This window comes from Manacus vitellinus, unplaced genomic scaffold, assembly GCF_001715985.3.
Source record: "Manacus vitellinus isolate BGI_N305 unplaced genomic scaffold, ASM171598v3 scaffold_45_pilon, whole genome shotgun sequence".
Lineage (NCBI taxonomy): Eukaryota > Metazoa > Chordata > Aves > Passeriformes > Pipridae > Manacus > Manacus vitellinus.
Genome location: NW_021940571.1, coordinates 3172230 through 3244318, shown reverse-complemented (window position 1 = coordinate 3244318; position 72089 = coordinate 3172230). Strand labels below are relative to the sequence as shown.

At 38.5% G+C, this 72089-nt stretch overlaps 1 long non-coding RNA gene across 1 annotated transcript; it reads right to left on the bottom strand.

Moving 5' to 3' along the window:
- Window positions 1-30030: 30030 nt before the first annotated feature.
- On the bottom strand, window positions 30031-48265 carry LOC108640829. The gene is made up of 3 exons (XR_001921521.1): window positions 48167-48265; window positions 46780-46990; window positions 30031-30170 (listed from the first exon to the last, which is right to left on the bottom strand). It is a non-coding gene; the product is annotated as an uncharacterized LOC108640829 (long non-coding RNA).
- Between the last annotated feature and the right edge of the window lie 23824 nt (window positions 48266-72089).

Here is a 72089-nt window from a genome sequence, read left to right as displayed (position 1 = left end):
TTCATGGATCTGAAAAGCAAAAGACAGAATATCCTCTAGAGAGCTGACAGATGATTGTGAGAATAACCTGTCACTCCTAATCTTGGTTTTAAAGTGTTTCTTGAATGCTTCAGGTCCTTTTTTTTTTTTCCTGGGAATGCTCTTCAAGTTTTCATCTCTGAGAGATGATAGAAAGTTATTAATATGACTTTATGCTTGTCTGAGCTCCCCAAGGACAAGCTTTCAGTATTAGATACCCAAGATAGGCATCTCTAATCCATTTTGCATCAAACCAGGGCTGCATTTGCACATTTGCAAAGGGTTATAACCAGGAGCTTGATGCAGATGCCTGATTTCTAGTGCTGTAGCAAATGGTTCTGGAAAAGATCCCAGTTCTCCAAAAGTCCCATAAACATGAGCTTCACCTTGGACATCAGGTTCCTCTGAAAGCCACGGAACCAGGGGATTGCTCAGGGGCTTCCTGGAGTCAGAGCTGATTTAGAAACTTAGAAGCAGGTCCTTTGATTAGGTGAATCTCTGCCTTGAGAACTGTCAATAAGCTGATATTTCAGCTTGAGTTATAATTTTTATCACCAATACCTCAGGACTTCTAAAGTAAAGGTGAGTAGCAAACACCCTTCAAGAAAGAATGCTGGCAGACAGAACTTCTTTGAGCAGATGTGCCCCTAGAAACAAGATTCACCTACAATTTCAATTAATATTTCTGCTTGATCCCAGTTGCTCAACTTGCAATATATTTTCTTCTTTAAGTTTTTTTTTTTCAATTCAGTCATCTCACTCCAAGCATTTCTTACACAGCTGACTCAGATGTCCTGTCTCCCTGACATGCAGCAACACTTTTGTCCCGACAAAGCAAGAAATAGAATAATTAAAAATAATGTGGAATTTTAATAAATCTTTGCATCAGATCCTCAGTTTTTGACTTGGAGAAGCTGACACTCTGTCTTCACTCGGGTCTTGAAGGTATTAATTCCCTTTGAGTCATTCTCTAAGCCTTTTGTTAGAGTTCCTCTTCTATACCTGCTTTTTTTAGAGGAGCCATTTCCCTACAGAATAAGAAATTTCCAAATGAGAAGTGATATGAATCTTTGAGGAGCCAAGTGACTACCACATGAAAAGAAGATAATGGGATATATTTTATCTGGATTGAGAAGCATCTGCCAAGCACATCTCAGAGGAGCTGTCTGTTAAGAAGAGTTTAGAATAGATTGTTTACCCCATTAAATATCAGCAGAAACTCTGCTTTTGCATTGATTTCCTCTATCTATATTCTCAGCTGGGAAAGCACAAAAGGATTTCAGAGAGAAACAAGAAAATATTACAGAGTCATGTAGGAACTGGAGGAAAAATCAGACCTGTGTTTTATTGCATCAAATTTTTTGCTGTCCTGTGTTTATACTCTCCTGGTAATTCTCCCTACACAGTGTCTGTAATTAAAGAGAAGGATTAAGGTCTGGATACAAAATCTGTTACTACTGGGAATTTTTTTCTCAATAAGGTTGAAATCCAGTCTATGGATATAGTTTTATCCAAGAAGGGAAATAAAGACCAGGCCGCATTTCAGTTTGGGGGGAATGTTTATTTCTTTGTTTTGGGTTTGTTGAGGGTTTTTTTTTTTGGTTAATAATATAGATAGTCAGTTTCTCAAAAATATGAACATTTATTAAGGGGACAGATCAATCAAATTAGTCATGTGCTTAACCATCCTGATAAACTGAGATCTTAGTTGGTAGTAGGGAGAAGAAATTAAAGCTGGGACATTCCAAAGAGCAATATCCTGGAGTTAACATAACATCTGCATAGAAAATACTGGTGAGAGCCTGGCAAAAGAAACTGTGTTTCTTCCATTTTAATTTCTTCATTAGATTTTTTAATGTATTTCAATTCAAAGGGTTTAACTGCTTTTTTTTTCTTCAAGAACCTTTCTAAAAGTTCACAGAACCACTACAGAATTAAAGCATTTTGGTGGGTGCTATAGAATACATTATCTCAAAGATAATATTTTAGCATGAAGAGCTTTTAAAACTTAATCAACTCGCCAGCACGCATTCCTAATTGATCTCTTCCTCTAGGACTGCTCCATTTTCTTGACCTTTTAATAACTGATGGCTTTAGAGAAAAGACTGTTCACAGAGCTCCTTAAAAGTCAGAAGAAGATCTGAGGTATATTTGCAAGGTCTAAAGAAGACATACCTAAGGCAAGTGGTGGCCTTGTGAAGTTCTGATTTCCTTGTTCTTCCCACATGTTGCAGTGACTCTACCACGGCCAGAAGCTGGAGATTGGGATCAGCTGAATTCTTCTGTGTTTGAAGATCATTTGGGAGAGGCACCTACTGCTGCCTCTGTATGTGAGTCTGGCTTATTTACTTTAAATATTTAAAGATAAAATCAAGTCTGTGTCTATTCCGAGTTCTCTGGCTGCTAAACAGCTCCAGGAACAAATAGGTAGTAAAGTCTTTTTCCTCCCCAATAACATCACATATCACTGATGATTCACAGCAGCATCAACAGCAGTTCTTTACTGAGGGTAAGGAGGCCCTGGCACACGTTGCCAGAGAAGCTGTGGCTGACCCATCCCTGGGAGTGTCCAAGGCCAGGTTGGACAGGGCTTGGAGCAACCTGGGCTAGTGGAAGGTGTCCCTGCCCATGGCAGGGGGTGGAACTTTAAGGTCTCTTCCAAGCCAATGTTGAAATACATTCACAACACTGTAGTCATTTATTTTGACAACACAGCCTTCACAAAGCAACAGGGCATGTGAGTTCTTTGCTCCAAGGGCAGTTGGGATGGAGTGTTTGATTCCCCCTCTGGAGATGGAGCTGAATAAGACACCTGAGGGGTGACAGTTTTACCAGCTCAGGTGAAGAAGCAGCTCTGGAGTGCTGAGAACTTCATGGGAAGTTTTAATGTTCTTGCTTTGATTGCACCAAAGGGATGAGCCCTGTGGAAACTGCTGAATATACCAAGTCAATAAACATAGTTCATTATTAAATTGATTGGTACAAACACCTTACAGATGTAAATTATGTACACTTGAAATCCAAAAAGAAATGTTTCAATTCTGTCCCCAGTGTGCAGTTCCTTGGTGTCCACAGTCATCTGGGATGGGTTTGGTTTTAAGGGATATGATTCAAATTCAGACCCATGATGCAGAGTAAAACTCTGATCTCTTAGGGATGCACTAAAGCTTTGGGGGATTTGTGCTAGTGAGGCAAAAAGGAGGCCCCCATCCAAAAAACTTGCCTACTCAGGTCCCAGGTGGTAAGTGGTTTGTCCATGAAATTCCCACAGAAATTCTTCTCATACTTGACTCTTCCAGGCCCATTTGTTCTCCAAAGTCTCTGACAGTTGATATCTTAAAAAAAGAGGGAGATTCATCAGCTTGAATCATTTTACTTGAAAAAAAGCCCTGTTAACTTGTTGAGGAGTCTTCAAAAATGAAGTTTAATAACTCCAGAAGTTTTAAAAGCCAAATTTTTCCAAACCCCTGTGTATAAAAGGCCTTAGGCATTAAAGAAATGGCAATGGTTCCACCAAAGCAGGGTTGTGTTCTCTCTGCACATCAAATAGCATCACTAATTATTTCAGTTGAAAAAGACTTCCTTTTGATGAGATTTTTCAGAACAAAAGTTTTCTTAAGTATAATAATTTGTATACATAATACATCTTAGGAGGAATGTCAGATCACAAAGTGATGGAGGCAAACTGGAGCTTCATCAACTCATTATGCAGGAACAGAGTGGGAGATGCCGAGATATGAAAAGGAATGGGAAATTACCCCAGAACAGCAGCCAGGATTTCACCCTTTACAACACACAGTCACTTCCTGGGACATCTGTGCATTGTTTGGTGCCCACTTTGATGCTCTTCCCTCTTTAAAGACATGAAATCTTGTCTTTCTTCCATTGAAGTCCAGGGCAAAGCTTCTGCTGGTTCAGTAGGAGAACAGAGCTCATGATTCCCTCTTCCCCACGGAAAACACCCTGGGATTGTTTGCCATATTGGCAGTTCAAAAGCATTGTTCAGAACACAGACTGCTCAGAATTTGTGAAGTGAAAAGTTTTTTGAGAGTTGAATCATGAATTATATAACTGAGGAAACTGTCTACGGGAAGCTAATTTTGAATCACTAAAGCATTTTAATACTTTTTTTTTTTTTTTGAGGTGGCCAAATGTTCATGGGTTTGTATGAATTTATTTTTAGCTCTGCTTTCCCTTCTGACCTGCCTGACCACTGGTCTGGTAAAGATTTGCAGCATTTTTTCCGTCACAAAAAAAAGAAAATACTATATCCTCTCTAATTTACATGTTGGTAACAATGCTTATAGATTTTTCAGCTTTGTCATTAAGTTCTTGTGTGAAATTTTGTGGAAAACTATGCTTTCAAATCCAAGCTTCCTTCATTTGACTATTTAAATTGAAACACCTGTGTGTATAATCACTTTTCTCTAAAATTTCTGTGTATTTGGCTATTTAAATTCAAATACCTGTGTGTGTAATCCTTCCCCTCTAAAATTTCTGCACACCACAATCAGAGTTGGGTTGTGAGGAGAACAGTAATTTGATTAGTTTTTACTGATTTAGGTGCAAGTCCTGTTATACATCAGACCACTGAAAAGGAAAAAACATGGAATTTTGCCTGGAGTTACCAACTGCATTGAAGTTGTAGCTATTACTCTTATCCCCTTCGGGTCTTTTATTCAGAAGTTTCACATTTGTTTAATATTTATACTTGTTCAATCTGTAACATCATAAACCATAACACACTTTAATGTGTAGACTTGAGCTGTGTCTCTCTCCCTTCAAACACCCCGTCTAAAAACTTTTATGATTCAGGACCATGAAAAAATAAATGTTAGGATTACAGAGTAAATTATTTGTGAATATCAAAATAAATAAATAATTGCCTGTAATAAAAAAAAAAATCTATTTTAGTAGAAGAAGGGTTGATTAAATTCATTTAACACAAAAGGCCAGATGCTCGAAGGATTTAACGCTGTTCACACAGAAGCTACTTGAATATTGCAAGTAATAATTGGATAAAGAAACTTTATATGTTCTGCACTTCTGAAAGGTCATTAAGAGATAAGTAATACAGGGGCAATGGGCAGAAACAGTTGGCAGATCACAGCCTGGCTCCTGGGGGGAATCAGCTCACGAGGCTCCAGAAACAACTCCCTGCTTCGTTTGCATCACCGTGGGGCATAAATTCACCAAAGGAGCAGGATGAATTCCTGCCTCTGGGTTGTCACCAAAGGAAAGCTGGGATATTCCAGCTGGCTGCAGAGGAACAGCTCTGAGGTGACAACACAGGAAGGAAAAAGATTTTAGGGTTGGATGTTGGGAGATTTTTGTCACACTGAAGCGCCTGGGGAGAACAGCGGAGTGAGGTGAGGAGGCTCCAGTCCTCATTCCAGCTGATCCGAGCACTGAGGAGTCAGGATCATCACCCCCAAAAGAGACTCCAGCAGGACCAGCATCCTGTAAAACTGATTGCAACAAAAAGACATTTTCAAGCATTTTACCCATCTTCTTTCTTTAAGATTATTTTTTTTCCCCCCAGGTTTTGGCATAGGGTGACACACATGGCAGGGACTGGGAACAGTGGTGCTGGTCATGATGAAGAATCTCAGCAGAATTAGGGTTTTTTTAATTTCCCCTCCCTTTCTATACCACACAATGCAATTTTTACCTACTGCTCTTTGCCTCACTCTTTGTTCACTTCCACAAAACAAAGACTTCCAACGTCCTGGGTTTGGGGGGATGACTGTGCAAATCACCCTAAATCCCTGCTGAGCTGTTTGGGGCTGGGGGATGCTGCACAGAATGCTCCTCCCTTTCAATCTCCTCTTTTATGACAGCTAGGAAGGAGGGAAAAAAAAGAACAAACATAAGTGAATGTGATGGTAAAGAGTGGAAGGCAAAGAACTGCAACGCTCCAGAGGAGCCTGGGAAGGGCTGGGCTGGCCCTGTTAATCCCTTTGAATTAACATTCAGGAGATAAAGGATAAGTATGAATAAGGAAAGAAGGGTTGTAAGGCTGGAACAGAAGTGAAAGGCTGACATGTTGTTGGGACAGAACATTGTGGGGAATGTTTGGTCATAAAATCACAGAATGGGTTGGGTTGGAAGGGACCTTAAAAATCATCTCATTCCACCCCTGCCATGGGCAGGGACACCTTCCACTGGTCTGGGTTGCTCCAACCTGGCCTTGGACACTTCCAGGGATGGAGCAGCCACCTCTAGATTGCATTGGAATGTCAGAGCCCACAGTCCATCTGGGTTTTGTGAGCTCTGGCACAGAAAGAGCAGCTGAAAACATCTGATGCCTTGGTAGGTGGATCCTTCTGCAGAAAGTTAAAACAGAAAATAGTTTCTATCTCCCTCCTTAAAAATCGAACATATTTCAGTTTTTCATGTCCTGTAAGAGGTCCAAATTCTTTTATGAAACATTCATGTTTAGCCTGACACATCTTAGTTTAATAGGAGTAGAAAATTGTGCTTTCAGCTGGGTTTGGTTTGAAAGCAAAGAGATTTTTTGTTTTCTTTTTTTAATTCAGCTCTGTTGCTTCATTTCAGTTTTTTATTTTCCCTGCTAAGAGTTATCTAATCAAAGAAATTAAAGACCCACCTTTCTTTTGATTATGATAAAGGAGTAGAATATCTGAGCAGTCAGATTATGGGGAAAAAATCATTTTGCTGATGTAAATGTATATGATTTAGTACAGGCATTATTTTTTTTTTAATTTGGCTTCCTTTATGGCAACTATGTAGTCAGAAAATGATGCAAAGTTTATTTATAAACTGTAATCTACAAAAATAGAAATTTCACATCTTCTAAAAGAGACTCACAAAATGGGGAAAGGTATGAATAAGAAATGCCAATCTGATCCCCAGGAGCTGATAACTTTTGTATGGATCAATTATGGACAGAAAATGTACAAAATATGTATATATAGGCATAATAGTGGATGAACAGGAAAGATGTGGAAATCTAAGGCTTTCTTTGCCTCTGATGGACTCTGCAGTCTGCAGTGGAGTGTTTTTCAGGTGCATATTATAATCTAATACCCCTCAGCAACCATAGATTGCCTGAACTTCTGCAAAACTTGATTCTAAATTACTTGCTGTTGCATTTTACTCACATAAGTTTTTTCTAAGAACCACTTGGGTTCATAAATGGCCTGAATTCCCCCCCTCCCCTCCCAGCTATCTTCATATATTTTGTCTCTATATTATATGTAATATTTTATGTTGGCTCTAATAAGTCAATGTATTTTAAGTGAAGAAAAATTAGAAGCTCATTAAATTTAGCATATTAGCAACATGAAGGGCTTAACCAGATGAAGGAACAATGAATATAAATTCAAACTAATAGACACACTTTTTCTTCTTTATTAAATAAAACATCTTATTTTCTAATGGAGCATCTGGCTTTTTCCAAAGAAAACTATCAGATGAAGCAAATGATGGAGGGGAGTGAGTGTGATCCTTGTCACTCAGCCACACACAGCAGGTGCTCAGCCTCTGTTCTGATATTCCAGTTTTAACACCTACCAGCACATTTTCTCAGGTGGTTTGTTGGGTATATTTGAGGTATTTCCCTCATTTTTTCACCTTCTCCTCGTGGTTGGAAATATGTTTCTGGTAGGAACAGCTTGTAAGGAAAAAAAAAAAGAGCATCCTAAGAGATCTTTAAAAAGCCAATGGGTCCTTTGTGACAGATGTCAAACATATCAGTGGTGGCTAAAGAGCAAATCTGTTGTCTGATAGCAGGAATGAGCCAAGGCTTAGCAGATTACCTGCAATAGCTTTATTTCCTATATCCTATGGCAGTTTTATTTTCACAGTGAAGGCCTGGATGTAACTCTTGAAGGTGAGGAAAAAAAATTCAATTCCCCCATTTGCTGCTGGAAGCTCATCACCAGGCAGCAGCAGCAGCAGGAGGAGTTGTTAATGTGAATCATGTGTGCCTGTGACACTGGGTTAAATTTATTGTAATGCAGTTAGAAATATTTTACTGAACAGAATTTTAAAAATGTAATTGCATGGCAGAAAGCAAATTTAATCATGAGCAGCAGCAGCTCAAGAACCCTTTGCAGTTTTAAACAGAGAAACCAGAGAGGAGAGACTGTCAATTTGATCTTTATTACGATAAGGATTTAGAATAGAACCAGCACTCCCGAGTGTTTCCTTGAATTAGCAGCTTTTCCAAAGCATTCAGTACCTGGCTGAAATAAAAGTAGATTCTGTAAAGAACTTTAAAATAAAGTGTTGAAATGTCTTTTCAACAACAGAAAGGAGATATTTTAATGCACTGTTCCCTTTGTACCCCCAGCAAATACAGTGCCTGTGCTTGTGAGACAGAGAAGTAGATTTGTCTCTTCCCTGATTTACAGATAAATCCAGCTTTGCTCTTTCTTGCCCAACATAACCCTGTTTGCATTTCAGCAGGATGTTGACTGGACTTCTCTAGTACATGATGAAAATTATAACAGTCTTTCTGTGGGTGTCACCTCTCCGATTTTGAGTTGTTGTTCTGGCAAGAAAAACAAGTTTCCAAGGCTGTTCAAAAACAGGACCTCGTTCCTTTCTTATTTTTGATTGTAGTTTTGTATAAATTCAGAATCTTATCAGACTCTCTCATAGCAGAACACTTGGTCAGATCCTTTCCTTACCCTTCTATTATTTTTCAGTACCACTTCTGAGAAAACCAGCTTAAATGTAACAGAATTACAACAATGCCTACACAGAACAGATTGTGTATAAAGGCTGTATACATTCAAGATAAGAATTTTATAATTAATTTCATTATAAAAAATTCCCTTCTTGATTTTTCTTTAGCTTCTTTTTTGCAGCAAATGCTTCAAAGCAGTGAGAAGCAAGAAGCAAGATGAACATTTTATCTCTGTCTCTGAGAGATTTCATGTGAACTTTTAAGAGACAACATTTTTTACTGGTTAAGTACAACTGGAAAACATCTCTTTCATCATTTTTATCACCTTTTATCACCTTTATCAATTTTCTCATTAGGCACCAAACATAAGGATGAACTTGATTTCAAATTCTGACAGAAAAATGGTCACTGACTGACATGAATGGCTTGATGCACTCACTCTAAAATAGACAATTCCAGATTATATGGCATTTTCTTTCACATAGGAAGAAATTAATCACTGTATAGAGCAACAAAAAAAGTCTGAGCTTCACCCTTTAGCTCTGAGTAACAAATTGTTTTAAGTAGATTACTAATAATTATGAGTCATGACATGAACCTAAGAGTTTAATATCACTATTTAATCACATGTGGATTGGATCCACTAAGCAGCATCATGACTCAGTTTATCCCTGTTTCATTATTTATCCTGTGGGGATAATAATAACCGGAAAAAGCAATGAAACACAATAGAGAACTTCAGCTTATTTATGCCTTTTTTTTGTAGCTTCCAGCCAACATTTAAATTGCACTTTTTAATGCAAAAAACTTCCTCTACTTTCTTCAAAGACAGAACTTGTCCATGATGCAAAATATAACCAGTCAACATTAACCTAAATGGGTGAAATGGCATAAGTGTAGCTTAGTTAAATATTTAAATTTAGTATGTTTGGGAAAGAGTCTGAAAAGTGTGAAGGCAAGAATCAGTTTTGTCTAAATGAAAAATGACAAAAAGCATTAAACTGCAAATATGTCAAAGAAATGAAGTAAGATTTCAACCAGGTGAATGAGAGACTATAGGTAAGAGAGTGCTTAGTAAGTAACTCATTGAGGGAAAACTTTCTTAATTCAAATTTCTAAGTATTTAATTGCTTTGTGAAGTAGAATGGAAAATTAATTAAAAAACTGAAAACAGTCATGACATTTAACTCTACTCAAAGTGAAAATGGGGGGAATGAATCAGACAATGTGAGGGGGGAAAAGAGGAGGAAAAGGTTCAGCACTAAGCAGGGAAAAATGAGGTACAAAATTAATGTTTTTCAGCCTCGTGAGTATTTCCAGAGTGCTCATCAGAGGTCTGGCTTTTGTAGCTTCTTGGTCTTTATCTAATGGCTTAATCACAGAAAAAATAATCTTTCTTTTTTCTCTTTTCTGCTTCATTTTCTGATTGTCTTCAACAAGGTAAGGTTGTGAAAAAAATTAACATGGACCTGAAAATTTGAACTTTCAGGGGAAGAACTTTAGAATTTTAAGAGGGAGCATAGTACATTTCTCCTTAAAATTAAAATTCTCCCTTCACCTTAAGCCCATAAGCCCTTTTGTCTGAAGTTTTAACAAAGTCTTTAACGGGGATTTGGTTTCTTCTGCTGTCTTAAAATACTTCATGTATTTAATATAGACTGTCTAAATACAGAGTCTGTTGGATGAAAAAGTGACAAAGATACTGAAGAATGTTTCTATGACAGTTATTTCACATATAATCAGAATTTTATGTAATATATATGTTAAAAGTATATGTTATAAAATACATGCTTTTTATAAATTATTTAGCTTATATTGTGTCCAGTCTTGTATTACATTTAATATAGTGTGAAATTGTAACAGATACATTTATATATATATATATAAAGCATAGTATATAATATTAAACATATTATGAAAATGGACTATCAACATGAACAGGTCACCTGTCCAGGAATATATTCCTTATATTCCATATTTTGGGGAGGAATGGGAGTACTTTTATTCAATATAGACCACATTGAAGCCAAAGGAGAGTGAGACATGAACATCACTGTATCTATGGAAATATTTATTTCCTTTTATCTCCTGATACTTAACATGGAAATTTGGATTACAGATACAGTTTACAGTACATTTATTTCTCCTTAGGACTGGTCTTTGAACTCTGTTTCTGGGAATGGATTGTCCCAGCCTGAGTTTAAACCACTTTAATTAATTCTAGGAAGAAGAGAAAAGCTGTTTGGGAAAGGCAGTTGTAAACACCTTAAAAAATCCAGAGGAGGAATATCAAGATTCCTTTGGATTCTCAGTTTCAATCAGGTAGTTTTTTGTGAGTCTGATGGGAACCACTGGTGGTCCAACGCTGCTCCCTTGTTCACTCTCACTCCCATCCTGACAAATCAAGCCATTAGAGCCAGCAGGACTATTCCACATGAGCAAATAAATCCTGACTGTGAGTAAGACTATTCCACATGAGCAAATAAATACTGACTGTGAGCAAGTAGGACAGAAAAGGCCCTTAGTGGCTGCACTAAGAAACCGATTTAAAGAGTAGTTAGCGAGAGGCCAGGGGAAGTGGGCCAGAAAAATCCCATATTTCCAGCCAGAAATGTGCCAGACCTTGAGCTCAAAGGTCTGAAAATACTCTCATCACACACACTTAAAAAAAACATTCTGCATTTTTCACGAAACTTTAATTTATTTATAACTGAGCTCAACACCGGATTCCCTTTCCCCAAGTTTGTTTTACCAAACAGTCCTATGCAGGTATAGAAGGAGACATTATAGGGGTAAATATTGAAATATGTTGATTTTAATTACTTATTAAGGTTATTTCATGTGTTTGTGTTTAATGTTGTTGTTTCAGAAGGAATAGCCAAGAGAAAATGGATTAACTCTGCCACGTGTGACCAATGAACTAGTGAGAAAATAATTTGGGAAAACCACACATTGGATCAGATCCTGGGTTTTGTTCAAAGTTTCAAATAAACAAACAGGAGATGAAAAGGTGTTTCACATGGAGGCCTTGATTTCACATTTTGAGGCTTCACTTTTTGAGGCCTTGAAGTTCAAGTACTGAGGGCACGTGTGGCTTTTAGGGGGGTTTGATTTTTTAAGTCAGACTGACTTTTGATCACAAGTCATGTTTGTGAATAGTCAGAGAGCAAAATGCCTTCCATCAGACAAGTGGCATCAGCCTAGTTTTCCTCTGGGAATAAGGAGAGAAGCCATTTAAGCCTTAGTGGAAATGGCTGGGCATTACACTGATTTCTGGGTTTTTGGAGAGCTGCTTCTCTGCTGCATTAACCCCCAGCCTCACCTCCTGAAAAAAGAACAGGACCCACTGGAGGAACAGTGCTGCTTCTTACCTATTTTGTGAGCTCTCTAGTGCTCCTCAGAGCTTTGTGGATTAAAAACCAGAAGACATATGGATTCTGTTTATAATTGAGGGTATTTACTGCATTGTACCATGATATAAGATATATTTACATTGGTTAGAAACCCTCCTTTATATCCTACCTAAAACAACAGCACTACACCTCATAGAAACAATTACCTGGCAGAAAATAGTACCAGAAAGTGAGTTTTCTTCAAAATACCCTGCATGTTGTTCCTTTAGGTTGCCCAGTTATTTAGCAGCCACTGCAATCCTCAAGAAGCTTTGGCTCAGAAGGGTTTCTATTACTGATCCTAAAAACCACAAGAATAGAGTTTTTGTGGGTTTTTTTGTTTTGTTGTTTTTGTTTTTGTTTTTTTTTAATGAGCCTTGTTTCTTTGGAGGTGCAGTTGGGTTTCCTAAAGAGATATCAACTTCTGTTTGGTTTAATATTGAGAGAGAGAGTTCTATAGGAAGGAATTTAATATCAAGTTTGTTCAAAGTTTGAGAGGAAAAAGATGGTAACGTAGTACATCCTTTTGGACAAAGGGAAACCTTCTGGGAAAGCCTGAGAAATGAAAAAGCATTGATCCCTTCTCTCTGTGATTAATAGGCCAGTGAGGAGGTGCTGTTTTGAGCTGAGTTTCTGGCCATTTGGGCAATCTTTTCATTGAAGATGAACATTTAGCCACAGGCTGAAGTTTTTCCTGCACCTTCCTGTAGATAAGCAGTTTATTTTGAAGTCAGCGATCAACTGCACTTTAATGACAGAGATGGTTAATTCTGTTCTCATTTCTGCGATTTCATTTGCAATTTTGCATTTGCATTTTTCCATTTGCATTTGCAAGGAAATGCAGTTGCATTTCTTTCAGTGGCAGTGGCAGGAAAAATCCAGGACTGGGATCTCTGACTGTAACACTGGCAAACAATCCGTGATGAATAATTCACCGGGTGAGTTCCCAGACTGTTTCTCTACATGGAGTCATCACGAGCAGATTATCATTCCCCTGAATGTATTCATGATTAGGCTGAACTTTGGTGAGTTGTTTTCCTTTGTGGATTAACTGTCAGCAATTAACTGCATGCCTGGTTCTTGATATTTAGCGTTTGAGGGGTGGTAATTTGTGGTGAAAGGCTTTCACTGAAGGCTTCTTTTACTGCTGGTCTCCAAAGGAATGGGTTGGAAGACAGTGTGGAGAGGAGAAAAGTTTCTGAAAGGAATACAGGAAGATGTTTGTTATTTTCAGAAGAAAACATTTCCCTCTTTACGAGCAGAACCAGACATCTGCTATGGAAAATAAAGAGGATTGCAATGTATTAAAACCAAGGGAATTCTGCTTGGAACTGCAGGCATGTGAGGAGTTGGGACACCTGTGATGGACAGATCATCTCTAGCAACAAAAGGAACTGTTACCTTACTTGTTCTTAGACAAAACATTTTAAACATGACATAAACTAACAGAAATTACTGAAATCTCTGTAAAACCAAGGGAGGCTGAAATTCCATACCCCTACTTGTATTATTAAAACCATCCCTGTCTCTGAGTTTATTGAGCTGGAACTCAATCCTCACACCACCATTTCCATGAATTAATATTTCAGAATAGCAAAAGTGCTGCTGTGACAATATTTACTTTATACCAGTGTGTTTATGTTTAAATCCTCCATCTCCCTTTGCACCATCAAGTTTTCCTCAGTCCTAACAGAAATAGTTATTAGAGTCATTACATTAGATTTTATTATCCAGTACTCACATTTTAACTCACATTGTATAACAAAAATAATTTGGTCTTATCTTTCACTTAGGATTTAGTTGAATTCTCTTCAACCTGTGTCCAGCTGAATTCTCTCCCAATAATACAGCTTAGGTTTATCAGATACTATGAAATAAATATTGCCTTTTAAAAGCCTTACTACTGCTGCTGTATACATCCTTTCTATTCACTGGCTGAAGATTGCATATATTTATTTTCCTTCTTGTCTCTACTTTCCTGATTCTACTCGGTTATTACTTTCCTGGTGTGTGAAAAACTCAGTAAAATTGCTGAAATTTTTCAGGAACAGAAACACTGGGGGAAATAAATAAAAAAAAAGAGTCCCAGTTTCTGAAGTGAAGGCTCCACTGCAGAACAGTCGTGATCTCTGTCGTGATCTGCTCCATCACTTTCCTGCGTGGGTGGGATTTTATTTCTCCCTTTGTGTTCCTGACTCACAGAGCCTTTGATAAAAGTGCTGGAGAAAGCAGAGGAGTGAGGGCACAGAGCAGCCCTTAAAACTGGGCTTGTCCTGGGGTGAAATCCAAGTTATTCCCTAAGAAATAAGTCCTGAGCTGAGCAGGAGGGTCAGGACTTTCCATCCACAAAACCCCACCAGCAGAGACTCGCTTGGAAAGTCTTCCTGTGATCCATGTGGGCAGCAGCAGCAGTGCTGGGGAACCCAGAGGGAGAAAGCTGTGTTTAATTCCTCTCTTGGCTATACTAACACTTTTTAGCTCTTAGCTCACTTAAACAATTTATATTATTGTTTCTAATAGCCCAAAATCAGCATGGTGATGCCACGGACCAGTAGGACTCGTTTGCCTGAAGAAAATCCCAACTCCATAAATATACATAAAACAACATATCCCTAAAAGGACATAATGTTATCATACAAGAATAATACATAAGCATGTATAATACCTAATTCTATATGAAAATCATACTTTTTTCCTAAATCTACTGCTTTTCAATTATATACTTACAATATTATTGTATTATCTGTATGTACGGATAGGAACAAAACACAGAGGATTTTTATTAGAACTAAAAATTCAGAAGAAAAAGTCTGTGAGAGTAAAGCTCTCAAGAATAAAAGGCAGGCTGGAATATTTATGAATTCTTTACAGGCACTAAATAACAGAGTTATTCTGCAGAGACTAAGGGCTAAATGGAGAAAGGTGAAATGAGATGGAAGACACTTTAATTGAATGTACGTCTGTCAAAATTCTTCCTCAAATGTTGGATGAAAAATGACTGGCTAAACCTCTTAATTAATCAATTCTGGGACAAAAAAATAGTGTGTCAGGCACAATTTCAGTTTTTGTAATACTTGATGGGTTTGAGTTAATTGTAAATTTATTGCCCAAATAAACCTGAAAGGGAGATGAACTGGAAATAATATGTGTATAGGAAATAAGAGGTTGCAATTAAAAATGTACCTTTCTCTTTCTTGGGTGTGTACAACACCCACTGAAGCAACAACAATCCCAGGAGGAAAATATAATCCATAAAACACCTTCGGATTGTATTCACATTGTGCAGTGGATCAAATGTTTTCTGGAAGTGAATTCATTGCTTTTGATGAAGTTACATCACAGAGACAAGTTCAGTTCAGTGTATTTAATTTCCAGAACAAGTATTGAGCTGGGAAGGGTGTTTAAGCTCATAATTGGCACACCAATGTATGGCAGAGAAGTAAATATGCTATTAATTAGGAGCTAAATATTGACACATAGCGAGATTAAATTATATCAAAACATTCAATGTAACTTGCTTAATGCACTATTAGGTATCCAAATATTGTGTGCATGGAATTGTAATTATATGCTTGGATTCTGTACTGATTGTGTGGCAAGAAAAAATCAGATTTCTCCAAACACTTGGGGCTGACCTGTCTTTACCCTGGCAGAAGTCAATGACAGAATTATCCAGGATTTTGCTTTGTGTGGTTGATAAAACTCATCACAGGGAAATGTTGTGTTGCTGCTCCCATGGACACGGACTTTCCATGGGGATCTGAGTCACTGCACAAAGGTGAGCCTCAATTTATTGTTGAGTGTTGCACTTCATTACAGGACAAAACAGTGTCACTGAGCCTCAGCTATTAAGGACTAAACATTTGGCTTTTGATCTCTCTGCATCAGGGGTGTGAGATCAAATTCTTGGCACTGAAAACCTCCCAAAAAATCCATAAAAGTAACTTTTTATAGCGCATAGAGGTGTTTCTCAAAACAAAAGCTGAAGAAACCCCTGAGAAAGGTAGAAAGGCAGATTTTTCCCGTAGGATCCAGACCCTCACAAGTGACATGAGAATTTGCAGCACCCTGAGGACTTTGGAGATGCTTGAAAGCTGAGAAAACAGAAGGGAATATGAATTATTAGTTTGTGTCATTGGTCTCACATCCCTGCTGCAGACACATCAACCCTAACAGAATATACTGATTTCAATCCTTATCTCAGCTTGATGAGATTCATTAAAAGCTGAAATATATATATATTAATTTTTAAATGAAAACACTTTAATATAAATAAAAAAATAATATAGTTTTTAACACGTGGGGAATTTTTGTGGCTTTGGAGGGTTGTTTTGCTGTGTTTTGGGTTTGGTTTTTGTATTTATTTATTTTTTGCTTTGTTCTGTTCATTTGGTTCTCATTGCTTTTTTTTGGTCAGTGTGGTTTTTTTTACGTTGCTCTTTCTTGGTTTTATTTTTGTTTGTTTTTCCTGGGAAACACTAACGAGATATTTTAAAGCATTTTTTTCATGGATCTCATACTTTGGCTCTTGTTCAGGGTATATTTTGTTCTTAGTAGGTGAAAAGTTAAGTCATTAGTGTATAAATATGTATAGGTTTTTAATATCATCACATTGGTAGCATAAGTCCTTCCAATGTAGCTGATGCAACAAAAACCCTTGTAATTTAAGTACATTTTTATAGTGATAACCATTACACTGGATATCAAAGTACTATTGTGCTAAAAACCCATATATATGCTATTATCACAGCCACAGGTCTGTGCAAATATGCCTCTTGAAATACCTTTTAATAACTACTTTAAAATGCTTCCACTTACAGATGATGATTATGCACGTGAAATAAATAATTGTGCAAGCATGCATGGGATGAGGAAAATAATTAGGATAAATAAAATAACTTACACAACGAGGTTAGCCATAACATTATGGCTGGTCCATTAAAGTCTACGAATATCTGCCCATTGACTTCAATTAGCTTTGAATTAGGCACTTAAACAGCAGGAAGCAAATGGAATATTCTATTTGATTATCCTGGTCAATGAGCAATGAATGCATAAAAATAACCGTCCACAGATCCCACTGGAATCGGCCTCTCTAAACTAAGCCAAAGAGCAGCAACTTTTCACAATGTTATTCTTACTTTTTTTTTCTTTTTTTTCCCCTGCCTGAAGCATTCTGGGTGTTTTGGAGTAAAGAAGAACCAATTTTCGTGTCTGTGATGAATTCAGGTGCGGTTTCAAGGTTGCAGAAGGAGTCCACAAGAGCACAATGCTATGGGAAATTTCCTTTAAGGAGATTTTTTTTTTTTTATGGTTTCAAACCATTTTTCACTACCAAGGGTATGTTGTGTGCCCATGGAGGGGCCCAGCAGCCAGTTCAAATGGAAGGGGGGATGGAGAGACTCAAGGCAAACCCTGCAAGGAGTCACCACCTCCTGCTGTGGCTCCCAGGGGTGGGGGGTGAGAGGCCCCAGTGCTGCCAGCAAGAGGAGACCCTCCCAGAATCAGCACAAATAATGTTTAATGGGCTGAGACAGGTAGTGGTTGGGCAATAAATGCATCAATTAACCAAATTTACTAATAGCAGGTCAGCGGTTAATGGAAGGATTCTGAAGTGTTCCAAGCTGTGCATTCCTGCCATGAATCTCCTCGTGCACATCCTTGAGCAGACACTCTGCTCTTTGAGGGTCCCTGGTTGATTCCAAGTGTTAATTGACCCCCAGGAATTCCTCCCTGCTGCTGCCCCAGAACACCATCCTCAGAAAAGCAGGATCTTTCAGGCTGATGGAGAGGATCTTCCTCTGGGCTCCATGTTCTATATTCCTCCTCAGACCCCTCTTACCCTCTTCTGAAGCGGTTTAGTATTTATCTCTAACTTTACCAAGCAGTTGGACTTCTCTGGGTCTGAAAAATACGACCGATTACTTTGTGCCAGCTGCTGTAGGTCTCTAGCAGGAGGGAATATATTAATTGCTGCAAGCAAACCATATTTTTTTTTGGCCTTTATTAATCCAAAGTTGATCCAAAACATAAATTTGGTCGTGGTTTAGAGAAATGTGGTTTTGGTGCCAGCTGGAAGGAGCAATATTGGAGGGCCTCTCTGTTTTCCACTGCTGAATATATTGGAAGGTATCAGAAATGGCTCCCAAGGAACATTTAGAACTAAGTAAAGAAGAAAAGAACCTTGGTTATCGTTCACCAAATCAGTGTTAAATCTAATTTCACCTAAGGGAAAGTGTACAAAATGGTAATTAAATTGTAAAAGAAACATGCCTACTAAAATTGAAGATATTGTACAGCTTTTTGACACAATTGCAAGAACAAATGAGACAAGGCACCTTGCTACATCTCAAATATTAAGTACAAAACACTGAGAACTGGAAACTTTTAAATTAGATTATGCCTTAGAGGCTACAGGATAGGAAATTACAAGATAATAAGTTTTCGGAGTTTATTATTTTTTGTTATTATTGCTAAGGAAACAAGTGAATTGAAAAGGAGAGGTCAATACAAGGTGAGAGGGCTGCTGGGGAAGAAGAGCTGAGAAACTTTTCAAAAGCTCAGAGCTGTAGAACTGGCAGAAACACCTTTGGTGACAATGCCAAAGGCAAACAAATACAATGGGGCACTTTTGACCATCCAAACACCAGGTACACACTCCCTACCCCTTCTCAAACCCACAAACAAGGATGGCTCAGCACAGGGAGGGGTTTTTGCACCTTGCTGGGTTCAGCTGCGTTGGCCACAGCAATTAAACTGAGTAGGAGATGCTGTAAACAGAGAATGTGTGGGTAAAGGAGTGAGATATGAGCTCAGAAATGGGCCATCAGGGTGAGGAACAGCCACTCACATCCCGACCAGAGTTAACACCTGCCGTGTTTGAGGAATGACAGGGCAGCTGCAGCAAAGTATCATGGATGTATTCCACAATAACCATTTACATATTGATTAAAACCCATAATTTAGATTGCCTCAGGTTGGCTCTGAGCTGTTAGACTGATACCTGGCAGCCTCCAAAGTGTGGATGGGGGAAAATTACCTGTACTGTCAATAGCTGTTTACCTATATTAAAATAATTAGCAATCAGAGTGTACTCCACTGCCTTGCACACAGGGAGTCTAATTAACTTTCTCCTTCGGATTTATACATCCACTAACAAACAAATGGAAAGCCATCCCTTGTCCTCTGTCATGGGAATGTGTGTGTCTGCATTCTGGAGAGGCAGGAGGTTCGCACAAGGACAGGCTTTATGTCAGGGGGTTGTCACTGTTTCTCTTCGGTGGCCTCGCGCCGCCTCTTCCAACACGGAGCGTTGTTCCACGTGTTCCACTGAGTGATGCACTGCCACGACAAAGTGTTAATCTCCATTAAAAATTTAAAAGACACACAGCTATTTTCACCTGCTGATTCATCTGCAGCCCTTCCCAGCTCAGGCAGCCCTATCCCCCAAGCTATTACAAATTACTGGCGAGCCATCCTTCAGTTCACATTCCGGCAGCAGAAGCTGGAGAGTAAAATTGCTTCACAAAAGATGAAGTCCAGCGCTCATCTTTTGCTACTTAATAGATCACTGAAATGAAACACAGCACACTGGCCACCAGATACTATTTTATTCTGCAAATACATCAACGTGGTTGTGCCTTTCTGTGGTGGGAGGCTTTTGACTAGTCCTGTAGCAGTTTGTGCTCGTCTGCTTGAGGATTTGAGGAAGCTCAGTGCCCTCCTGCAGAGAGCAGAGCCAGCTTACACTTGGGTGTTGAAGGCTGAGAATAAGAAAATTTCATCCGTGGCAATGATCAGAGAATCATGGAATCACAGAGTGGTTTGGGTTGGAAGGGACCTTAAAAATCATCTTGTTCCACCCCCTGCCATGGGCAGGGACACCTTCCCCTAGCCCAAGTTGCTCCAAGCCCCGTCCAACCTGGCCTTGATTATCATTGTAAAATCACCTCCAGTGGTAAAAGGCCTCTTTGGAATATAAAGAAGAAAAAGGTGCATGTAGTAATATAATTTAATAATTTCATATACTTTAAACCAAGCTTTATTTTGAATGGCCACACAGTTCAGGCATAACCTCTTAAAGATGTCACACGGTGCTGCAAAGGCATCAAATCACAAAGAAAATCTTGGTTTCATCTGTCCCCCAGCAGGTGGATTGTGTTGCTGCCCCTTTTTCCCCACACAGATACTGAAACTTCTCTGATGGCATTGAATTCATACCTAAATAGCACTTAATAATGATGCTTTTCACTGAGAAAGTAAATAATCTCTTTATATATTAATCTTAATAATGGCCACATGAATAAAAGGAAGAGAGGGAAAAGGATGATGAGAGGGAGCTCAAGGAAGATGGTGTAGGTGCTCATGATTAGACTGATAGAGAAACATTTATGTATTTTATTGTTTGGTTTTAAGAAAAATGCAACTTAGTTTTAGAAATGCAGACTTTTCTCTTGGTTTTATGCTGGGCACAACATTGGGTAAGGTAATAAAGGTAGCAGCTAAATTCCATGGAAAGTGGTAACCTGAAGGGACCGAGTCCATGAGGAATTGTGGATTCCTTGACACAAAAAAAAAAGACCATGAAAATATATGGAAAAAATGGAGAGTAAAAATCAAGTCTGGAAACAGAGAAGCCCACAGAAAATAAAAATGGAAGAACTTTTATTTTCTTAATTGGGAAAGCTTATGATAAATGATGATAAACATCACCATGAGTAATGTCTGACTGTCTGAAAACCACATAAATTGGTAAAAAATGTTTGGTGAGTGACATCAAATATATTGAAGCGATACCATTTCCTTAATCAAAAAAAAGAAGAAGCAAAGCAAAACCAGTGAATTTATGTTCCAGGTCTGAGCACTGAGCATTCTCATGCAGTTATAAATAGTCTGTTTAAATAGGGGAGTTTGTGGGACATGTAATTCCAGCTGACATGAGGAATTGTTGGAGAGGGAGAGGAAACCTGTCTGTGTGCTGCTTGTTAGAGTAACAGCTTGTGACTGCTCTCAGAAAGAATTCTCCTAAAGCCCCCTTCTCCCTGAGTTACAAAGAGCACAACAGTGGATTTGTGACTCTGATGGGGAGGTTACAAATAGTAGTAAGTAAATATTAATCCACTGTCACAACAAATTTGAGTGTGAAAAGCCTAAGAATGAGTAGGAAATAACTCCTAATGCAGATGAAACGTGGTAAATATTTTTTCAAACATATTTATGCAAATATAAATAATTAAAAAAACCCAAAACAGAGTATTCAAATTTGTTTTATAAAGCTTGGTCTTTAAAATGGTAGAAATCCTGTCTTTTAACTTGCTCTTGGGGGAAGACAAAGGTTGTGCCAACACTGAAGTGAGTAAATGCTCCACGACTCCATTAGAACAATGAAAACCCAAATTAATAATTAGCTTTGGCATAACACCAGCATGGTTACATGGCTTTGGGTTGTCTGGATTCATGGACCAAGTCCTGTAGGAATACACCCTCCATCTAAGCACAACAGAGAAACATTCCCAGAGACATGGAGCACTTTGTACCATTATTTAATGGGTTACTGGAGCTGTAACATCCTTCAGCATCTACAGCTAAGATCTGTAGGTGGATGTGTTCTTTACATTTATTTATAAGAACAAAACACAAGTCATTATGAATTTATAGACCTCTTCCCTAATTTTTTTCTGTGCTTGGATATTCCCTAGCCATGCTTGCAGAGGCTGCTATAATATAAAAATTGAGGCTATAGGAGAATAGTGGTGTTAAGAATCAGGGACTTTTGATTTTGATTCATATCATATTTTAAGTGTAGTTGTTCTCCTATGGAAATTCTACTTCCTCAATTCCATTTCATGTAGAAATGCTGGGAGAAGAGTGATGGGAAAGCCCAGAAAAACCCATGCTATTAGTTTTGGCTCTATATACATTCCTAACCATGAAAGAATTAAGCAAATGTGATTTATTAACAAACTAATAACTTTATGTGTGCTTAAACTTCTTTTTTCTTTTTAATTTCAGGGAAATGCAAAAGTTATCATTATTTAGAAACGTGGAAAGGGAAACAGAGGAGTTTTTCCTCAGAGGCCAGGAAAGCTGAGGTTGTAAACTGGAATTGGTGTCCTGGCACTTGGCAAACTGGGATGTCTTCTCTGGGATCAGCTGTGGGATCAGGTGTTCTGAGCACTGGGGAGGCTTTAAAAGGGGGATACTGGTCATGAGACACTGTGGAGCTGATCAAGCAGATGCTCTGAAGGAAAGCCAGAGGGTAAGGAAATGCTGCTGGAATCCAGCAGGGGTGGAGGGGTTGGAGCATCCTCAGTTATAGAGGGTTGTAACAAAGGGTTAATGGAGATAAAACCTTATACTGAGAGACAGAACTATGAGGGAAGGCACTGGATTATTCTTGTTGTTCTGAAAAGCTCCTAGAGAATGAAAACACAGCTTCACCTCTTTCTTCAAAGCCTATGTTTTTTACCTTGTCATATTTACTACAAACCAGCTCCAAACATTGCTTGCCTCCTCAGCTGCAGTTGTTTGCAGTGGGTGTGGTGTGGCTGAGCTGATCCTTCTGCTTTATTTAACTGTGCCACTCATTTTCAGGGAGCTGAAAACCAAAACCTGACAAACAAGTTCTTGATAATGACCAGCTTGACCATATATGTTGTTTTTAAGATAAATTCAGCTGTTATTTGGCTGAGCTGGGAGAGGGCAGAGTTACAAGTGGGTGTAACATGAGAGTTTAACAAGCACTTGATGCATCCCATGAAAATTTTATGGAACATATCACCCAAATTAGCAAAGGGCTAACCTGTCTCCTGAAGTGAACAGTGGGAAGCACTGGATCCTGCTGTGCTGGGAGATGCCCCAGCAGACACAGGAGGATGGAGTTTAAACTTGGGCACTTCATGACTTGTCTGCGAGTGGGAAGAAATGTCAGCTCGTTGAATTTCTACCCTGATATTAAAATAGAGAACTCCTGCTCCAAAACCAGGGGCTTGATATCTAAAAGAGTCAGGGAGATCAGATGTGTGGGAAGAAGACAAAATGACACCCTTCTGAAGTAAACAGTTTACAGCACACTCAGAATGGGTGACAGGAATCTGAGCAGTGCCAAGGGTGGGGCTCAGAGAAACCTGATCTACAGTGCAAAGTTGTTCAGAAAAATGATCCCAATATTCCCCCAAAATTCTTGTTTACAAAGGACACAAGAGCAGTGAGAAAATGGAAAAACGTTTTCTCTCTAAGAGCATCAGCCTCAGCTGCATCTTGGTGTGGTGGTAATTTTCTTGGTATAACAAGGTAAGAAAGGAGTGGGTTTGGGGGTGTCCAGAGAGGGCAGAGTTCAGGAAAAAAAGCATTTGAAAAACCTCTTGAAAAAACCAAAAGGAAATAAGTTTCTTCCTCTGTTTTTTCTTTGTATAAAACCCCAGAGATGAAGTTGAAATCCAGATTTCTGGGCCTGACCATGCACGACCAGGTATGTCCCATATCCCCCAGCCACTGAGCAGCAGAAATAAATCACATTTGGGCTTCCCTTTAACTACATTAATTACCAAGTACTTGTGATCATGGATAAAAACCATTTGAAAGAGAAAGAGATTATGTAGGTCTTTCCCAACAATACACTTCTTTTTTCCCAGCTGCTTAAATCAACTTTATTGTTCCTTATCAAGGCTCCTCATGACTGTAATGACAGCAAGAGAAATAGAAGAAATAGAAAGATGAGAAATAGAAGAATCTTATAGAAACATTTGGAGAGTTGCTTGGTGATTCATGTGCCAACAACTGGTGTCTGAAATGGAGCTAATTAACATTCTCATTATGATAATCACCTTCAACATTTCCCTTTATTTTTTTCCAGGCTCTTTCCTTAACTGTCTGTCTCTGAGATAAGAAAATTATTATCAGTGTATCAGCCCAGATACATTTCAGGGGAAGAATGGTAAGAATTAATTCTGCTCTATCTGAGGAGGGTACAATTAGGGAGCCTTCATGATGAGACTAAATCTGCAGATTATTGGATCAGATATCCTCATTTCAGGCTGCTCAGAAAGCCTAATACTTCACTCACTTTCCAAAATGCACTTAGAAATAATCATCACTGTAAGGGAGGAAGGGGAGGAAAGTACCTGTAAATGGTCTGAGACAAAGCAATCCCTTCACAGAGGCTTTTTTGCAGAGTTAAAGTATATTTTTGTGGTTTTTTTGTAAGTGTTAATTTTATTGCTACAGTGCAATAATTTTTATAATTTATTTAAAAATTGGTATCTTTTTTCATCCCTCATTTTCCTTTCTCTGCTGTTTAGGCCTGTGAGTCAACACACTGATAACTCTGAAGGGATGATTGTAATGGATGATATTGCCTGATTTTGTTTTACTGGAAACTCATTTGGGCAGCATTATCCAGGCTCTGACATGTTGATGGCTTGTCGTGGATTTTGTGAAGAATTCAGGGGGAATGAAAGAAAAAAAAAAAGGCAATTTCAGATTTGATTAATGCTTTCCACAAATAGAAATGAATGTGACTCTGACTTCCAAATTATCTTTGATTCTGCAGAACTGAAGGACTTCCCTGCCCTCTGGAGATCGGGACTGTAATTAGTGAATACAGAGAATTAAAACATTTTACTGTCTAAAATTTGGGAAGAGGAGAGAGAAAAAACAAAATGGTCTGAGACAGAGACTTTTCGCCTGTGTTAAATAATGGGAGTTCAACTCAAAAGATGTCAGTCATAGTGTCCTTTCCCTTCCTGAGCAGTTCTGGACTTACCTTTGGATAAAATCAAACAATTCCATCTCTGGTGCTTGCAGGGGTCTCCAGGATCTTTTAAGCACCAGATGACAAATTTGCTGAAGAATTCTCTGTACAATCAAGTCAAAGCCTTTGTCTGAACATGACTTTCACTCTTTATATTTACTGAGAATTCACACTGGTCTAAGTTATTTATGTCCTTAATACAAGGAATTCCTTTTCTCTCTTTTCATTCTATGGGTTATTTATCCACTGCCTAATAATTCATCAAAGCTGGAAACACCAGGGTTGATAGGAAGCAGTCTGGCTTTTGAGGCTTTTTGTTGTGATGTCTATTTTTTAAATTAAACTTTCTCAAAGAAATTTTAAGTCTAATTCTTCTGGGCCTATATCACAGAAAACACCCTATACTCTTCTTTACCCTCTGTGTGACACCCTATATTTTTATTTTTCCTTCCTCCCACATACAGACCTTAACTTTGAGGGTAACTTGAGTGTGCTTTTATCTGTTTTTGTCAGGCTGCTCCATAGCTGAGCACTCTGACTACAAAATCCGACTCTGGATAAAATTATTTTTAAATAAAATAATTCTTGAAATAATGAGTTTTCCTGTTGTTACTTGGAGTAATTGGTAGCAGCTTTGAGCAATAACTAGGTGACTATTGCAAGAGATGTGGTGACTATTAGGAAAAATTTCAATTCATTCATTAAATATCTTTTTATTTCATGTCAACTAAAGAAAATTTGTTAGCAGTGTTAGTGGATAATTCACCCCAGCAAAGGGGCAGATCCTGAGATCCCCAGCCATGCAATTGGCTCAGGTGGGAAATATCCACTTCCTTCCTTCATTTCTCAGCTCATGCACATACATGACCACCGAAAAAGGCAAATTAAATTCAAATTCTGTAAGCAACTACTAAATTTTACATTATCCTGTGGGAGCTGTGACTCTGAGGCCTCAGTGAGCCAGAAAGGAAAAGCTTTAGTGTTTTCTGTCATTTCCTAACCCACTTATCTTCCAACCCTCTCTGAGTGTTTCAAAGCCCTTGAGATAACATCAAGAACTTCTGGTTTAGAAAATCTTATTAATCCAATCAAGAGAGGGAAATTCCAGGGATGAAATGTGATTTTTCCACAGGAAGGATCACATGAGATCCAGAGTGCTGATCAATAATAAAACACTTTGGAGGGAGCAAATACTACATAGGTCCAAAAAACAAATTTAAAGGACTCAAGCTCAGCTCATGAATATTTCATGAACTGAAGATGAAGTTAACTTTGACAAATTATTATTTTTTCATTTCTGATAATAAGCATTTTCATTTTAGGTTTCATGAGATATTTTTTTTTATTCCTGAACTATAATAAAATATTTCTGTATTAAGAATTTTAGGGGAATTAATTCATTCATAATGCATGAAGAAAGGAAAAAAAATTACTTGTCTTTCAGTTTGAAAAATAATTTCTGATTTATTTTTTTTTTAGTAGATCATTCCTCAAAATCCCCTCTCTGTGTCACTGTATCCCTGTGTGGAAATTAAATTTAATAGTTGTGGTAAATACACAATTATGGTTTTAGCAAAAAGAAACATCCTAAACTTGCACTTTTAAAGATTCTTTTTAAATGTATCTGATTTCAGTGTCGTCTTCTAAACTGCTTGGAGTTCACAGAACAAGGCTAAACTCTCTCCTAATTTCTGCAACCTGATAAATTAAACTGCCCCTTTTAACCAGTACAATTTACCAATATTTGAACTTTAGTAGGATCAATCTCTGCTGAAAATGTGTTTCCTTGGAATTTGATACCATGTTCATGATGCAACAGTCCTTTTGGACATAAATTAGTTTTCAGAAATTCCTGTTCCCTGAGCTTAATGGTCTGGCAAGCGATGGTGGTGCTCTGTCACCAGCAAAAGGTTCCATTGTAATTATTTTTCCTACTTTCCATAACTTTCTCCTTATCCCTAAGAGAGGGGAAAACCTTTCCTTGTGTCCTTGTTCCATGGTGTTCTCCCCAAGCCAAGGATCTTGTGGTGAATGGAGCAGAGCAAACATCACTCTTGCTGCACACCTGAAATTGGATGTATTCCTTGTTTTCAAATCCCAAGGTGTATTTTCCTATTGTTTTTATTATGGAGACAATCTTATTTTCTTCCCCCTCTTATCCAAAAAATTAAAATAAAATCCCAAAAGGGAGCAGGGGCTCCACTTGACTGCCCATGACAAGAGAGGAAAGGCAAATAAACCTGTTTTGAGGTGTTTGTGCCTCCACCAGTGGAGCTGGAGGTGCTGTCAGAGAACAGATTACAGAGCAGTGATTTGTGTTCGGAAAGAAATACCTTTTCTGATGCTGCTTCTGAGTGTCTTAAAAGGTTGCATCATAACTATTTTTTCTACTTTCCATAACTTTCTACTAATCCTTGAGAGAGGGGAAAATCTTTCCCTGTGTCCTTGTTCCCTGGTATTTTTCCCAGGACAAAGATCTTGTGGTGAATGGAGCAGAGCAAACATCACTCTTGCTGCACACACGAAATTTGACGTATTCCTGCCCCTTCTTTCTGGTGAAAAAGCTACCAACTGCTTTCTTCTTTATTTTCAAATCAAAAATTGTACTTCTTTAATTGTTTTTATTGTGCAGGCAATCTTCCTTTCTCATCCCCATTCCTCATAAAAATTTAAAAAAACGAATCCCAAAGGGAATAGTGGCTTCACCTGACCACCCATAACAGATAAACTTGTTTTAGGTGTCTGTGCCTCCACCAGTGGAGCTGTTAGTGCTGTCACAAAACAGATTACAGAGCAGTGATTTGTGTAAAGGAAGAAATACCTTCTCCAGTGCTCCTTAGGAGTGTCTTAAAACAAAAACTATTCACTCGAGGGCAATGAATAGTTGTTTTCATCTCAGTTTTGTTTTATGCTCTTCTTTGATCTAACATGAAAATCATTACAATTGATGAGATAAGGCAGCAGACAAGACCCCGAGGAGTTCTCTGTTATGTAACGCTCCATCCAATTCATTATTTCGGGACTCTCTCCCCTCAAACAGCTTTTTCTGAAAGATCAAGTCAGTCAAAGCCACGGTGGGTTTTCGGCTCTGCTAAAATCTGCCGAATTACACGCTCAGTGAACTTCCACAGCTTTTGTTCCAGTCACTGACAGCACCTGTCATTTGCCTTTTTATGTCTTAAAAGCTGCTGGTGGCAGCATAATCAAAGATGTTGAGTAAAAAATACATATCCCAGAGCAGTGGCCTGTAAAACAAGTTTGGTTATATTTTAGCAAATTCTCGGTGTGTGTGTCATAACCTGGAGTTTTGGGTTGGTTGTTTTGATTTTTTTCTTGTGTGTATCAACACTTTATTGCACAATCTGGTATCTGGGTGAGTTAGTAAAATAAGTGCTGTTAAGGCAGAAAATGGAAATAAAACTTTATCCTTTGGAGGTGTTTTTTTTATAGAAAGAAGGGGGAAATGATTGTTTTATCAATTGAGTATTACAGTCCAAACAAGAGTTAACCACTTCTTTCAAGTCTTTAGCAAAATTCTGATGTTCAAGGGCCTATTACTTGGATCTAAATTCTCAATAGCTATAAAAATGTCATGATTAAAGGCCCAGTGCTTTCCCTACAGCAGAAAATCACAGCTCTCATGTAGCTGCATTTTAATATAGGAAAACAATGTTTTCACTTCTTGACCCTCTTCCCTATAAAATAAGCAACACTACTTTTGATTTTTGAATATAAAAGCTTCACTCCTTTTCTTCATTTCATTCCTAAACTTTTATTGTAGGGGTGTCTTTGTATAAAGAAACCATCAAAGAATGGAGACATCTTTGATGCCCTATGACCACCCCGAAAGGGGAAATGGTTCCTTCTTTCAGGGGACAGAGGATAACATTATGGTAAGGATTTCACAAATATTTACACTCTCTGAAGGTCTAAAAATACAATATTTTGTGGTAGAAAATATAGTGGAGGAGGGTCTGCAGGCTGGGGTGGAGGGAGCCTTGCTGATGCATGTGAGCGCACCTTGTGTGTCTGAGGGGAGCACTGGGAAAGGCTGGAAAATTTTAACATGGAATTTCTTTTAAAAGGAAATGCATCTTTGGAGGGGAAAGACTCAGTGAACAAACAGAAAGGCTGAAGCTGATGATTTGTCCCGTTTTTAGTGGTCATGAGCAGGAAATATTGTATTTGTCAGAAACAAAAAAGCTGTTGTTTTCTGTAGTACCACCACCAAGCCACCTCTCCTGCATGGATTGTATCATTGGCTGCTTTAGCTGAAGTGGCTGCACTTTTAAGAAATAAATCTTTGATAATATAATAGTTTCCTGCAGTGCAACAAGACCTGCAGTTTGTTGTACATCTTCTGTGAAGAGCAGCCTCTGGTAATTAAATGTCATGTACTCTGAAGCTGAGAATGCTGTTGTTTTTTTTTTTCCCTTCAGTTTTCACTGGATCTTTTGGACAGGAGCATTCTCTGTGTTTACATAACCAAAGTAGATTTTTATGATGAGATTTTGCCAGCAGATTTATTCCTTTCATTCAAAGGATTACTTTTATTCTTCTGGCCCGATGCAATTATGAGATGAACAGGCTGAACCTCTGCAGAATTCAGTGGTTTTCCTCTTCTGTGGCTTTCCTAAATCAAATTCTAGAATGGGGATATAATATTGTTGTGTTCTCCTTCAAGACTTAAAATATATTATGGGGTATTTTTTAATTGCATTATGGGATATTTTTAAATTGCATTTTACAAGTGTTTTCTTAATTCAGCTGCATTGTAAGGTGTGAATGGAGGGCAGTTCTAGTTCTCAGGACATCAGAAGAAGCTGATGCCTCCTAGTCCCAAAAATCATATGTTCTGAGTCAATAAACTACGTGTGTTCCAAACCCAGTCTGGATTTCCACCCATCAAGGCACTGCATGTTTTATTTATGGGCTTACTTATTTGGTTGATTCAGGGACAGGGGAAAATTGAAACCCAAACCCACCATTATCCAAAGAATTCCTACACTCGGCCATTTGGGAAACACAGTACTTCAGGGATGCAGAGCATAATAAACTTAACGGGGTAAAAAGTCCTGTTTTTCAGTCTGTTCCAACTTGTTTTGATCCAGGGGAGAACAGGTAACTTTGCAGGATATTCATCATTTCCATTATGTTTTTCCTATAGGTTTTGAGAGGTTTAAAAATTCCTTTTTAAAGCCTGGCTCATCAAAGCCCAGCCTGCTGGGGCTGGGGAGGGGGAGATGTCTACCCATCTCAGTGACAGTCTTGAAGATGTTAATTTTTGCCACTTTATGCAGTAGTTGGAATTTGTGAATCTTTTGCACCGTTCGTAAGGGATTATAGAATATTTCTAGGAAAAAAAAAAAAGAGAAGGAAAAGTAGGTTAGACTTGAAAGTTGTACAATATTCACAAAGGCTCAGAAAGATGCAAGCACCTGCATATTTCTAAACTGGCAGGAGATGTGAGGGGTTTGTCCTGTTTAACAGAACTAGTTGTTGAATAGTTGAAAATAACTTGGGTTATACTGAATGTGAGTACAAATGTGGATAAGAATAAAAAAGCTTTGAAAAAATCAGCAGTATCTCATTAAAAACAAAGCCAACAATATCCTCTATTCATAATCTCCTTAGACCCTGATTTTTTTTGGAGTTAGTTTTTAATGATTATATTTTCTGTAAAATGTGCACGTAGAAATCTCAGTAGTATAAGCTGTGCTTATAAGGACCATTTCCAGGGCTTTGTTGTTGCTGGGGTTTGTTTTCCTTGGGATAGAGAGAGGGGAAACCCCAAATTTATTTTAAATTAAGAAGCATAGTTCTACTCTTCTGAGCCTTACTCTTCTTATTTCATGGTAAATACTTTAGAAGATAAACAGTGGGATCTCAGCATTATTTAGGATTATCAGAAAAGCTTAAATTTAGCCTAATTCTTTTGACACACTGAAAGGTTTATCAGTGGTGATTTTGGGAAAAATTATTGTAGGAGGGGTGAGAGATTTTGGAAAATGTAACTCATGGTATGTTAAGGAATATACATTATTTCCTATGCCAAATTAATTAATCTGCATCATCACATAGAGGAATATTTAATTGGAAAACCATATGAAAACTTCTTTAATGTCATTGGTTTAACAGTTGCAATCAAGATGATATTGGGGGAAAACCAAAGAGAGAAAAAAGCAAAATGTGCATTAAAAAAAACCTGAATTCATTCCTTTACCTACATTTCTTTTTCTTAATTTTGGAGGTAGGAACCCTCTATGGAGAATGTTAAATATGAATAAGATTAAAAAAAGGTGAAGCTGGTATGAAATAATTCTGACAGTTCTACTTGAAAAATGTCAGTCTCTTTCAACATCCCTATTTATAAGTCTTCGAAATGCTGTTGAGCTGGAGGTCCTCATTCCAATATGCAAGGAGAGTGTGCCAGAGGTGGATTTTTCCTTCCCTTAAAAGCGAGTGGAGCTCCCATGTGCTCCCTGCTGAGGTGCACACATTTTCCAACTCCTGCTTCTGAGGAGTGAGAAGAAACCCAAATTTGCCCTGAGATAGTTCTTACATCTTCAGAGCAGTGAATAATTGATGAAAGCCCCACTCTCAACTCACAGAGGGAGTACAATTGTTTGAAGGGAGGGAACTCTTGGGTTTAAGACGCTGGTCATAGAAATGCAGGAGGAAGAAATAAATGAGTAGAAGTTCAGGGAGTCCCCCTGTAAAAAACGGGGTGCTCTGTAGGGAACAGGAGCTGCCAGGCCTGGCTGAGGGGCACAGCTGCCCTCGTGGAACACAGGGGGCACGTGTGGAGATCCATGTTAGCTGCAAAGGCACCTTTGGTAGGAGGAAGAATTCTCTGATTATCCTGTACAACTTGGTTGCAAATATTTCTTTGGGTGGCTGAGCCCTCCCTGACATGACAGATCCTTATGGAATGGAGTAACCCTGGAACAGACCTTGGCACCCTGTGATTGTCCTCCTGCTGCTGTTTGGTTTAGAAATTGCAATGCTTTATTCCAGGCTCATCTGATTCCTCAGTTCTATTACAGTGCTGAAGATAAATCTGTCCTACCAAAGCATGTGTGGTTTATATACAAGGAGTTGTAAACCAAGTCTGAGAGGGAGAATGTACAATTTCATCCCTATAACATCCAGCTCAAGGGAAGGGGCACTCAGTTGGCTGAAAGTTTGTGGCAGTAGTTTCTTTTCAAACAGAATGAAAAGCACAAATTAAATCCTTTTTCAATGAGACACTACAGGTATTTCCACTGTTTGGTGGAAGTTTCTGATCAATAATTCCAAGTAGCTCATACTCCTCTTAATAGAGTAATCCTCCCCTGGGCACCAGCCATCAGTAAGACCATTTAAAATGTGTTGCTTTCCACCATATGCTCCCTTAATAGCAAAAAAAAAAAAAAAAAAGAGAAATATTTAAAACATAATGCTTTAAAACCCAAGATCTTCACTCCTTAATTTGGCAGTTTGCAAAACATGGCATTTGTGAGAATCTGGCAGCACAATTGTCAGAGCATCTCTATCAACACAAGGATGGAAAACAAACTCCCTGGCAGCAGCAGGCACAGCTGTGGGTGCCCACTCCCTCCCTCTTCCTACCATGGAGTGCTTTTTTAGCCTAAACTGTTTGTGTGATTAGAAGGGGGAATGTGAGATTAGAACTGTCTTACAAAAAAAGAAAAGACCTTTAAACGCAGTTAATGCCTCTGCATAATATTTTTTCATAAACTTAGCAGTTGCTCTTAAAAAAGAAAAAAAATCAGCAACCTGCCATCTGGAATTAACTTATAATAATGGGGGTGGGGGGGTGAATGACAAAGGAATTAAGTGTGTTAAAAAAATTAGTTGTTTCTGCATGAAGAATTAAGCTTTGACGACTTCCACCTCAGCAAGGGGACTGTTCACAATGTGGACCCCACAGAGGGAGTTAAATGACACTTTTAGCCCTGTGTTTGCTTGGTTGTTGGGGTTTTTTTGCACATTAACTGTATGGAGAAGAACAATAAATATCATGAATGTACCAATTATATATTAACTTTTTAATGTTCTTGCAAATTGTGGTCGGTTTTATTAGAGGGTTTTAATTCATGCTGAAGGGACAGGAGCATCTCTGTGATGAGGAAAGGCTGAGAGAGCTGGGACTGTGCAGCCTCCAGAGGAGACACTGAGAGGGGACCTTCCCAATGTGTGTCAGATGATGGCAGAGGATGGACCAGGCTCTGGGACAAGAGGAACAGGCAGGAATTGATGCCCAGGAAGTTCCACCTGAACATGGGGAAAAACTTCTTGGAACAGATTGTCCAAAGAGGGTGTGGAGTCTTCCAAGCTGGAGGTGTTCCAAAATTCTCTGGACACAACCCATATGCTCTGGGATGACCCAGCTGGAGGTGGGACCACTGGTCCCTTCCAATCTGACCCATCCTGTGAACTACCGAATCAAAAGGTTTTATTCAGCTTAACAGCACTTTCAGGGTGGGTTCACCTGAGCTTCCAAAACCATCATTGCTGTGCTACAGGTCTTTAAAGGAGAGACTAAATGAAAAGGAACACAACTGAAATAAGATTAGGTTGCTCATGGCTGCACAAGCGCTTTATGTGCATTCCTGGGCTAATTATAATGTTTCTTTTAATGCCATTTATTTGCATATCTTTTGGTGTATTATACAGCTTGCAAATTCTTAGCAGGCATTTGGAAACTATTATACATTATTACTTCCTTAAAATCATAACACTTAAATCAGGTCACCCAGCTGTTTAGCATCTGATAACAAGATTAGAGGGATTGATTGTACTCTCTGTAAGACTGCAAATACCTATTAATCTGGGAGTCTTTGGAAGTTAATCAAAATGATATTTTTCTTCTGAGAATGTTATAAACAGTCGAAAATACATTCACAATTTGCAACGGGTATTTTAGGCTCTAAGGTACATTATTCTTTTTGAATACTAATCTTTTCAGCCCTTGCTGTAATTATTCCAACTTCACACAGTAGATAGTTAATACTCCACGTTTCTGCTATTTAGTATGTTGGAGCTGTCCCCGTTTTCATTAATTCCATCAATCAAACTTAACTCTCCTCCACCTCTAAGAAGTAATTATAATTATTTTTATGACCATATATATGCTAATGAAAGAACTATTTCATGACATTTTAATTAATTCTCAAAATGCTTATGGACTCAACACTGACATTGTCTTGGAATGACTAGTGCAGAGAAAAAAGGCAAATTATAAAGTTATGGCTAATTGGAATAAAGCAGAAAATTCTGGCAAATACATTTGGAGCCATCTTGGTTTGGTAATTCATTTGGCTTCTAATTCTCCTTTGTGTAATTATAAATGTAAATGTTTTTAATTTCAATTTTTTTTCCAATATTGTGAAAACTTTGACACGTGGATAATTTTCAAAATTTTTACTTTTCTATATCTTCTCTCTCTTTGTCCTTTTGTTTGTTTCTTAAATTTGTTGGTAAAATCTGGCTCCCATCCCTTGCCTTCCTGTAAAAAAGACAAGGGAGCAAACTCTGAAAATGACAAAACACTTTTATGGAAATGGAAATAATATAATAAATAGAACAAAATAGTAAATAGAAATTACTCTGACTTCCAAAGGTGTCTTAAGGCATTTCAGTATCCAGAGCAGAAATTACAGAAGTAATTTAGGAGTAATTGGGAGTCAATAAGCTGGGAGTCAATAAAACATGTGTTTGAAAATCAATGGGATATTTTTGAAAACAAACTGAGTGGGAGGAAAGCTTCCAAATTTTTGATTTGGCTTTAACTCTCTTTTTTGTTTCATTTCTGAATCTCAGCCATAAGCATACAATAAAATAAATGTTGTTTGATATCTTAGAATTGTAACTGACCATCTGGTAATATGGGAGTCATTTGGGATGGTGTTGGAGGAGGTGATTTATTGAGGACTTGGGTTTTTGGAGAGCTGCAGAGTGGTGGAAGGGGAAGGCACATCCTGGTGCTTGATGGTCTGTGGCCAGATAGAAAGGGCTAAACAGAAGAGAAGTGTCCCTGCCTGTGGTGGGATGTTGGAACTAGATAGTCTCTGAGGTCCATTCCAATCCAAACCACTCTCTGATTCTATGAAATCAGTGCATAGGCTGCATCTTTTATCACTTTTTGATGGACATCCCAAGGGAATTGTCTGACCCAGCCTGGGAAGGCTCCCAGAACCTCCATGTCCCTCCCTTTGATCAACCATGCGGTGCCAAAGGACCTGCTCACTTGAGCCAGTCCTTTGACTCAAGTTAGATTTAAACTCTTCAGACCCCTTTCCTTTTCCACCTAGGCCTGACCTCCCATTTTCTGCTCTGAATTCCTGCAGTCTCCTCTGACACATCTAAGTCTAAGGCAGCAGAGCCCAGGGGAACTTCAGAGTGCAGGGATTTGACAAATATTTACTTTATAATGGCAAACAAGGGCGAACATTAAAGACACAAAATATGTGCCAACATTGGCACAAGCACTTTTCAAGTGAAGAATCTTGCAGAACTAACAATGTCATTTCTTTTTCTACTCATCATTAGCAATTCCTTTGTCAGCACATGTTGTGTTCATGGGTCCTTTCCTGTCAAAACGGTGTTAAGGGCGAGTGCTTTCTGTTCAGGCATTTGTGGGGCACTGGAGTTCTTGTTCTTATGCATGAAAAACTCTAAAAAGGGATGGCAAACTGTTGTGGTTTGGAGGAGGGCAGGAAAAATCCAGATGTTTATTCCTGCAGGGGCTGAATTCTGGCCTTGCTCCATGGTGGCATAACTGAGAGACCCTGTTGGGGACACAAAGTTTGTGTCTGTGCCGGGGTGGGGTCCCAAACACACAAGTTTCATCCCTTCCTGCACAAGTGTTGGCATGTTCAAATAGCTTTGCCCCATCACCCCTTTCAGCACTGATGGCCCTCCTGCAGGAGTAAAATCTTGCTGTTCCCACTGTCTCATCTTTACATCTCAAGGAAACCTCTTCAAATCTCCAGGAGAGTCACATTTGATGGGCTGGTTTGCTTTGCTCCTGTGTGTGATGTGAGGTTTCTCAGAGCTCTTTTTGGTGTCACCTCCTCCGAGGGTGACAGGCAGAAGTGCTGCAGGTTGGAGCATGTCTTGGCTGCTTATTTCCCTTCTATTCTGTCCAAATTAATTTCTCCTTTCTCCCCCTACACACAACTTTTAACTGAAGGCAGCCCTTGACCTTTTTCCAGGGGCAGTTTCTTGGGGCAATGAAAGGATATAAGTATCTCCTTGGAAATTCTGCACACTTGCCTGAAGAGTGAAATGAATGTCATAGTATTGGATCTCAATCTCACAGGGAATTCTTTTTTGTCAATAATTATTTCTAACCTAACGAAATTCCTAAAGGGAAGGTAAATTTAAAAGACCTAAAGTTCGTGCCCTGATACACACTGTTATACTGTATTCTGGAACTTTCTTTGAGGTATTCAGTACATGTTTCTTCAACCAAATTATGAAAAAATCCCAGAATAAAGTAAATTAAAATGTACTGGTGTAAATTACAGATTCTAGGCACCAGAATTTATGGTGGGGTTTTTGTGGGTATTGTTTGTTTCTTTTATTTTGTTTTGGTTTTTTTCCTTTGTTTTGTTTTTGTTTGGGGGGTTCTGTGGGGTTTTTTTGTGGTTTGGTTTCTTGGGAGTTTTTTGGGTGTCTGCATTGCTGGTTTTTTTTTTTTTTTTACTTTTTTAATTGGTCACATCAAAGTATTGGGGCAGTAATGAGATATATTTAATTTCCGTGCTTTTTATATACTTCCTAACTCTTCTCATATCCTCTATAAAAGTGATTGAGCAACGCAGTTGGAAAGCAATTGTTCTTGAAGTAGATATAGTAAAGAAGAATAAAAGAAGCAGATATGATTTATTTTAGGCATAAGTCTTTAGGAAGCATTGTAGGCTTTCCCATTAAACTGCAGAAGTGTCTGGTGGTGTTGTGTGGGACCTTCTCCCTGGGACCTGGATTGAAGTTCTCTTGCACAAATGGCTCTGCTCTCCTTTCCCACCAAGGCTGCAAACACAGAACTGATTTCCTTGGACCCTGATGGCTTAACCCCCCCCCCCCAAAACACCCCATGATTGTCTGGATCATCCAGGAATTTCCCTTGGTGGCACCACGAGGAGCAGCTGTGTCAGCAGGGCAGTTTAGCCCAACTGCCCCTAAACCAAACTGTCTCAAATATAATGTCAGTAATCATTTCATCCTGGTTCGTGCAGTGGCTGTTTTTTAATCCCTGCTACTGAAATCTTTTCCTTTTTATTTTCTAAGGACAATTAACTCTGTGAGGTTCAATATTTTTCTTTTTGAATCACTGTGGGGATAAACACTAGTTTTGCTCCAGTTTTCAATAGCTGCTACTTTTATTAAAAGAACCAGGAAAAAAAAATTTGTTGTTTTTATTGACATACTTGGGGTGTTTTTTATGAAGGCAGTAGAGAAAAAAATCAGCAGCAGTTTTTCAGGTGAACATTTTGGTGAGATTACCTTTCACCACATGGTTTGTGTTTTAGCAGAAGACAAATTTACACTGTTTTGATCCAAAATTGTGTCAAACCAAATCAGAGTTTTATGATTCTGGCAATGCAGACCAGACATCCAGACCCTGGAGACTCAGATCAGTTAAGAAATGCCTGGTCATATACAAAAATTGGGCATAAATAACCCCACAAACAATCCATGTTCCTTTTTTAACAACATTGACCTAAACAGTGTTATATTTTAAATGTTTTAATTTCTGCAAAATCTATGGTATTAAAAATGTAAATGAAAGTTGTAATGCAAGGAAACAAATTTTTTTTAATGTGCTATAGGAGCTTCTGCTTCCTGAGAATCAAATTGCATATAGATGTGATTGAGACTTTGGAAAAAAAGAGATATTTATATACAGATAAATGATATTTAATGGCTTTGAGTGGAGGATCAGTTTACACCTTGAAGAACTATGCAAATTTCTGTCTAAATTTGATACTGCTGTGTATGATATACACAGTATACAAAGCACACCGAGTAAAACCCCTCTGAAAAACCTATTAGAAAATACAAAGGTTAAGCAGGTACAATAAATAACATCCAAGTGATAACAGAGTAATTGATGCCACAACTGCAGGGATATGTGCAGGGGATTATAATTAAATTCCTGAGGATTGCAATGCAGGTGGCAAGAGCTGCTGATGGACTCGGTGCTGCAGGAACTGCTCAGGCTCATAAACACACACAACTGTTGGTAACGAGAAAAATCTGCCCCCATAAAACTAATTGTGTGTTCAACACTTTGGGCAGCAAACGTGTGAATAAATTGGTATTTTTCTGGCGTGTTTTGATCCCTCAGGCTGTTAAATGGGGAGACTCTGGAAGGTTAATTTTCTTTGAAGCAGCTCTTGTGTTGTGTTTTATTGGAGATGGGGATTAAACCTGAGTTCAGAGTCCTGTGTTCTGGTGGAAGAAATTATAGGTATTTGTATCTATACATCCTTCTACACCCACCCCATCCCACGGTTTTACAGGAGCAATCCCATGCCAAGAGTTGAAGTGGAATGAATTGTTTCCAGAGATGAGTTTTAGGATGGAAAGAAGTTCCTCTTAATTTCACTCTTAACTTCATCCCCATGTCCTGACCCTGCAGTCCCAACTCATGAAGCAATATTTATGCTTGAATTTTTGCCAGATCTCATTATTAAAAATGTTCTTCTTTCTGCTTGCCTTCTTCATTTCCCCATAATATTATGGGAAAAATACCTTATTTTTCTTTTCGATGTTTTCCAGATAACTTCTCTTGTATTGTTTTCTGCTTTTTAATAAAGGAAAAGCTGTCACTGAAACTATTTGCAGAGGAAGGGACTGTTTATATTCAGAAGAAAAGCTTTTTAAAAATATCTTTTCTTGGCTGCTTATAAATCTTTATTATCACTAAACTCCAGCAATCAAATAAGAACAGTTAAAACAGTTCAAGAAAAAAAAAATTGGCTCTCCAGCAACCTTGGTAGCTTTAATGATCTGGTAAAAGACCAAACAGACATAATTATCATAAAAAAGCTATTATATAGCTCGTCTCATTCGAATTGTTTATGGGATAAAAATTAAAGTACTTAAACCCATCAGAGGTTTCCTTTGCTTTCAGAGACTGTCCTTTCCCAGTGAGCTCAGTGAAGCCATTAAGGCTCTTACCCAGGGAAGGCCTTGGATAATGAAATCCAGACTGTCTCTTACTTGAGGGAAATGTCTCAGTTCACTGATTGACTGTCCCTGTTCCAATCCCAGCTGACAGCACTGGAGTGTCTGAGCTGTGTGGGTACATCTGCCCCATCCCCAGATACTCCTCATTGTCATGCCCAAGTCTCTTACAGTGGTAATAAGGTAGGTTAGACTTTATATGGGAATAACAAAGTCTCAATTACTTTTTTTCAATGTAAAAAATAATCCTGGGTGAAAAAAAAAAAAAAAGAAAACAAGAAACTAAGAATTAATTTCTTTCAGCTCTACTTGTTGAAGTAAGGCTTTGCTTTGTAACCTGTGCTGCACCTTGGGGTGTAGTTAAGGCTTTTCCTCTAACTTTGCTTTGTAAGTACTTCTCTACTACTCATAAACAGCAAAATACCTCTTAAAATATCTATTTGTACTCTAATGCATACAAGGATTAACCAATTTCCCTTTTCCCAGTACTTACACACTAAGTAGGTGCTCATAAGGCAGAGATAACTTGAGTACATATTTAGGTGTTGGTTTTTTTTAATTTGTTGTATTTTGTTTTGTTTTGGGTTTTTTTAATAGTTTTGGCAAATGTTTGAAAGTTTGTTTCTCTTCTTGGTGTTTTGACTGGGGTTTTGTTGTTGGGGTTTTTTACCTTTTTTTTTTTTCATATAAAACTTTGGGAAGCCTCTAAAGCAAAGAACTTTGTACTCAATCTTTATTCCTGCTGCACATTTGCTGCCACAGACAGACGCTCTCACCCAGCTTTAAGGACAGCTTTCTTTCTGCCAGAGTGATTGATTTGTCCTGTAAATCAGTTCCCACATAAAATTCACAAGGAACAAGTGATAGGTCATGAAGCAATGAACTGATGGGGAGAATTTGCTTCCTTGCTTGTATTTCTCCCCCTCTAATTCTAGTTTTAACCATTTTCATGCCTCCCTTTAAAGACTTTATTTTAATCTCTGAGTGTGCTCGAATTTGGACTGAATGAGCCTGTGGAAGCAAAGGGGGAACAAAAGCCAAGGAATCCTTGTAGGTGGAAGACCCTGGTGCTTTTTATTGACCCTGGAATAAATAAAAATACATACTCTGTGTTTCCTGGCTGCAGCTTTTATGCAGAACTTATTGTGAAGGAAACCCAAGATGGATGCACTAATGAAGGAACATTTGCTGCTACTAAAAGAAGGGGGGAAAAAATCAATAATTGCTACATTGAATCCGTGAATTAAAGAAGACTCAAGGAAAATGGGAATTGCTGCTGTAAGTAAGAACATGTGGCATGTCTGTTGATTTAATGTATGTTAAAAGGTAAAATAAATAAAAATTGTCACTTTTTTTAACAGAAATAGACTGAGTAACCAGGAATCAAACACACCTGCCCAAACCTTGTAGAACATTAGAGCTGTGAGGGACCTGCGACTTCCTCTGCACAGGTTTTGTAGGAAACACAGAATTTTTGAGAGCTGATGGCCAGAAACCTTAGTTTTGAGAGACATTGTTTCACAGAATAAAATGGAAATGGGTTTTGATATCCTGGTAAAAATACATTGTCGCCTTGGTGGGGTTAAATATCCCTTTTTCTTAACTAATATTTGTCATAAATGGTTTTGAAATTTGGCATAATTTGGTAAGCTGATGTGTGGGTACCTAAAATGCTGTAAAACCAGGGACTGGGCTGTTGTATCATGCAAGAGAGATGCACTGCTAGATTTCCACCTTTCAATACTGATGATGATGAGGATGATTCAAGGATGGTGGGTTTTGAGGGTCTCTCTTCTCTTCCTCTGTCCTGTTCCTTTGCATCTCTCCTGTCCTGAGAACCATTGCATCCTTTCTTTCCTAATTATTTCTAAGAAGTGCAGCAGAATGAGGAGATAATCTGAGGGAGGAGGTAGCTCTGGGGAGGGAGGAGGTGCTGGATTATTATTAGCAAAAAGACCTGCAGAGAGAACTCCTGTTCGAGGACAGTCGGTGACATTATGAACAGACCTTGCATGACAAATCACTTGAAGGCTGAGAAAAAGAACAAATGAATCCAAAAAACTCTTTTCCATCCTGCCAGGATGTCACCACCTGTCAGGGACACGCAAGTGGATTTTCCTTTTTTGTTTTTCAGTCTCGCCAAAAGACAGTTTGGGAAGAGGGTTCCATTTGCACCAGGCTCTGCTCAAATGGATCATCTCTCCATGGAAGGATTTGCAATATAAACAGACAAGAGGGTGTCTGATGGTTTCCAGATCACAAGTGGCAGAAGATGTTACTGCTGGGGTTTGAGGGATTGTGGTTTGTCAGATTTTGGGTGAAGCGAGCGGGGTTTTAAGCGGAGAGGAGAAAAAAGGTGACAAAGGGCACAGGGAGGGTGACAGGGTGAGAGAAGGGGGAAAAAGGCGTTGGATAAGGCGAGGATGTACCTTCTCACTTGTGGTAGGATGGATTTAGAATAAGTACGAGCAGAAATAGGGAGCTGAGAGAGATTTCCATGGAGTCTGTCACCGTCGGACTGACGGAAGCTGGGTTGGCAGCAGCAGCCAGAGCTGCCTGGAAGAAGAGCAGGAGATAGATTTTACTGAAACTTAGTGAAAGCAGAAGAGAAAGGAACAGTAATATTGGAAAATTAACATTTTGCTTTCTTTGATCTTTGTGACTCTACCCACAGCAGCACATTTTGTCATTGTATCCTTGTCTCCCCTGCAGATTTCACTGCCTTGACAAACACAATAGAAGATTTTTTTTTTCCTTGTTTATTTGTTCTAAAGAGTTTCAGCCGTGAGACCAAATACTACTTGGAGTTCAAACTTTAGTGACTGTTATTATTTTGGCTCTCATGGTGGGGAGCTGAAAGGAACTGGGAGGACAAAGTGCTGCAGATTGAGATGGGAAGTGTCTCCCATGGCAGTTTTCCAGCCTCTCCAAATTGATTATGGGGGTTATGGTTATGTTGCTTGATTAAGTTGTTTGATTTTTCTTCTGTGATTCACTCAAATAATACCATGTGTTGTATTATGTAGGATACACTTGGGCACATATCCTGTAAATACATGGAACAGGCATTATTGAAGAGGGAAGCAATGGAAAAGGTCAAATGAAGAAATAGGAACAGAAAATGATGAATTTGAATCAGGTTTGGTTCTAGGAGGAGCTGAATGGCATAGCCATGAAGTACAACGCCACTGAAGATCCAAACAAATCTAAAAATTATTTTTTTTCCTCTCCTTCTTTAAATGAAGAAACCAAAAGACCTAATTTTACTAAAAAATGCTTCATCTTGTGGTCTGAAATAATTTGCTCTGCTAGTCCTCAAGGTTGCTCACAATGCAAAATAATGTATTTGGGCTCAAGTTGGAATTTACTGGTGCACTTGTTCTGCCTGAGAATTTTGTGTTAGCTGAGATTTATGTGCTTTTGGATTTATCTTTGAGTTTGTTTTTAGCTTGTGCCAGATATATCTAAAGTGCCCGGTCAGCAAACTTCTGATTGCCTCACTAAACCAAAGAATTGGGTTATAAGAAGTATCATCCTTTGAATATCAATGAATAAATAGAAAAGAAAAAAGAAAAAAAAGGACTTGAGAGGTTTGAACTGGGAGGTTTGTAAATGTGAAATAAAAACAAAATCAAGAAGTCCTAAACAATGTGAACTGTGCTTCCGGATTGTGGGCAAACATCCTGGAAGCCAAAAGTACCATAACTCAGTCGTAGGTGACTTATGTTCATGTGCTTAGCTCAGCATCTGGCTGATAACTTTTCTTATCAGGGAATACATAATTTTCTTGAAGTTAAGAGAGTTTTGTTCATTTGTGAGGGATTGGTGTTCCATCTTTTCGTGTCAGGGATGTTCAGAGTTTGCATAATATCTGACAGCAACTTTCTTATCTTCAAGACGTGGAGAAATGAGGGTCGGTGATTATGGAAGATAAATATAGGCAGTAATGATTAGTGAAAGGGATTGATAAATGGGGTGGGGAATGGGAACAAATCTGAGACACAAAAAAGGCAGAAACAAATGCTTAAATTTAGAGTTCTGTCCTCGAAAAGTCCCTTCCTGTCAAATATTCCGTAATAAATGATGAAAACCTTGGCATTTGATATTTCCCAGCGACAGCCACGACATTCCTGAGATGTATGTTGGGAAGTCTTTGCCCACAGCAGGTTTGTGCAGCATGTGCAGCCTCTCCAGGAAACAGGCAGGGAACTTAAATGTGTTTTGGGGACCAGAACACACGGATAGTTTGGGCTGGTCTCTGGGACAGGGTGGAATCCTGACTGGAGCACAGAGGTACCTGTTTTGTGGCACAGGTGGTTTCAGTGCCAGTGGTGTCACTTGGGTACAGCCAGACAAAATACTTTTAGGTGGTTGAACATTTATTTCAGGTCATTAACAGTTTAAAGTCAACAATTTACGTGGGGAACTCAAAAATTGGATCTGCCTCTCTTGACATCAGTGACAGAAATCCCATGGATTTCCAAGGAGCTGCATTTCATCCACATGCTCCTGGTGCCTTTTCCTTCTGTGCTCGAGCTGAATTTTCAGAAAATGCACAAATATTTCATTTTTCTCCTCAGAGCTTTTCTTTTCATAATTATTATAAAACCAATAGGAAGATAAGTTGGCTCCTCATGGCCTCAGACCCCAACTCACCAGGCTACTCATTTTCATTCTTTATTTCTTGTATTTATTAGTCTGTACCTGCCAGGCATTTGTGTGTGTGTAGACCAAGACCTTTGCTTATTTGAATTATAAAATCAATAAGGTTGGTGAAGATCTCTAAGATCAATAAGTCCAACCATGAACCCAGACCTTCCAGGTCCACCACCAAAGCACCACATCTGTAGGGTTTTTGAATGATTCCAGGGATGGTGATTCCACCACTGCCCTGGGCAGAACACCTCGGGGAAGTGGGATCATACATCACCCAGCACAATCAATTCCATCTAGATAAAAACCTTCTAGATGTTGAGATAGTAAAAAAAAAATAATAAAAGATGGATTAATTTTTCATTAAGGCCTTTTAATTTGAAAATAACAATGAGCTAAACCAGAATAACCCATTATTATAGTTGTTCTTTTTCTCTCAATGTTTTATAGAAGAAAAATAACTATATTTTTCGCTCTCAATATTTGATTGAAGAAAAATAACTAAAAGGTCAGAGAAATTTCACGTGTCCTAAGATGATATTGAATGGATCCTGTATTTATTTTTTTTGAGGTACAATATTTAAATGTCAAGCATCCCCAGGAGAAATAAATTATTCATTATAATTAGAAAATGTAATTTTTTTTTAAAAAATCATTTATTGGTGACTTAGCAGCATATTTAGTGAGAATGTTTCTTCTTTTGTACAATAGCTGTGTACTTTGAGATAATGTTCTAATTACCTAATTGCAGCTATTGTATCGAACTGGAGGTTGAGATCCAAAGTGTCATGGCAACTGGTAGAAAAGCTCTGCAGCCTCTGCCTTCTCAGTAGAGTCTCAAAAATAGCTCTTTATTGTAGGAAATAAGGAGGTAAATCTTCTTAACAAGATAAAGCTTGAACCAAGAAAGAATTTTCCCCTTTGCACTTGATGGTAAAGCATAAATTAAGCATTTCTGCTTCAATTTAATTAGCATAAGCCATCATAATAATGTACCCATAAGTGTTTGCTTTTCCAGTCTAGAGCAAACCTCCCGTGCTCAAGAGATTTACTGTAAATCATTGAATATTAATTTCTTGGATTTTATTGAAGAACATTTTACACAGTCAGCTTAGGAGAGAGAGAACAATCATTTTCTTTCCTTTGCAGGAAAGATCTTATTTAATACTGTGATATTAACTAAAAGGAACTCCATGAAATGCTGCTCCAGTTTTATGATCTTGTTAAACTCTGGAGACTTCTGGGAGTGGGAATTTCAGAAAAGGGGAAGAGTATATTTTAAATATGTCTGACTCTGAATGTCTGATAACATTATGTCTTTCTGTTCACTGCAACTCATGTGATCTCTCATTAACAGTTGTAATGCTAATTAGGAGGCTGCCTCTCACTTTAATTCATAGAAATATATGATTCCATTCAGGCTGAGTAATGATTGTAGAACTGCCATAAATTCAGAAGAGAGCTTGGTATGAATAAAGATCCCAGTTCAAGTCTAATAAATTTTATAAGTTGAAAATGTAATGGATTAAAGTTTACTTGCACATTGGTGCTCTGGTGATATAATCAAAGCAAAGGTTGTTACTTTTGTGCCAATTCCCATAAATCAGCAACCTTGTCTAACATGTGCAGCTCATCCTGCACATCTGGGTTTTGTTGTTTGGTTGTGATTTTTTTTTTGTTTTTGTTTTTTGTTTTGTTTTGTTTTGTTTGTTTTGTTTGTTTTGTTTTGTTTTTTTTTTGTTGGGGAATATTGGTTGTTTGTTTTCCCCCTGAGAAGTAAAATTCATCTGTATTGGACATAATTTCAACTGACTACTTATGTCTGTGCTTTCTGGAGAGCCCATAATAATGTCCCATCAAATTAAAGTTTCACGAGCTTTTTTTATACTCTGTCATTAACTGATTGGGGAAACAAATATTTACGAGGTCAATTTGGTTTCCATGTGTTTACCTGGGAAATGGGGCAGCTGGAAGAAACCTCCTGCCAGGACCACTGGTGCTGTCCAGGAATGATTCCCTTCTGCTCCCAGCATAGCCCTGATGGCACATGGGGCTGGACCTTTAGTGGTGACTGGGAATTTTCTGCTTCCAAACACCCCTTTCCCATGTATTCCACTTCCCAATGTATCTAATATTCTTTCCACAGAGAAAAGCCTTCAGAAAAATACATCCTTTACCTGTGGGTTTGCACTGAGCAGCTGGAAAATGTGGACCTGGAAAAGAAATGCCAAAATCTAGAATCTGTTCTTCCCTCCCCTAAAATCCAGCCCAAATAGCAATTTATGGGAAAAAGTTTGCACTGATATTGACTTCCTAGGATACACAGGATGGTAAAACTAGAAGTGATCGTCCCTTAAATTCTGGAAATATCATTAATTCCATAGGCAGGAGGAGGTAGTGCCTGTTATTTTGGTAGATGTTGGTAAAGTAAGGGCCAAATATTTCTCCTAGTGTTACAATAGTTCACAAAATGCACATTTGCAAGGCTTTTGGTAATGGCATTTCACATCCAAGTGTTTGCATAAAGGAGCTGGAGACTTGAATTTCCATCTCTGCCATCGGGACTCACAAACGTAACTCGTCCGAGGAATTTTGTAGCCATAAACTTTTATATCTGCGAAGGAAAAGCCGGTCAGGAGGTAAATCCAACTGCAATAGGAATGCAGAAGTGGTGACCAGTGCACCAGGCTGTCTGGATGACTGCACTTAATTTCCTTTGTGAGACTTCAGGCAGTTAAAGCAAATCCCAGACCGAGAAGTCGCTGCTGCTCTCGCTGCTGGAATTCTGGAACGCCACTTCTGCCTTTTATGAGCTCCCATATAAATCTCAACGAATCCACCATGAAGAAAATGAATTGCAGTCTCCAAAGTTCTCTCATTTTGCTTTCTGTTGAACCGCTACCTATTTCGAAACTTTTTTTTCCTCTCGTACCTAAGTGAAAATGTTTTCTCTAAACAGTTTTAAGTGCTTAAAAGAATATGTCATTTTGTACTTCCTAAACCGCTTTTCTGTCAGGAAAAGAATAGAAGAGGTCCACAGAGATTAAGGATTCAATTTAAAAGTAATCAAATACTCATTTTTCTTATGAATATTTAGACCGGTGAGTTACCAGAGCTCACACCTGAATCTGTCAAGTTCTGGGTTTATTTTCCTGGAGTCAAGTACCATCATTTTCTCCTGTTTCTGTTCCTACACAGGATTTTTTTTCATGCTCTGGCTGCTCAGTATAATCCAGAAACATCTGTTGCAGCTGCTTGGAGAGTGAGCTCTGATTCAGGAAAACTGATCAGTCTCTCAAATCTCTCCATCACTTTGCAGCCCTCAAAAGCAAATGGAAATTCAGAGAGAGGGAGGCTCAGAAAGAGCATTTTCTCTCTAGAAAAGGCAGCAGAGATTCAAAACAAAGTTGTACTGCAAAGCTGCTGTTGCAGTTTGCCACATATGATGCCCTTGAGCCACACCCAGCTCGGCCCAGTTTACAACTGGAGCTTTCCCTTCTTTTTATCCTGAGACGTATTTTTTGAAGAACAACAAACCCCACAATGCAACTGGGTGAAATTTGAAATTTATTCCTTTACTGCAATGGAATCTTTTATTATTTTTTTTTTTAAAATCCCCACCTTCTTTGCCAGTGGCAGTTACTGGATCCTCAGTTCCTCTGCTGTTCCTACATGTCTTGAAGGATTGCTTTGTCTCCAGCTGCTGGGAGCTCTTTTCTTCCTAACAAATGTCAAGAGCTGTTTTGCTAATTCCTCTCCTGCGTGTCATCCCTCCTCATTAATTCTCCCAATGACAATGACATCTTTTCCAGAGACACTTCTCCCCCCCGAACTGCCACCTTATTTATTTCTTCCTCTGCCTTGCCTTGAGGAACATGATAAACTTGAAGACAGTGCAGAAGGTTTCTCAATTTGTTTAGGTTTCCTGGTACAGTTGTGTAGGTCTGGCCAAAGCAGGTATAAATCACTCTGTTATAATTTTTATTTTCTTTAAATAAAGCTATTTTTCTTAAACATACATATAACACTGTAATGATTGAATAAAATTCGTTTGGTAAAATAAAATTAATTTATTTTATAGGGTCCTTTCAGACTCTCCAGTCTGACCTCTAAAGAGCAGAGCCAACAGCTTTGACCCAACACTGTAGAGCTACACCTGGTCTATCATGAAAATACCTGATGTTGACTTAGAGAATTCAAGAAATGAAAAGCCTTTAACACCCCTCAATTAACAACTAATAAATGCTGCTGTTGAGACTGAACACCTTGAAATCCTCCTCACCCACACTGTAGAGTTTTGTAGAAGTATTTTTATTAGGTTTTTCCACACAGTTTACATTAAACTGAACATTTCTTCTCTTTCTGGATCTTGCCCTGTAATAATTTCTCCTGTTATGAGAATTTCTGCTGTTGCTGGTTTTAATCTTTTCTATTGCTCTGTTCCCTCTCAGAGGAAACACCGTTTTTCTGTGGCCTGTTGCTCCCTTACTTACTCACCTTTCTTTAGATAAATATTTGCTTTTCACTTCTTCTTTCGTGAGGTGCTTCTTGTAAGAGGAATGCACACTGTAAAGCAAGAAAATAAAAATTAATGCATGCTCAATCTTCTTCAAAGGTCAGGAAGGATCCAATAAAAGCTGATGGGAGCCAGGTGTGTGATTTACCTGTCTGGAAAATCCTGGCCACAGGCAATATTATTATCTATTAGGAAGCAGTAACATGAGTCAGATCCTTTCCACCACACAGGAAGATTTTTGCCAACTCAAACACCACAGGAAAAAAAGCATTTAGTGAAAGAAAATAAACCCCAGAAGTATCTCAAGTCTTATCTTAGAATCTGTGAGTCAGAGACAACAAAAGCTCTGAAGATAGAATGATTTGTACTGGATGGGAAATAATTCAGCTTAATGAAAATCAAAAAAAAGGAGGTGATATGGACTTCAGAGTATTTGAATAGACGCTTTTAAAAGAAATAAAATTTATGTACTACAAGGAAAGGTTTTGAATACAATAACCTTTTTTAAGGAGGAGGCAGCAGTTGGAAGAAAAAAGAATGGTTAAAGGAAAATAAGAGAAAGCATGAAAATAAATATCTAGCAGGTGTGCAAAGGTTTATCACATGTTCTTACCTTCCTCATTGGCACTAGAAATACTGCCAAATCTCCAGAAATATATTGAAATAATTATTCACTCAAAATGTTAACTTCTATAAAAGGTGTTGGTTTGCACATCCATTTCAACCAGTTTGCTGGTTTGCTACCATAACTTTTTTTTTTTTTAATATTTAATTATTTCTTCAAGAGATGCTTGTTGCTGTATCACTCAATCAAAGATCCTACCAGGCAAGGAAATATTTCTTTAAATCCTTGGTGTCTGCTTTGCACGCTAAACAACGAGGAAATGGCCTCAGGGAAGGTTTAAGTTGGATATTAGGGAAAATTTCTTCATGGAAAGGGTTGTAAAGCCTTGAACAGGCTGCCCAGGGAAGGTGTGGAGTCACCATTCCTAAAGTGTTTGAAAAATGTGTGGATGTGGCACCTGAGGGTGTGGTTAATCAGTGAACATGGTGGTGGTGGATGGTTGGACTTGAGGATCCTAAAGGTCTTTTCCAGCTTTAATGAAGCTTCAGTTTGAGGGTGTTGGTGAGGATGAGATTCCAACAGTTCCATGGAATATCTCAGAGAAGTTTTTGTTTGGATCCCTCAGATAAATGGGAGCTGATCTGTTTGGCATCAGCTTCGCTGTACCTCTTGATTTACATCACAACTTCATGCCTGGAATTTGAACATTATCTAAACTTATCTAGAGCCTCCTCTGCAGCATTAATTCCTATTTCTCACAAAGGTGCTGAGCAGGTGTTTTTCTCTCCCATAAAATGAATAGTGTGTCATGAAAATGTATTTTCACACTGCCTGGAAAATCAGCCTGATGCTGTAAAGTGCTGGGAAGGCACCACAAAGTCTCTCTTGCTCGTGAAAGTGGAAGGAAAATAAAATTGTTGAATGTTAAAGATCAACTCTAAAAAGGGAATTCATGATGTTTCTGCTTATTGTCCTAAACAGAGATCCAAGATTCAAAACCTGCTCCCCAGTGAGGCCTCCTACCCACACATGTTGTTTTCAGTAATAAATTAAGTTCTGGTTTATGGAAAAAAAACAAACAAACAAACAAACAACCAAACAAATAGAATTTTTCCATTTGCTTGAAAAACTTTTTCTGTGCTGGCTGTAAAAAAATGCACATTTATAATTATAAGAGTATTACATTACTTAGATCCAGCTAGTTTTAGTTCTTTTATTCAAGGAAGCACAACCTGTTTCAGTTCTTGTGTTCATCTTGTCAAAAAATTAAAAGAGAAGATCAGCAATTTTCATCTTTCTCCCCAAAATAGAACTTGAGTCCTGTGTGACCAGTCTAGAAGAAATGTTTTAAAGCCAAAGAGCCTTCAAGGACATCCAGAAATTAACTTTATATCATTAAAAACGTTTACCTCGTTTCCCAGCTGATTCACAGTCACTGTAATTCAAAGTTAGTCATTCCATGAAGGTTCAGTAGTAAAAGATTTCCTTCTCTAGGACTCTGAAATGTTTTGTTCTGGTGCATTCCAAGAGACACCCTGTGGAAATCTAAGCTTGTTGTTAAAGAAATGAAAAAAAAAAAAAAATCCCAACTGCAAGGCCACAAATGAACATAAAAAAAACAAAACACACTTTTAGCAAAAAAAAATTTAAAAAAATTCCTTTGTATTTATGTTGTACAAGGTCAGCTACCTCTGTTCAGCAAGATAATTCAGTCAGATTTGGGATTCTGAAATTTTTTTTTCACTTTTTTATTCATTTAACAATATTTAGAAATAGGTCTCTTTTTTGTGGGAAAAAGAAAATCAACCTTGAAATTGGGATGGTCTGTAAGTACTTCAGCAGAATGATCAAGGACTTCATCATAACACTGTTTGAAATGTGCCTTTATCCATAGAAATTTGCCTAAAACAGCATTTTGTGCGGAAATTTCCAGAAATTTCTGCAATTTTCCAGCAGTAGGTGAATAACCCCATCCCTCAGATTCCTGAGGAAAGTTTTCATCAACCTATAGGGTTTTTGAGTGCAATTCTAATGCCACACTTACAAAATAAATTCAACACAATCTTCACATTTGGAGGAAAGGAGAGATTTTCCTGCCTTTTAAGCAACTGGGGAAGGTGAGAAACAGCATATTCATAGGAATATGAAGTGCTGAGATATACAATTAGAAGAGGTGTCAAAAAACTTAATTGAACAATGACATGCTGTCAGCAGCAGCTTAAATGCAATCCCATGATGACACTTGCTATAAACTATGTCAAAATGAAAAATAGGGGAGAGCTGACGTGTGGAGGGGCTGAGATTCCTGATGGAAATTCCTACAGAAGCAAAACAAGTGACAGCAACATAAACTACAGCACTGATTACCCTGTAATTAAATGGAATTAATAAAGGATCAAGGTAACAAAACACAGAACAGGACCTATGAAAACAGGGACAAATGTGGACTTGGAAATTCTGCTGTAGGGGTCCAAGATTTAGGAATAACAACTGGTTGGTTGCCTCTGGTGTCAGATTTATGAGCCTTTTGGGAGACAAAGCAGCCAATTCTTGTTTCCCCCACGTTTTTCCACTCTCTGTGTCACATCCCATGAGGTTTATTGCTCCTTGGGAATTGTGAAGGACTTTGGTGGTGATTTTCCCTACAGAGCATAATGCACCTTTCCATCCCCACTGCATGGAGGGCTTTCATTGTCACTGGGAATAGATTCCTGCTTTTCCCCCTGGCTGTCACACTCCAGCCTAATCTTTAGATTAATAGACCACACATTATTTTAGGAGAGCTCTCCCTGGTTTATTTTAGTGCCATCAACACAGTCAACCACGTGCTGACTTCTCAGCTCAGCATCCCGGGATAAAAAGTGTTTCTTGTCTCCCACACCCTTCATCTTGCAGGAGTTTAATTTCAAACAAATCTGAACAGATGAAAAAAAAATAATGATGAAACCCAAAATATCATCCATCTGCTTCAAATGGTTCAAGGTTTGAACACGGGATATTGAGTATTTCCTACTGTTTATTAATAGATAATAGCAAATGGAATTTGTTAAATAACTTCAAATAGCATTCTTAGGAAAAAAATTAGCATTTCTTTCATCACATGCATTTTCTATTATTTACCAGCTCATAGAGTTAGTTTTAATAAGTAACTTTAATAATTAACTTTAATAAGTTATGTCAACAGTAAATAGTTCACCCTAAATTCTATATTGAATGCAGCAGACCCTTACTAATTCACATTTTGCTAATCCTCACACTTTCTAACACACAAGAACCTCTCCCTTCACCTCCTGTCTCTTTGCAAAGATTTAATATCATAATGTTTCAGTGACTCCTCAGCCTGTTGGAATCTCATTATTTATACAGCATAAATAATTAAACTAGACCCTCTTTTTAAAATTAAATGAGCCATGGATTTCTGAACTAGTTACCTTAGTTATAAATTGTGCCAGGAGCTGATCTTCTCTCACATGCAATTAAAGTGCTCACTGACCTCTTGCACTGAGGCTCCAGAATTAGGGAATTCACCCAAGCAAGGACAGACTGGATGGGATGCAATATGGACAGTATGGACAGGGGAGTGCTTAGGATTTTTTTTTCCCCACTCAATTTTTTTGGAAGCCAAAAATCACCCTTTTATGGTGAATATGTGCCCAGGTGATTCTGCTGCTCACTCAATAAACTCACTGTGTCACCAACTGGGGCTGTGCTCACATTCTGCACCCAGAGGTACTGGTGGAAACCTCAGATTTTTCAGTAAGAGAATACTTTTCCCCTTGCTCTTACTTCCCTGTTGTTAGTCCATCATTTAACAGACAGGTTGCTTTGGAGAATAGTTCCAATAGGTGTCTGTAATTGCTATTTTTTAGGTAACTTGTTAAAAAAAAATAATTTAATTTATCATTAATACCATTTCTGTGCATATTTTAAAATAATAAAAAAAAATAGGTACACACCATAAAAAAGCCCCCTGGCCAAAGGGCAGTGCCCTCCCACCCAGGGAGGGTGTTTAGTTGTGCAGGGCAAGTTTGAAAATGAGATGCACGGCCTGTTTTAAACCTCATAGAGGAATTTTTTTCTGAGTTACCTGAATAAATCTCTGCTTAATCCCTGGGTGATGACAGAATTTCTCACCTCTAAGCTTCGTGTGCGAACAACCCAGCATTTGGAAATCCTGATTAGCCACAGAGTCAGTCGGAGGGGCAGAACCAAACAACAGGCCAGGCTGGGGAACTGTTTGTAGGGAACACAGCTAAATAAATAAAACACAGTGCAGCCACTTGGGCTGGTGTTTGGAACCAAAAAACATCTCTAAAATAAAAATATCAGTCCTAAAGCTGTTTAATGTCTCAGCAGGGCACAGGGCTGAGCGTTCCTGAATACTGAAAGTAAGAATATACTGCATTTGTGCAGACAAAGCTGCAAATGAATTCAGTTTGCATTACACAAGTGTAATTACAATGCCTTGCCCTCTTTATGCATGTGTTAGCTGCAAATAAATGAGATTTGTTTGATGTTTTCCACTGCACCACAGATAAAAGATCCGGAGCAAACAGCAAACCCATCGCTTTGATCCTGTGTTGAAACACAGGGATGCAGATTAAGGTCTAAATCCAACTTTTCTGATCGTAGCACTGCTGAAGGGAAGGTGTGTATCTTGGGTTTTTTAATTAATAAATAAAAGGAGTGAGAAGAATCCATTTTTTTCTTGTCAGAAATAATTACTTTCTTGCCTCATGGTCAGCAGAGGACGTTTTGCTGACAAGGAACCAACAATAAAAACATGCTCACAAAACTCAGAGTAATGTGACACAATGGCTGCTGCATTTTGAGGGTAGGGAAAAAAAACACCTTCTCCTGCTCTCTATTGCAGGTGGTTCATTGCATTCAATCAGACAAGCACTGATACATTTAAAATTCAAGGGAACAAAAATACAGACGGAGATTTTATTAACTGTTTGGAGGGAATTCTTGGTCCTCACAGCAATAGGTGCACACCTGAGAAAGCAGAGGGTGAGAAAAATCAGTTTATTAAAAGTGTAGGAACTGTAGCAAATTAAAAGAGCATAAGAAAAAAAAAAGCAAAACAAAACAAATAAACCCCCAAATACTATTACTTTTTTTTTCAATGAAAATGGAATTAAGCTTGAGAATGCATAAATTTATGCTTATTGAGAAGTGGGAAAACATACTAAAGAGAAAAAAGATATGAGAAAAAGATTGCCAGACTACCTTAAGGTTTTAGAAATAATATCTAAGTTAAATGTATAAAACAGTTAGAGAAGGAAGGTTTTGTTACCTTCAATTCATTTCAGTACTCTTAGAAGATATTAAAATACATCCAGAACAGAATAACACAATTATTCTGGGAGATCAATGGAAACTTTCTCCATCAGGTTGTTTTAGTCACCTTTGCCTTCTGGATATTGAATGAAACACAATAAATATATCAGCAAAATAGATATTTTTGAATTTAAAGATCCCCAGTGAAAGAGAGAAAGTTTAAAAGAAAATAACAACAGGCTTTGTAGGAATATTTTATAAATTATCTACTTCTTCTTTGCTACAAGTTACTCAGCTGTTCCATCCTTCATTTACAGCCACATTTTTTTCAGCTGTTTCGTTACTGAAAACAGAAATGTTTTCTCTTTGCAGTGCCATGCCAGCTCTTGTTTATTCCTCCTGATCCTTTATTTTAAAATAAACCAGCGAATCTCTAATTAAAAAAAGTCAAAATGCGTGATTAATTACAAATCAAGAGTATTCTGAAAGCAGGAAAGAAAATAAACAACTGTGGTAAAGTGAACAGATGCGATTACAAACTGAATTGCCATCATTAGCATTATGAGTCTGATAATTAGTTATTAGAATAACAATACATATTTAATATTAATATGAGATAACACAAGTGTTATTACGGGGACAGGAGAAGAAGATGAACTTGGAAGTTTCTAGTTAAGGATAATTAGAGTTGGACTGCCTGCTAATGTCTAGGACTGACTTGCAAGGCTCTTGTGGAGATAATTCTGATTTTGTGGGCAGACTCCTGATTTTTTAAAGCAGAAAGTGGCCTTAGTTATGTCTTCACATTGCAGAATTCAGCATAACAAAGAGGATCAGCTACTCCTGTAGTTCCCTTTGAGACAGTCTTATGTATGAATAAAACTCTTATAAAATAAAGTCTTATCTTTGCTCATAGTAAAGTATTTTGTTCTTGATGTAACTTCCACTGAAACCAGCAGGATTTTGCTTATTTTGCAGTAATTAAATTAATTAATGGGGATGTTGTCATGTTACCTATGAGTACTGGTACCTTCTGCAGGCCATTTTCCCCATCCTTCTGCTGGCAGAGCTGTAGAGATCCACTAATTTCAGACCTCTAAGCAGGACTCTGCCACCAAAAACCCATCCTAACTCACCAGTGCTCCCAGAAAACAGGGATACCACAGTCCCCAAGTGGAAGTTTGAAGGACTTGAACCCTGACCCCCCCCAATTTCAGAAATCTTGTATTTTCTGTCAGGCAACACATGATTTCTGGTTTATTTGATGAGGCTAAATCTGGTTTTATTGTGGGATTCAGGCTCTAAAATCTCACTGCATATAGAAAGAAGATATTTAGAATTATGTGTATGTTGAAGACTGGCATAACTTGCTCTGAAGACTATGAGCAAGTGGAATAGCCTTTTATTACTGAAAAAGGCATTGATCTCCCTAATTCCCAATAAGTACAATAAAGATGAGGGTATTTAAATGATAAATAAAAACTGAATACAGGGTAAAACAGTGTTTTTCCATAGTTCTTCTAATAAGTTATAGTTTATAGGGGTGTAAGATCAGGTATGATAGCTGGGACTGAACAAATTTAAGTCAAATCAGGGAATTATGATGAGTTGCCAGGTTACACAAAGCAAAAACTGAGCCTAAACTTTGATATAATAAATAGAAAACTAAAGTCACTCAAAAGCTGGGTTATTTTTTCCTCTTAACTTTGAATGGTTTTGCTTGGATTGGAGAACTAGAGAATTTAATCGAAACAATTGTATAGTTAATTCCATTTAATGGCTCTTATACAGTCAAATATACATTAGGAAGAAATATGTTAAGTGCTGATGTGCTGAATCTACTGTACAGGCAACATTTAATTGCAAAAGGATATCATTTGGAGTGACTGCTATTTCCCTGCCTTCCCAAAATGAACCTCCCAACAAAATAATACAGAGTGTAAGCAAAACTGAAGATCAAAGATCTAATTTCTAATTCAGGCAGGCATTAAACATATGCTTAACTTTGACCAAATGTGTAAAGCCATTAACTTCCAGGACCATAAAGAAGTGCTTAAAGTTAAATGGGTACTTAGGTTATTATTCACACAGGGTTGCCTTCTTGAATCTTACTCCCCTACCAGTATTAGCAATTTCTTTAGCAGCTGGTCCCATTGATAACCAAAATAAAACCCCAAAAAACCCTGTTCCTGACCATCAAAAAGTGGCAGAACCTGATTCTCATCTGTACATATGGGTTTAATGGGTTTTATATTTATAATTGCTTTTCTGTTTTTTTTTTTTTTTTTGCCTGTGTTAAACATGAGCAGAGAAAAACTGGGCTGTGCTGCCTGATTGTTAAAGGCAGGCAGGTAGTTGAATATTTGTGCCTGTAGTTAATTGTGAAAGCAAATGAGAAGTTGCCTTTAAAAATCAGGTCTTATGTTTTTGGAGACTCTAAGAAAACAGGAAGCCTGTACAGGAATTTGACCTAACCCAGGCCAGAGTAAAATTGCTTTATTTTGTTTTCAGAAGACTAAACTTAAGAGAAATCCAGGCTTAAAACCTTGATTTTCAGCCCTAAAAATTTCTCTACTGACATGGACTGGGGAGAACACTATTAAAACCTGAATTTCATACAGAAAAGAGCTAGAACAGTGTCATGATGGTTAATAAATGGGCTACTAACCTAAACCAGCCTTGAAATAATAGAGCTAACATTAGTTTCTATTTCCATGTGTTCTTTACTAATTGAAGGAGATGATGGTTTATTTGAGTTAATTATTTTCTCTCCAATCATCTCAAAACCAGACCTTGCATTTTGTGTTCTGCCACATTTTGATTCCCCCACACCACAGACCAAAATCTTCCCCTTGACTTTCACTTGTTTCACACAAGCCCAGAATCAATTCCAGCTTATCAGTATCAGACCAACCATGTCTTATCAGGGGAACTGAAAAATCCAGATAAAGTAACAATTTTAGCAAGTTTTGAGACATGTAGCTATTTTAGGCAAGTTACACCCTGTTGGCATTAAATTATTCTTGAGCACTTAGGAATTTTAGTCAAAAATTTCCCCTTAGTTATATAGGGCTGCCTTCCTCATTTTCAAAACCAAACCTCCCAACCTTACAACCTCCCAACACCAAAAACTCCTCTGGGAAAATATGTGCCCTCCCTCACTTACAAAATAAGGATATTGCCTGGATTTCATGTTTTCTGTAATTGTTTCAGTGATTGCTTCAGTCTGTTCTTGGAGAACAGGTAAACAAAGATGGAAAGGAGGAGTTTAAATGTAAAATTTGATGTTGAATTTTGCATTCCTTACGCTCCCCTGCTGGGATTTATTGCTCACTACTTAAGTATAACCACAAAATCTCCAACCCCAGATAAAAAGTCAGCAGAGATGTGATTGCCCTGATCCTTTCCTCTCTCTCTCTCCAGCTCAGCTTTAGTTGCCAGCTGGCCCTTCCCTCTTTGTTTTTTCCAACGAACAAAGTGTTTAAAAATCCCAAACCAAACAAACCAAAGAGGCAGTGACATAAAAACCGGGATCATAGCAAGAGGGATGGGAAGAACAGCTGTCCTGCTCAGCCTGATGCTCCCACGTCCATCTGCAACCTCAGCCATCTGCAAAGGGAAAGGAACTGCAGGGAAAAAAAACCCTGCAGGAACAAGGGCTGGGTTTGCAAAGGAGAAAACATCCCAATTTCCCAGCACAAACAACAGGTTTGGAATGTTATCACCCACCAGAGGAGGAGGATTTCTCTGTCAGACCACCACAGGGAATTCTCTATATATTGTAGGGTGAGGGAACTTCCAGCAAGGACTGAGTCATCCCATCCCCAGTCACACACCAGGCACTAATCTAACCTGAGGATTAGCAAAATCAACTGGGAGATTCTATAGGGTGAAAATCCTTTAAAAGAAGTTTCTCTGAAAAGGAAAAAACCTCAACTTCTCCACCTGAAACTTTCAGCAAATTGGGCGAGTTCTGAACTCAAACTAATAGGGGATGGCACTGAAATAAATTTCCCTGTCCTTTGCCTCTCTGAACTCCTATAAAATCTGTAGCCAAGGTTGCAACCTGATAGAATACACAACTTTTTTACAAGAGTAAATATTTTTTGGAGTCCAGAAAAATCTGCATATTAAGCCCAGGATAATCCTCTTGGATGTTTCGCAAACCAGGCTAAATTCAATCTCTTACCCATTTTGGAAAGGACTTCTGGAAAGATTAATAAAAACACATTTTGCCTCCAACAAATCCTGGTATGGATTGTCTAGTTATCTGAAAATATGCCTTGCACTTGAACCCTCCTGTGAAGTATTTTGTACCATTTGTTTTCCCTGAAGTCTTTATTAGAGCAGACATTTAAGGTTTTTAACAGAATTGACTTTAACTGGAATTTATTGGCCATTCTTCCCCTACACAAACACTTTTTAATTTAAAAGAACATGTTTTTTACAGAGAGGTTTCAGCCTAACCGTTGTTTGGTTTTTTTTTTAACTTAGTGAAAATCCTTTGAAATGCAGTTGTACTTTTTACTTAAGGAGAAGTTATTCATGTGAGGAATGGCAGTAGGTCTAAGTCCATAATCCTAAATAAAAGGTTAACTCTTGCAACGAATCACAGAGTGGCTGTTTGGCTAGTTTTGCTTTCCTAAAGCAATTTCCAGAGACATATTTACTTTGAACAAGAATTACTCCCCAAGAGATAACTTTTTCTTTTATTGGAAGTTTCATTTAAATAAGAGCGAGACGTGAATATTTGGAAGGCAGCACATGTTTCTGAGACATTTCTCTTGCAGGTTGTGGATGATTCACAGGAAAGAAATCTTTTGATGCCTTGCCAGAATACAAAATGCCAGGTCCTTCCACGGTGCAAGTGAAAGGAGCTCCATTTCCCTCAGCACACATTTGGAGCAGCAGCCTGGCTGATATTTGCTTTTGTAGATATCTCTCACCCAACTGTCTTCATTTTGAACGGTCTTCTTTGAGCAAAGGACAAAAATAGCAGCTCAAATACCTGACATTGGGCAGAGAAAACTTTGGAATTATGGAAATGTGGGTACGAAAAGAGTCTGATGATGTTTGAGTAGAGTTCATGAGTGAGGTCTTTATATAAATAGACCATAATGTCAATATTTGAAAGACAGTCTCAGATCTTAAACTGCTTTTCTTCAGTGATGTTCACTTTTAAAGACTATTTTTAAGGACTATTTTGCTGGCGTGCATTGTAACACATTTGTAATACAGATTTTATGTGATCCAGGTGCTAAAGTCATGATTTAAATATTATGACATTTATTATTAATATATACTGTCATTTGCTACCTGAAAAAATGCTACCTCATGAATAAAGTATCCTGGCGAGATACCACCAAAATAATAACAAATTCCCATGTGAAAAGAGCTTAAAAATCAGGGCTAAATAATAACATGTTATTAAGGACGTATTCTGGTCCTTACAGACAGCAGTAAACTAAATATTTCCCAGCTAAAGCCTAAGAAAAATAAGTATTCCAATTACAGATGGAAGAGAAGTCACAAATCCCTTGGAATCTCTCCAGCAAGGGGTTTGCCAATGCTTATAACAAACAAATGGGTTTTACCTGAAAGAATTGAAGATTAAATCTGATATATAACTGTGAAATAAATAATACAAGCATCTTATGACTGCTTACAGGATAAAGTCTGAGCTGTTGTCTGGGTAGGATTAATAGCAAGGAGGTTATTTCGATGATCGGTGGATAAGAATTGAAGATTAGTTATTCATACTGGCAAAGTGTCATTTGGCATCTTAATTTTTTTTCCCAGTCTTGCTTTTGTCACAAAACTTCAGCCAGTACAATGGGACGTGTCTGTATTTTCTCTTTAGTCTGAGAGGAAATGTCTCAGGGTATCTCCCACCCATCTCTGGGATGAATCTCCTCAGCAGCCAGAAGGATGTGGAATATTCACCCTCAACAACTTGGATTTCTTCAGAAATGATTCTGCTGAGATTCAGTTCTTCCACCTCTGGTTTTATCTGCATATTTTATTATTGAGCTGCCTTTTTTTTTTTCTCCCTCTGTGACTTTCTATCTAAAAGTAATTGCTTAATTTTCTCCTGTGTCCCTCTAAAAGGGAACAAGAGCCTCTCTGCAGTTCCCCAGCATCTTTGCCAGCCTTATCTGGAACCTGGAATGCTTCAATTTCCTTCTTTGTCTCTGGATATCTTGGTTTGCAGCCTGAATGTTTCCTTTTAAATCAATTCTCACATTCTAAAGACAAAATCCTCCTCTTGTAAATGGCAACAAATGACTGAATTTTTCCGTTGCGAGAACAGATAATCAAATTAGAATTTTCCTAGGATATTAATTCAATCTAGGAAGCATGATTAACCATTCCAGTGTTAAAAAAAAGAAGCCATATTTATTTATGTTACTTTGCTAGAGGTGGATACAGACCTGCAGGTTAATGCTCAAAGAATAGAACAATGCTTTGCTTTTTAAAAGTAGACTGTTACTGTGAGTGATGTGGAGCGAGAACTCAATTGTCAGGAATGCACCAGAGAATAACTTTTAGTCATTCTCAGTTATTTTTACACCTCTTGATTTCTATAAATAAAGGATAAAAAATTGGCACCTCGTGCATTCGTGTTTCTATATTTAGTGCTGGGGAGGGTAAAAAAGAAAGAAAGGAAAAATATCATGGTAGTCAGCTGTGGGCAGTTTTTATGAAATTAATTCAGGAGATATTTCATAATTTTTGCCAAGCTTGCTGTTGGCATTGGCTTGTCTGAAGCCCAGAAGCTCACCTTCCAAGTTCTTCAGACTCAAAGAACCAGAAATGTTTCAGTGTTGGCAAAAACCAACACGAACCTCTTTGTATGTTTTGAGCCTCGTTTCCTGCCTATTTCCTAAAACCAGAATTAGCAGCATGATGGGTTACTTATGCTTATAGGCATCTAATGGATAATATGTACCTGGAGATAAATTTGGCTTTGTGTTGCACGATGCTGGAAAAACTGCAACGTGGAGGCAGAGGAATAATTGAGGATAAAATCCTCAGGGGTGAAATACCTGAGGATTCTGCAGCTGCACGGGGTGTAGTAACAAGGGCTGGAGATGAATTTACAGTGTAGGAAATGAGATGCCACCCGAATTTGGACTGCACAGTAAATAATTGTGAATGCTGAAATCTTGGGAGAGTTTTATGAATATCAAGCATTCGAATTTGGTATGCAGGAAGGGTCTGTGTCAATGCAAGAAGGGCTTATTCAGACTATGAATATGCAGCAGCTGAACTTTACTCCTTTGCTCGAGTTTGTGGTTCAGCATTTTTTCGTTTATTTTTCAGTTTTCCATGGTGAAAGAGCAGCTGGCTCGAGGATCAGCAGTTACCTTCAGAGCCTCTTGCCCTCTGTTTCCTAGCAGGGTACAGGTGAGGGTGGACCTTTTCCCTTCTAACAGAGCAGTGCTGGGAGATTTTGGTGTATCACAGTGCTGCCTGTGGGACATGCTGTGCATCCCGCTCCTCTTTAGTGCCTGCAGCCCTTCCCTGTGCCAGAATTTACTGCCTGGGAAGCATTTTATAGTCCCTTCTTCTGCTGTCCCTGCTGGCACAGCCACCTGGACCCACCTACCCTGCACCACACACCAAAGTAGGAGCGACCTTAAGGACCTGAGGGGTTGAATGAGGTCGTTAAACTGAGAGAGTTGGACTCACTTCATTTAAAACTTTAAAACTCAAGCCTGTGAATCTTTATTTAGTCACTTAAGTCAAATGTTCTCGTTTCCAAACCCGTTTCAAGGGAAATTAAACGTTTGGCACTCCTAACAGTTTTGTCAGTCTGCAGACAGATATGGATTGCTTCATATCCTTACATTGTAAAAACCTCCCATTTTAATATAAACCTAGTCCAAATTTCATTCTAGGCATTGATTAAATCAGCATGAATTTAAATAAATAAACAAATTATTACATTGAATTGAAAAAATAACAGCTACTACAGAAATAAGATATGAAAAAAGTAATCCTACACTTTACATTAATTTGTGTGACATCATGTCTTAAACTTACCTAAAATAATAAGAACTTAGGGAAAGTTTATATTGATTTAACTTAGATTTTTTATTTTCTTCTTTTTCAACAGTATTTCCTCACTTTAACAAGTGCTTCAACACAGAAGAAAAGTCTGTTAGTCACCAAACAGAAAAAAGTACTGATAACCTTGATCTCCTGGAATAAATTGTGGCCATGTGTGATATTCAGGTATTTTTATTATTGAAATTACCTCCAAAAATACCTATTGCAGATACCAACAATTAGTGATAATGATTATGCAGTTTAAATTTCAGCATTTCTTTCTCTCTTTTTCCTCAGTGAATCCTCATTCCCCAGATAAGTAGCCCATTGCTGCCACTGGGATTTTTTATGTAAGGTATTACAGGTGATGACTCAGAATTATCTGTTAAAATTAATTCTATTAGGAATATATTCGCTGGTTTGTTCTAAAGCAGCAATTTATCACATTTGAGTATAATACACTGATAAATCTCCGAGTCCTGACAAAACACCTTCCCGAGATTTATTTCTGCACGTTCCAACAGGCCAATTTGTATTTCCCACACATTCTGGGGTTAAGAGAAATGTGCTGTGGCTGATGTGGAAGTGAAGCCTGGAAAAGCTTGCTGGATAATTAAGTGATAATAGTACTATCTCACTGTTTTATGAGGCAGTAACACAGTCCCTGAGCGAATAAACCACGGAGCCGAAAGCCTGCGCCGTTTATTCCGACCAGGGAACTGGATCATTGCCAGGAGCATTGCTACAACAGCACCATTACATTGGTGTGCTATAAATGTTTAATTAAATCAAATTTGGGGTGGATTCCTGCACGTGGCACGGAAAATAACGTCATAGTTTGAGGATCAGGAGAAAGTGCCAATGGAGTCGCCGCTTTTGAGGCATTTGTGGGGTGGGATCCTCCTCAACGCGCCTGCCTGGGGAATCAGGGGGGATTTCTGAGGTGCAAAAAGTACTGAAATGAGACAAAACACAGCTAGTGTCAGTGCAGCGGGATCCTGACATTATCCTCAGTGCTGCTATTGCTCCTCAATATTATAAATGGAGGATTAAGGAAAAAAAAAAACCAAACTAAATAAGTTGTAAAGAAAGAAGCTGATGCTTTGGTTCCTGGTCCCACCTGATGGCTGTGACCACGGTCGTGCTTTTCTCTATAAAAGACAGATGGAAAGAACCCACACCTCAGAAATATTTGGGAAGTTATCCATAAAGCCCAGTAAGGCCTGGGTAAACACTAACAGGGCACAGTGTGGTTCCTGAGACAAACCCCTGTCACATTCAATCCTGAAAGCTCTGCCGAGATTTCCAGACAAAGGTATGAATTTAATTTAAGTATTTGGATGCAGAGGCCTACTTGCACTACCAACTGGATGGAGGCTACTAATTCCCTTTGTATAAATGACCAAAGTGGTGTCAAACTCTCATGGCTTGGGTCAAAATCCAGCTTTTGAATGATGTAAAGAGAAAAGTCTGTGGGTGTGTGGTGATTGATCCCCTCACACCTCTTGCTGTACCTCACCTTGTTGGAATGCACTCAGGGAATAAGAGAGGCAGGATGGCAGTAAACAGTGCACTTCTTGGCAGACTAAATAAACTAATAAAAATGCTTCTCCTGCCACAGAAACCAGTTCAGACTTTCACTTCCAACACAAGTGACAGTAAATATTTGCAAGCCAAAAGTATCAAACATCTTGCATCACATTAGTGCTGCAGAAATTAAGATAATGATATCAAACAAAACCAGAAGCATACAGTAAAAAAGTGTCTGATGCAAAAATTTAAATAAAAATAGAAATGCAAGAGGAAAAAAAAAAAAACAAAAAAAAAACCAAAAATAAATTACCATTTTTGTGTTTCTGTAACGTCAGAAGCCCAGGCTACACATTCTGCTCTGAAGCTCCCAAGCTGTGAAACATTTGCAAGGGGAACACAAAATTAGCAATCAACACAACTGATTAAGACAGTCAGTTGAAATGTTTTACTATAAAACATTTCAGCATTTTTAACCTGAAAAGTTAACGTGAGGATACTCATTTGAGATGTTAATTAAAATTGAATTAAAAATTGAACAAACTATTTCCTAACTAATCCTATTAAATACTTTTCTCATTGGAATCTGGTAAATTTAATAAACAAATGCTGTGAACATCACTTGAATTTATATATGAACTAGATACTTTTCAGTAAATCTGGTCTGATATTGGTGCTAGGGAAGGTCTAATTTTATACAAGAGTATAAAATCAAGATCAAGATTTGTTCTAGGCCTCACAGTAAAACTGAAAATAATGTCAGGCTTCTCCATAAAGAACATTTTGTTCAATGTTTATGCAAACAGTGCCAGGAAGGAGCCTGATATTGTTGTTATAGCAATATATGCAACTGCTCATAACTCTTATTTTTATGCTGTATTTTTTTCCTTACACACACTGTGGCTGAACACTGACACATATTCCCAGAATGCCAATAAGGAAACAAAAAAAACAATACAAAGGCACATGGCAAAAAGTTGCAGAGAGGGATCAGCAATAACAATGACAGTCTTCTTTTAGTTCCTCACATTTATTTTTGTGCAGAATATTTGCATTAAATCCCATTTCCATAGTAGGTAACAGGAATGTGATATTAATGGCAGCTGGATGAGAAATGTATTGAAACACCACCAGCTAATTCCTAACAAAATGTGGATTTTTTAGGATGTGCTACAGGTAGATTGATGGATCTAGCTAGGTTTCCCCTCATTTTTTATCCATTCTTCCTTCAAAAGGATCACTAAGGCTAAAGGAGCTCTGAGAGCACAACCTGAGTCACATCATCCCTTCCTGGAGCCCTCCCAGCACCTCTGGGCAGCACCTGTATCATGAAGTGAAGGGCAAACAGAGCAGACATTCAGCACTGGAGGGGCTGAGGCTGCTGTGACACCACAGAATATCTTGGCTGGTGATCCCAGGCTGCTTCAGCAACTCTGTACTCAAAGGAATTTGTAATACAGAGCAATTTCTGAATTTACACCACTCGTGGTTCCATCACCCTCTTGGCACAGTGAACCAGCTGATCTAATGAAGGGATAAAAGAACAGTTGCTCCATTTTATAAAATGATTATGTAGTTTCTCAATCAAACAAATGAGAGATCAAAGGCCAGATTTAATTTTTACTTTTTTAGCTTTTTGTTGTTTTGTTTTTTTTTTCCTATAAAGGAATTAAATAATTGACAAGTAAAATGGAATCTCTTGCTGGCAATTTTTCCTAGACCTTGCCCTCCAAACATTTCATGTTAAGATAGAACTGTGAAAACCAAAATAAATATAACCACCCTCATCTTTTATTCCACCCTTCTTATCATTTCCAAATATAGGTTCAACTTTCTCTTCTGCCCTTGTGCAGTCGAGCTTTTTCATCCTGGCCTTTTCAGTTGAGCTAATCAGGACTTTTTTGTCGATGTTTTTTGTCCAATTTTCTGCATTTTCTCTTCTGCTTAATTGGAACTAAAATAGTTTGGATGGCTGAACTGAATGGCAGTAATTTTTGTCAATTCAGCACTGCACTGCTGCTGTTGCTTCCACACTAAATGGGAGATGTTAGAGTTCAAGCAGCTCATCCCTCCAGTTTTCTCTCTTGGCCAAGAAAATCTTTTTTTCATTTTGTAGCTTCCCAAAAGATTTTTGCTTAGCTGCTCTTTTGAGACATATTTGCAATCCAGAAGCTGATAGAACAAGCAAAGATGTAAATATTGTCCTGCTGGCAACCACAGATTCATTGAAATGGAAACAATTTATGCAAGAGAATCGTGTTTTGACCATTATTTGTGTCAGGAACTAGGAGTAAAATCAATTTAAAAACAGGTGCTCTACATTTGTTTGTTTTACAATGTCTTTTTTATCATTAAACTTATTTATATTCTGTATAACCTTTCTGATGCACAGAATGTAAAAGTGCAGTAAAACAGACAGCGCACACACAGCTTTAAACATATCAGCTTCACAGAGCTAAAACAATCCCCTCTATGGAAGGGGAGGGGGCTGGGGGTTGATATCCACTCTTTTTAGCTTGTTAATGAAAAAAAAAATAAACAAATTAAAATCACTTTGATATTTTAGGTCTGAAACTTTAAATGCCTAGCAAGCTCTAAAAGCCATGCCCCAAAACTGAGTTCCTCCCAGGCTGAGCTTTCATGCTTGAGCAGCCACAAGATGCAAATCATTCCTCAATGATTTGTATCATTGAATCAACTTTGAATCAATTTTGAATTGATCATTCCTCAGTGATTTGAATCATTGAATCAATTTTTTTATCATTTGCAGAAGTAATCTGGTTCCTCAAATCATCCCTCAAGGAGGGCTGCAGGATGCAGCTGCTGCATCCCAACTGCACCACGGCTCCTGTGCATCCTCACTCCCACTGTCCCCATAAGGCCTGAACACTTTTAAGAGTCTACCAACTCCTTTGTGTGAGCCTGGCATTTCCCTAGGAGCAAAAAGAGTTGAGCTTAGAGAAAAAAACAGTGGAGAACAGAGGAACAGGAATAATTTTCACCTGTTAACAAAAATGCATCACGCTGTGTTGAAATGAAGATGATGGACAAAAGTTAGGAGAGGGTGAGAATATTCTTAACTTGTAGCTACTGAGATTCAGAGCAGAAATTTCAAGTGGTGATTGAAAAATAAACCTTAATAACCAATCCCATTGTGCTGGTGGCAGCAAGAAGAGCTTTGTGCTCTCGAGTGGTCCTTGTGCAGAAGAGTCATCCAGTGCTGCTGCATTTTGCTTTGCTGAGAGCCTTGATTCCTCCTGCAGAGCTGTGGCTTCATGCTTGGCACAGAGGCTGAACTCCTTACAAATCACTCGAGTGGCTTTTCCAGCACAAACACGGGGATGCAGCAGAGCAAGTGCTGTAAACAAAAGCTTCACTTCAGGGGGAGCTCAGCCAAGGCAGCTCTGCTGGAGCTGGGCAGGTTTCAGGTGCTGGGTTGTATCAAGTGGAATTTGGACCAAAAATAATAATATCTGAAGAGATGGAGGTAGAAGACTGGGAAAAGGACTTAAAGCTGCTGTCACAGTGCTGTCATTTGTAGTCACACAATGTTGTCATTTGGAACTTATTGCAGCTTAAAGGACCTAGAGGGGCTACAAAAAAGCTGGGGAGGGACTGTCAGCAAGGGTATGGATTGATAAGGAAAGGGGGAATGGCTTCAAACTGCCAGAGGGCAGGGTTAGATGGGATATTGGGAAGGAATTCTTCCCTGGGAGGGTGAGGAGGCCCTGGCAAAGGATGCCCAGAGAAGCTGTGGCTGCCCCTGGATCCCTGGAAGTGTCCAAGGCCAGGTTGGACAGGGCTTGGAGTAACCTGGGCTAGTGGAAGGCGTCCCTGCCCATGGTAAGGGGATGGAATTGGATGATCTTTAAGGTCTCTTCCAACCCAAACCATCTGGGAATTCTATGAATTTTTTGAGAACTTCAGGCTGGAATGAGCATTTTCAGCTCAAAGGGGTCAAATATTAATTCAGTCACTTTTTGGTGACATGAACTCATTTTTTCACAATACAAATATTATTTCAATGTATTACAAGAAGTTATAATGTTCTTTACAATTTCAGAATTTCAGTACCTTTATACTGCAGGTATCAAAACCAGCTGCACAATTCTTTTATTTTAGAGTAAATATACTTCAAAATGTAGTTACTCATCCAGACTTTTTGTTTTGCATAAGAAAAAAAAATATATGTACCCTTAAAATAGAGCAATAAAATAAATTGCAGGTACTTCTTTTCTTGCAGATTTCAAAGTGAAGAAGTCCTGAAGAAATAGGAGTTGTGCTCCTTCCCAAAAATATTCATAGAGCCTGAATTTTTAACTCCCAGAGCATCTCTGTGATGTTGGTGTAGCTATATAGGGATGTAGGTACAAGAATATCTAACAAGGAGAGATGTGTGAGGAGGATTGAGGTGGATGGCAGAGACTGAAGCCTGGATGTTTCTGGCATTACCATATGAGATGCTTGGAGTTCTGTGCAGGGCAGGTGTCAGTGCTGAAATGGCAGATGGCATTTTTGGTGCGTCAGCATCATTAGTTAGAGCTTCAGAAGTCAAAAACTGGGGATGGGAGTCGCCCTGCAAAATCAGCTCTGCTTCAAAATAAGTGCTGGGAACACATTCTGTGACTGAGGGACCCACAGGACAGGAAGGATGTAAGAAACCATGGCTGGTACCTTCTGCAGATGCTGCCTCGCAAAAGTCCTGCCTGAATTCCTCTGACAGGTCACCTTGGCCTGGATATTTGCTGAGGATAATTGGGATGGAGCTGCCACAGCCACAGTCCCACCAAAGGCCTGTCAATACATTTCTGCAGAGCAGGGGCAGAGCTCTGCTTCCCCCTACTCCTTCCCCGGTGACAAACCAGCCAGAAATGTTCAGCTACTTCACTGGAATTGAGATGAATAAGTTAAAAATGCTCTGAAAATGGATATTATTAATGACTATTGTTGCAGTAAAGCAACTTGCTTTAGTGGATTCATTTAGGTAGGGAATCGAATCAACTGAGGTTTTAAAGAAATTTTGCCGTGTTTGAGAAGAAACATTTGTATTGTTGCCACTCAGGACTAATCAGGTACAAATTTAACCCATAGTTTAGTACTCAGAGCAGACTGAGCTGCAACAAACAACTACTTAATGTCCAATATTATTAATTCAACACAAGGAAGAACTTTCCCCCCTCCTCCAATTAATTAAAAAATCCACAATGATCATGCATTATGAAACCTATATTTTGTCTGTTAACAAAGAGCAGATTCAGAGAAACCTGGGAAGAGCAGGAGGGTTAATCTTGTCTCGTATTCTTTTTCCATCAGTGATGTTTGGGAAAAGCTTTGCTCCAGGTATTATTTGGTGTCAGTCCCTCAGGTCTCTTTGTTGTAAATGTGATGTCCTTAGAGAATGGAGGGTAAGATTGGGCTGGAGATGAGAACACATGTCCCAGCACACTGCAGCTCAGCCTTTGGCCATTCTGCTCCCCTGCCCTTCACCCCACACTACAAAGGAAAGAAAGATCTTCAAAACTGGGAGAAAAAAAGCTGATTTTGTTTACATTAAAATTCATGAACACATGGTTTGGCCTTTAATCTCCAAAAGTCACAGTGTTTGCTTGAGAGGACAGTTCCTCACCCAGACCAGGCCAGTTTAGAAAATTCAGCAATTACAAAGACGAAAATGACCTTTTTTTGGAGCAAGTAAGAAGGGCTGGGGAGGTCTGATTGTCCAGCTCTCTCCTTTCTTTTTTCTTGTCTCCTCAGCCTCTTTTTATTTCTCTCCCCAACACTATAAGCCAGTTTTCTGAAAAAAAAAAAAAGATTAACAAGAACATGTCTGGCAATGATGATGATGACATTTGCATGTTCATCTTTGTGCATCACTGTTATCATATAGTATATTCTCAGCTTTGTCTGCAGGCTCATTTATTTCCTAATTTGTCTCTGAGAACAGAAAACCTACAAATATTAGAGCTAAAATAAAAGAAAAAAAATAATGAAAAATAGAAAACCGGACTTAAAAGATGTTATATTTGACTTGAGGGTGCTGGTAAAGAGACAAGATGAAATGTCAGATGAATAATTCCATACTTCAAAGGACAGCAAATTATTTGCAGGGGTTAGGAAGCACTGTCAGGTTCTTTCTCATACTTTGTGGGAAAAATATCAGATTTACTGGGAGCACACGAAGCATTTTTCCATGTTCCCTGAGGAATGAGGACACCAGCACAGGGGGAAGATGGGGCATTGCTTCCCATGGCTGTGGGTCCAGGACGTGGTTTTAAAGGGAGATAAAACAGCACCATTTTCCTCTCCATCATTTCCCAACCCCACGTTTTGGGGGTTACGAAATGAAGGGCTCTGTTGCATCCAGGAGCAGGTGGTCACCACCTCTCAAAATAGCAGCACTCCAGTGTTGGATTTCACATCCCAAACAACTGGCTGGCTGTGTTAGTAAATGGATAAAGAGATGTGATTACACAGTCTGCATCCTCAGGACGCTTTTAGTACAAGGCCAAGGCCTTTTATTTTCATCACTGCACCGTGGCATTTCAGAGCCTGGACCTAATGGGGAATGACTGGCAGCCTTAATGATAAAACAATATTCCAAGCTGAGCTCACGACTCGCAATAACTGAACACTGCTCATGGGATAGCTCTGGGAATCTCCAGTGTGAGCAAAAAGAGTCCTGCAGTTTTCTCATTTAATTAAATTTAAATCTATGGGGACTGACAGTGCGTGTCTCGGGCTTATGCCTTTTTTTTTTTTTTGACTCGTTCTTTGCAGCTTAATGTCATTGTGAAGTAGTTTTTAATCAACAGACAGACTCAACTGGAAATGAAGCTGACACCTTGTTACCTTTATATCAGGATTTTTATTAATTGCAACACTAAGTACATGGAAAATATCTAAGATGACATGGAGTAATAAAACACCTGATGGTAGCACAGAGTTCAAAAGCACTTTATCATTTTCTCTTATGGGTGACTTGCCCTTGTGCTTGCCTGGAATTTTTTACTGGGAGGGCTCACTTTCACCTGGTTTTATTGTTGCAAACCAAATTATTAAGGGGTATATTCTACACCAGAAAATTGGGGTATTTTAGAAACATCTTGTTTCTAAAAATTCATGGTAGAACCACATCTGGTTTCTAAAATACCTCCAACATTTTTTAGTTAAAGGAGAACTGCTTTCAGTGCTGTTTCATGGAGAAACACTATTTCAATGCACTGGAACGAGTTGTAAACATAGACATAGACAGAGATATAAATATAGAGATAAAAAAACACCTGCACCACATGAGTCAGTAGTTCTTAGAACCAGTTTCTGCTGAACCATTCCTGAACTGCTGTGCTGAGGTGTTCCTGACTGGAAGCCGTGTAACACTACAGCACAGGGAATGAAATTAGTCACGTGGCATTAACACAACATTAGTCAGGAATGGTGCTAATTGCTAAATCCAGGACCTTTTAAATTTAGCATTTCTAGGCACAGGAAGCCAGCAAGGGATTGTTTCATTTAACAGAATTCTTTTTAATGTAGGGAAACCCTTTAAAATTACTTCCCCAACACAAATTTGGTTCTATAACAAGCTTCTGAAAACTGAGTGTGCACAGAGTTGTTCATTAGAAATCCAGACAAGATGCCAAGAAGCAGTTGACAGTTCATTTCCACTCTCTGTGCTATGGCCTCTCTCAGCTCCTATTTACTAATTAGACTATTCACGGACACAGAATGGTTTGTGTTGGAAGGGACCTTAAAGATCATTTTCTAACCCCCAATACCTTCCACTAGCCCAGGCTTGCTCCAAGCCCCGTCCAACCTGGCCTTGGACACTTCCAGGGATCCAGGGGCAGCCACAGCTTCTCTGGACAACCTGTGCCAGGGCCTCCCCACCCTCCCAGGTAAGAATTTCTTCCCAATATCCTTTTTAACCCTGCCCTCTTTCAGTTTGAAGCCATTCCCCCTTGGCCTGTCACTCCATGCCCTGCTCAAAAGTCCCTCAACAGATTTTTCCAGCCAGGCCCAATGTGGTAGGAGGCAAAAAGCAAAACAAAGGGCTCTTCCTGGTCCTCCTGCTCCTCTGAAAAGTGTGGAAAATTTCTGACAGGAGACACGGGACTGGTGAACCTGGGAGGCATCAAGAACAACAACTGTGAACAGGAACAGAGCAACAAAAGTTGGACAGAGCAGGAGTAAATGGAGAGGAGAAGTGGGAAATTGTGGCTGAGGAAAGGAGGGGTGATGGAGGTACAGACAGAAAGGAGAGAAGGAGAAGGGAGGGAGCCACACTGCAGAGGGATAATTGCAACACTTCAAAGGCACTTTCAAAAAACACAGGGAAAACGTCTGTGGAGATACAAAAGTAAAACAAACCTTCACAGAATTATAGAAGGGCCTAATTAGAGGCAGCTGGAGTAAGGAATTAACAGGCATTTACCCCCTGCAACACACACCTCTGCAAGACCCAGGCAACTCATTGC